The following is a 54355-nucleotide window of genomic DNA, read 5'->3' as shown; positions in this document are numbered from 1 at the left end:
GTGCAAAAAATAGCCAGCCTCTATTTAATAAATATGTTTACATATATTTCGTATGTCTACATTTCTTTTTGCAAAGCTGTGTTAATTATTCTACGCATATGCAAATCAGATTAATAAAACGCATTTCGATTCCCCTTTTTAGGAAAAACTTGCTGAAATAAAAATCCCAGAATAAAGTAACACAAAAATTAGAAATATAGTTTTGCTTAGGTTGAAAGTAGAGAAGGGCATGTATTAATTTTAACTTTTCGCCACTTTCTTTTTCACACATCAACTTCACCAATTTGCACAGCAACGAAGAAGATAATTTGTACGCAAAGTCGAATCTCATTTCGATAACTAACGATAATTTAAAAAGAGGAATTCGACCCCTCCTTCCTTCCTTCCTCTCAGTCAAATTTTTTTTTTGACTTCACCTCTCGTCCCTCATCAACCAACTGAAAACCGAGCTTGCTTTTAGCTCGAAATACAAAAATCGGCATCGCTTTAGTTTCGATACCGAGAAAAATGATTGGAAAGACAAACTTCTTAAACTCAGAAGACCGACCTCGGCTTTCTTCGTACTCAAATGTTCTGGGTATTAGTGGGTATTAGTGAAAACAGCAGACTTTCCAAAACATTGATCACAATTGCGATTCCGATCATTTTTGGCATGCACGTAGGTATTGTTAATAAGAACGCAACCTCATTTAAATTTGTTGAAAATATTAATAAATGCATCATGCTGAAACAAACTTGCGCTGCGCATTAAGCTCAAGAATACTTTCCGACGAATAAAGTATATCCATTTGCTTTATAAGTAACGGGTAACAAAATAAAAGTGTAAAGTACTGAAATATTAATAGATTAATAAAAACATCAAAAACATCGAACCTAGCTAATTAGAAATATTTTCTGCGCTTTCCGATCGTTTTCCGGCTACGAAAATAAGACTTTTGGGAAGTTTCCATCCCGATATCTAACTGTGAGATTAGCTTGGGTAAAAAAAGACCGCCCACGAATCTCGAAAAAATTGTAGACTCCTTAGCTTTGTACATAGAAGAAGTTGGTTACGAGAGAGGACCACGCCCACCACCCCCACTGTGGAAACTTCAAATTCAAACTGATATTTATTTCGTCAATCCTTATCCAGTGATTTAAAAAGGAGTGGGCTTGGCAACATTATTGTTAGCTTAAAAGACAGACGGACATATCATAAATAATATATGTATATATTATTATGATGTCGATCTTCCGTCTGCCCGTTATCCACCTTTCCCCCGATTACAATATACTTCTTTATTTTACAAGTAACTTGTTGATAACTACTCATTCCATGACTTTCTTGCTTGAATTTTACGAAATAGCTATGGAGCGGAGTAGGCATTCCAATGTTGGTATAAAAATTACACTGAAAACACACTGAAAACATGAATTCGGACCACACTGTTAACTCTAGCAAGAGCCGGGAACAAATCTTCGCGCAAAGAGCTTCCGGTGTGAAGAGCGCTGGAATCAGCATTGAGTCGACGACCCAGAACCTTACAATGGTCAGAAATCGACTCAATGCTATTGCTGAGCACTTTCGAAAATTGGACAGCATAGTGTTCCGACTCGGCATCTCGACGATCTGGAAACATGCATATAACAAGAACGCAATGGATCAGCTGAAATGTGGGAAGAGTCCATTATCCCCCAAAGAATTAGACCAACTTTGTGCTGAAATTTGTGAAAAAGGAATAATAAAATGACAGAAAAGATAAAAGCAAAAGAAAACGCTATAGTCGACGACATCTCCCTCACATTCTATTGAGCCAATTACTTATTTATATTTGGCTATAACTTTCTAATGATGGTCTCTAATGGTCCAAATACCAAAATTCTGGCTCTTATAGCTTACGGGATGTCAGCGATCGTAGGGACAGCCGGACAAACCTGGATCGACTCCGGCAAGTGATCCTGATCAGGAGACATATACTTTATGGAGTTGGAAACGCTTCTAGTTTACCCTTTTAGTCTACAGTAACGGCATTACAAATTGCAAGGAAGGAGGACATAGTCCAGTTCCTTCACTGTCAGATACCCGTAACTCAGATAACTCAGATACCAAACGGAGTTTGCGAAACGTCCCCTACCCTGAGTTTCAAAGTATGGTAATATGGACAAAAGTTAGATCAAGGGGCAGCCTGCTTAGAAGCTTAAAGAAATCTATTTTAGTCGGGGATCTCTTTGGGAACAAAAGAAAGATTCGATTGAAACGAAACTTTCAGGTTTTAACGTTAGTTAATGTTTTAACTAAATACATGTCATATGGGTTAATCTCAACTTACTTACAATTTTTTAGGTTCAGCTAGAAGTGAATTTTATCCCAATAAAGTTACTTTTGTCTCGTTCCGACAGGACGTTAGCTTTTTTTCCTATCTTTACCCCAACTGGGTGAAATCTTTTTTTAAGACAGGCCCCCCTTAAAGAGCGGCAAGTTCAAGTCTTTTTAACAATTCAGTATATTTCTGCCGCTTACAACCTTTGTACCTCAACCTCCCGCCTTTGCCACGACCCACCACCCCCTTCAACCAGGCAGAAAACAGTGCTCCCCTGCAGTGGCTTTTTGTTGCCCAGTTGGCTTTTGGCAGTTTTAACGGATTTCACTTTTTAGTCGTTTCCATTTACTTTATTTGCGAATATGGAGTTGCATATTTTCTTTTTTGGGCCCAGCGAAGAGCGGCGAGAGTGGTGCTTGTATTGGACTGACCTCGAACTTCGGCCGCGCTTAGTCTTTATGTTTAGGCCAGCTCTGTTATCAGGTTGAAGCTGCATCTTTGCAGCACTGTGATAGCCCAATTTCTTGCCACGGGCACCAGATGCATCTGCCACTGGTAAAGAAAGTAAGTAAGAAAGTTTCCCTCTCATGTCAGATTCAGCCACGAATTCTAGTTTAATTATGGCATTTGCAAGGGGGGAATCGCATGCGATTTCGGTCCGCATGAAGTGCAGCGAAAATCAATAAAACTCTCCAAAAAGAGAGCGCCGCGCCGCTCCGCTCACCCCACACTCCACAGAGCTGCATCGGTGTTCGTGAGCAGTGGAGAGCAAGGCTCTCGCAAGCCCAACACTCAGGCAGGGCGCCTACCTGCTGCTCCAGAGAGCCTCCGTTGCCGGCACGCGTTGAATGCTGCGACTGCGACGGCGACTGCGACTGCGTCGCGACGCGACGCCTGCACCGCTGGCGGCTGCTCTCGAAATCTAATTTCAAGTTCGACCCAGGGCAATCCGTCCTGGCAGAGGTCTTGGCTTCGCTCGGCTCCACACCCACAGCAGCGCACCGCCCACCCTGCGCTTTCGCATCTACTCGCGGGAACAAAAGAGGCAGTAAGTGCAGGGGGCACAGCAAAGGGACGTCCCGGGTCCTCGATCTGGTTGAAAACGAAACCGGATTTCTTTTTGGTCGATTTGCACTCGTTCCTCCGATTCGCTGCCCTTTTAGAGTTGTCTCGTGCGGCTGCCGCGCTGGCCTTTGCATTTGACTGAGTTTGCAGTGCGGAATGCAGTTCTGGCGCACTCCGCCGCGCCGTTCGGGCCCTCTTGTTGGCTGTTTGTGGGCTGCCTGTGTTTTTCGCTCTCGTACTCGCAGCCTGATTCACAGTTTCCGCGCTGTGCTTTGCATATTTGCGTAGTGGACAGGTTTTACTTTTGCTTATTGTTTGTTCTTTATTTTACCTTCTCGCGACTGGCAAAAAGAGCACAACAACTCCTTTGTTTTGGTTTTGAAACGGAACTGGTTTTCTGAGTCAGTTGGTTGCTTGGTCAGACAAAGGGCGCGAAAAGATGGCCTGAGTGCAGGATGCCCACCCTTTAGCTTTTGGCCAGGCACATTATATGTTGCCATAAAATCACAGTACACTCCGGCCAAAGTGGTGTCTGCGCGCCGCTTTTCAAATGTTGATTCTTACATTTCCTGCACTTGTATTGCACTTCTCTTGCAGCTTGTGGTAGAGTGTGAGGCGACTGGAAGAATAAATCCGTGATCCTAACTTTTTAGTATCCGAAATGTATAAATGCCACAGTCGGGGTGAGAAGCAGCAGCGAATTTGTACTGCGTGAAGAATACACCAGCAAAAAGAACCTTCGGCTACTGAGCGAACGTCCTTCTACCCATGTCCGTCTGTTCGAATAAAAGCAGGTTATCGGAAACAATAAGCTAGAACTCTGTAATTTAACATGAGTTTAGTAATATACCCGCGTCGACTTCCGAGTTTTATATTTGGAGCCCATAAGCTGGTCCCGAAGTATTGCCTAAAATCCTTAAAGGTCTGTGGTACCCTAAACGATTTTTCGATTTTTCTGCCCCACATAATTGACACGCCCTTGTCTACAAGTCAACTGCTAACTTTCTAGCTCTTATAGTGTCCTAGATCCCACCACTCATATGGATGGGCAGAGGGACCTGACTAGACCGACTCGGTCAGCGATTCCGATCAACACATATTCTTCATAGGGTCGGAAACGCCTTCTTGTGTGTGGTGAAGCCGCTCTGGATCAGATCACCATCACTGGGTAGCCTGCCACCGTAAATAGGAGTTACAGGAAACCAGTTCCACTTTTCGAAAAGCAAAGACTCTGAACTATACGAAATACTCGTAAGCCAAAGCGTCGTAGATAACAATCCCTTGAGCATGCACAGAGTAGGTACTGGTTCAGATAGATCTATTTGTCCGTCGCACAGCGAAGCTCAGGTACGTAAAGCCTGCCCTGTGGGCTCATGGTGGTGTTTCCGGGGACCGCTGGGCTTGCGGGCCATGTCCACGTTGTAAAGCCGGAACTCGACATTTCGGCGCCGCACATTGAGCGTGACCACAGCACAGTAGAGCAGCATCTGCAGCTGCTTGGCCACCAGCACGTATGCGGCGCCCATGCCGTCCGGGAACACGGGCTCGCCCCACGCAGAGCAGTCGAAGAGGAAGTAGCCACCGTCGCGGCTGGAGCTGTGCCCGAAGGCCAAGAAGCGCCCCTGGCACTCCAGAACGCCCCACTGGTACCGCGTGAAGAAGAAGTTGAGGCTCTCCAGCAGACTCATGGCGGGGCTGGCTGGTGCGCTGTACACAAGGCCGAAGGCCACCAGCTCCGTTTGCACGAGGAATCGGAGGTCCCGGAACTCGCACTCGCTGCTCATGTCGTCGGCCCCAGTTGTTGGTCCCAGCGCTCGCTCTGCTCCACACTGGCGCGATAGTAGCCGTCCCCGTCAACAACGATCGCGTCGAGCAGCTGCCCGCTCCACTTGCGGAACACGTCACGTTAAATAAGTTCGGAGGGATCCGAGACACACCTGCCCGCTCCACTCGCCCAGGCGGCGGAACGTGCTGGCCACACAGCAGGCCACCACGCAGCACCCCAGCGCCTGGCGACCTCGCACCTTCCCGTCGAACCAGGGAGCCCTCGGATGCAGGCCGCCCCACAGCGACCACAGCCTGTCCGCTACCTCCACGTCGAAGTTCCGCCACTGAGTACCGCCGGAGTGCCGCCGGCTGCCCTCTGCGTGGCGACTCAGCCGCCGGCTCCAGATGGGCACACAGTTGCACGGCGTCAGCCAGGTGATGGACTCGCTCCGCGCCGACAGGGGAACTGCCTGTCTCAGCTGCCTTAAAATGCCGTCGGTATTGGCACACTCCTCGCTGTTCATCCTCGACTTGGCGCCTGTTCTCCTCCGGCAAGACGTAGAACTTCGGCGTAAGTGATGGAGAGTTCTCCAGAACCAGGATGTCCCGCACGAAGTTGTGGCTTTGCCGGTGCCACATCCCGAGCGACAACTGCACGGCGAAGGTCGATGACTTGGCAGTGAACCCAAAGAGGTTCTAAATATATTTTACGGAAGGCAGGGCCGCAGGCACAGCATCCTGCGCGGCGGAGCTTTTAGAAAATTCAACAGATTTGGAGCTTCAAACGGACAAATATTTCAAACTGCTTTGTCATGGTCGACTTAGTTTCGAAATTTCATTAGGTCTAACCAGGAGATTGGAATAAAAGAAAAATTCCATAAGAAAATACCTGTATTTATTTTTAAAATTCTGTTTACAAATCGATGTTTTTTAATTCGGTTGTGAGTTTAAAATTTAAAAAAGCATGTCTTGTTTTCTGCCTTAGGTAAAATGGCAATCGTAGAGAACCGTATAAAAGACTAGCAAAACTATTCACTGCACTAGGTTAGTAAAGTTGGTTGACCAACTATTTTTTAACAAAAAAAGAATAAGGTAGTATGGCATCTGAAACGATCCACGGTCAAACTTTGCAAACAAACTTCCTAGCTTAGTGCTAAATAAAGATCAGCTTTCTCAACACAAATCCGACGAAAGCAGAAAATGCAAGATACTTTAAGCTTTTACGCACATTTTACTTTCAAAACTCTGATAAAAAATGTTAAGACCAGGCTTAAGCAAACAAATTTTAGATACCTTACACACCTAAATACTGGGGTTTCTACTCTTGATTGGAAGATGTGTTCTGAAACATGCGCACGCCACGTTCTCGAAGGTTTTTAACCCGATCCGGTGGGCCTGAGTAATCACTGCGATTCGCTCTAGTCACACCCATGCTCGACCAACTGGGTATCTGTGGGAGGAAGCATCGCGTTGGCTCTGCCATCTGGACTTCTGCCTCGCTTGAACAAGAGCTCCTTGGCCCTGCGGAACTCCTCTTCCATTTGACTAAGGCGGCGACCAATCCCGTCGCGCATCATGGCAAGCCCCACCATGTCCCGCTCCACTCGCTCCTTGGTGATCACGCTGCGGTTGAACTTGTCGCAGAAGCCATCAAAGGACTGGTCCAGGGTGAGCATCTTGCACTCGAGGCCCCGGATGTTTCTTCCGAGGGCCTTGGCCCGATGGCGAAGGTCTTGCAGGGGCTCGCTGACAGCGGCTGCTTGGGCTGGACATCGGGAGTGGACTGTGCACGGCTGTTCCTTTTCCTCCTGCCCACCAACGCTGACATAGTGCTTGTATATTTCCAGCAGGTTGGCCCGGAAGTGGGGCCAGTCCGCGTTGTCAGGATCTCTCTCCATTCCGGACGTGAACTGATTGATTTCGCTGATGAGCTGGGTGATCTCATTATTCCGGTTGACCTCTTGACTCCGGGTCGTCCTAACAGCGTTGTCCTGTTCAAGAACCTTAGAAGCATTGTCCGTCTCAGCCGTATCCCTAACGTCGGATCTATGAGCATGATGAACGTTGCTGTCTTCCATCGACTCCATCATTCCTTTCTGAGCGTATATCAGGAAGAAATTATTGAGGTGATAGAACAAGAATCCAACCCTACCTTAATCAGAATTTCCTTGAAGCTCTTGGCCTTGGAGCTCACCTTGACCATGAATTCGTTTCGCATTTCCTTGACTATTTCAGCGATTTCGCCGCGATCCGCCGTCCGGGACAAGAGCTTGGGATAGTCCCCCGCCTCGTCCTCGTCAGAGGGCTGGTTCAGGGAGTCGTACTCGATCAATCCCCTCTGCGGGGTTGGATATGTCAGTACCCATCGCCTCAAATGGCCGTACTAACCTCTACCAGCAGACCTAGGTGGATGTCGTCCGAGCTGAGTTCGAAGGGAACAGCCTCTTCTTCCGAGGATGGTCGCATGGTCTCCTGGCTCCAACTTCGCTTCAGGGTGAGCAGACTGTCTGACGAACTGGACTGTCCCTCCAACTCCATTGAGGCGTCATCGGTGGGCAACTCACGTTCCAAATCCATTTTACCGAAAATTTACAAATTAGCCACGCTCGGATGTGTTCAACCAATCACTGAAAATTTGAGTTACACTCTTGCTGAGATTCTAGACCTGAATATTTGCTCTGACAGTTGACACATGGTCCCTGCCCTTTTTTCCTATCCGTACTGGGAAGAAGGGGCCGCGGCCGTGGCTGAGATCTGATAACCAGGAGAGCAGAAAGCGGAAATTAACTTCGCGTTTCAGTAACGCATTAGCGCAACCAATAATTTGAGGCATCGTAAACACGTCGTAAATTTTGCACAGGCAAATTCAGGTCTTAATTTTCTATAGCGCACAACAGACAATCACCAGCTCCCAGTGCAACTGCAAGGCGTAATTACAGTCCATTAAATCCCCTGCGTGGCTGCGCTGCTCCTTCTTCTGGCGCATGCATGATGAGTGCCACTTGCCGCCAACCTCCTGCCCTCCCGTGGGACTGCTCGCTACGCGTTTCTCTTTGCAGATCTTTTGTGGCACAAACAGTCTTTGTTGCAAGACCGTGCCACATCTGTTGTTCGAGAACGCGTCCAAAACTACCTCCACTTCTCGAATAAAAACACCGTTCTTTATTGTGTCTCACCCGTTTCCGCGTAGAAGAAGGTATTTGGCATTCGTCGGTAAGGCCACGTCGATTAGCCATGTTCGCCGCATGCAGAAGAAATATATTCGTCCACACTTGTTGATTGACAAAACAGAGTCTGCCACGCCCACTCCTGACCTTTTTTGGAGATTTAGTTAGCGCTCCTGAGTGCCAAAAGTTGATATATATACCATAGTATATATATATATATATGGTAGTCGAGGCACTATTGCTTTTATTTTCGTTCTTTAAGTTTGCGAACTGTCCCATCAACATTCTCAAGATAGGTCAGGGATGTGCCCTTTTCAAAGATATGTAATATGAACAAGCGATCGCATTGTTTTCAGCTCTTTTATAACTGCCGCCAGTGAATCCCTTTCTGCAGAGCCAAAAAACCAAGATTATGTGCAATATGTATATTAAGATGTAAATATTATGTATACGATACATAATATGTTTTGTATAATTTATATTATATATATTATATTAATAATATGGATTATATATTTTTTTGCATTTTTCTTTTTACCACCTTTTCGGTAGTCTCAAACGATTCCGAAGCAAGGCTTACAGCTTACCAGACGGTACGGATTTTTCCCATTTAACTTAGTACGCCTTTGAGCGCCAATCGGCTAAGCGAACTTGAAATTTGATATCGGCCGCAGCAACAACCTGTTGCCGGTTGCCAGTCGCCGTGGCAACAACATGAGCAAAACCCGATGTTGTGGCGGCCTGTCGCCAAATGTTTCTGTGTTGCCCACGTGGTGTCATGAACTTGCCAATCCATTCGGTGAAACCAACAAGGAGGAGAAATTTTTTGGTGGAAAGTTAGAGAAGACATTGCAATAATTGGAACCAGAATGCAGAGGAAAAGTCGACGGTTTTCGATCCCAGCCTTTCTTCTTAAGTTAAAGGACATAGCAGCGATTTTTAAACATTTTGTATCAGCGATGGTAAACAATTGTGAGGAGCGTTTGGTAACCAATTTTAACATACTCGATCCAATATATTTAAGCTTATATCTGTACAACGAAAAATTGTTATGGCCTCGACTATCAGAAACCGTAGACTCGGGGAGAGAAAGTGCGATTTGCGATTGGCGTTTTGGACGTTTGTGGCCGTTGGAGTGGGTGTGGTACTAAAGTTAATCCCAACTTTCTTGATCATTATTTGATCTTGTTCACTGCTAGAAAAAGTATTTTTTAAAAATGTATTGCTAAAGACGATTACTTTAGGCGGTCGTACTTTACCTCGTCTAAAGGTGTTTTTGTTTGGTTCGCACTAACAGCAGGAGTTGGAAAGAACAACGGCAGTCGACACCGAGTAGAACCACTACCTTCTCCAACAACCGCAAAAGCCAAAAGAAAATGAGTTGGCGCAAGCCAGGCGACGACAATGGCGCCGTGAATCCTTTCCCGGGTCTCAAGTGACAAGCCACCAGGAACGGGGACACACTTGAGTTAACACGCCGCCGGCGGAGGGCACGTGGCCAGGCAACGCCACAGAACTCCTGGCAAGTGGCTAATTACCGCCGGCCCACTCCCAGAGGAGCTCGCCAGAGAAATCACGCCAGAAGCTGGCAAATCGCAATGGCGCTGATTTGCATTGGATCAACTCGCTTCTGGAGCCAGCAGCCACGCACAACCGACATGGCCAGTGCAATTTTTGAATTATCGCATGTTATTCGAATTCCAGCCAGTCGTTGCATGTGAGCTAATTGAAAAGCTGCGTGTTCCAAGCGTGTTTCAGGGAGGAGTCCTCTACTGGGATCAGGATCGGGACCAGAACCGAGACCTGTGGGGTCTTCTGCCCTGACAGTTGTCAGTGGCGGCAACTGACACCTCACACCAGGCCATAGGAGCGTTCTGAGCATTGAGCTCTGAGCCGATCTTGTCCGATCTACAGGGAAACTATTTGTCGGTGACTTGGTATGGGATTCGAGGACGAGGCCCGTCCTGTTGCGCTCAGTTGTCCACGGCACACCGGCGCACTGGCGCACCGGCGCTTCCGCGTTGGCCAGGGCCGTTAGTAGCCATGACCGACAGCAACTGCCTGGACCTAACCCACATACCGACGCATTGTCCGGCTAATGAGCGGGCCACATTCCTGCAACTCACGCAGAAGTGTGTGCAACTTTAGCTTCCAGCGCCATAAATCAAGCCGCGACCCGGCCCGCGCCAAATGAAGTAGTTACTGGTGGCCGTCGAACACCCGACAGGTGGCAGTCCTCGAGCAGGCCATTCATCACCATCAGCATCGTCGAGGCCATGACGCAGGGAATTCAATTCGCGCCCGCCAGGAATGCCTTGCGGAGTCCCCGCACCACTCCCGTACCCACCGCACGAGGCGATAATTAGTGCGCAATTGTCGTTAACGCCGCCTTTGTCTATTTCTGCCACTTGGCCACTGGAAGGGGAGCTTGGGCATGGGCATGGGGGTCCTGAGTCAGCAGATCGTCGTCGCCAGGAACGTGACGAGCAGCACAATTGCGGCAGCCAGCGATGGGATGATCACCTCCAGACCAGCGCAGTGCAGTGCGGGGCATTATATTACGCCCAACTGGTGGCCAAGCATAAATCATAAAATAAGAGACACTAAAAGAGAAAATAAATCAGGTGATAGCGCCTGCAAACCGGCGGCATTAGAGAAATCTGTGCGGCTGCCAAGCACCAGCAGCCGGCAGGGCACAGATATTAATTGTGAGTGCACGGGCGCATCAATTCAGAGCTCCAGCATCCACACAAATCGGAATGGAGTCGGGCCAGGGGACGAGGACGTGCCTGCCAGAAGGCGAAGCTAAAGCTGAGCTGCGGCTGTGGCAGCGACGCATGCGTGGACACCGCAGCCTCCTATTGCCTTGAAATATGACGCCCAGTTTGTGCAGTTCTCGGAAGGCACAGACTCAGGCAGCCCCAAGTGAGCCCGGATAGCTGGGAGCTGCACCAAAAAAATCTTTGAGTGTTAATTTGATAAGTGTGGTCGACAATGAAAATGGAAAATGGCCATACACCTAGGATACATTTTTTGGAATCAATTCGATCCCAAGTGAGTGTCAAAAGTATTGATTTGGACGAAATTCGGATTTGAGTAAGTACATACATACATATAAATAAATAAATACATAAAAATTATATTCTAAAATAATAATAAGAAATTACTTAGAAAAATCTTTCTTAAAGCGAATATTATTAACTAAAATTGAAAAAACATTGTTGTATCAAATAAAAATGTCAAAAGAATTTATTTGTTTTTATTTTTGGGTTTAACATCAAAAAGGTATTCGTGTCATATTGATACTACAATCGTATCAATTCAGTTTCAAATTACTCCAAAGTAGTGTCACTGTGACCACATATTCTTGCTACTAAATGCCAATGCGTAGTGTCTTTTTGACACCAAAAAGGGTCAAATTGATATTTTCGAAAATATCAAAATGACACCAAAATAGTGTCAATTACATGTTCATCGTATCAGAGATTTGTTGGCACTGAATAGTATCACATTGACACCTAAATAATGGCATATTGATAGTATTTTTTTGGGTGTGGGCATGCGAGCTGGATTAGAATTCGCCACAATTACTCAGCCGTTCTGGCCGGAGTGACGCACGAACAGCGCTCTGGAAGCCATTTCGGGTGCAGATGGGCTGCGAGCCCCGCCAGTGCCAATTAACAATGGCTGAAAGCCAATCGAACCACAGTACAGTTGCCCCGTTGCGCCAGTCGGTTTCCATCCGCAGATGGCCAGCTCATGCTAATGACGACACATCTCCCTCCCTCCCGGCCCAAGCGCAGTTTCTCTGGCCCACAAAAACGACTGCCAACTACCGACTTCTGTCCGTTTGTGGATGCCTCCCATCGATTGGGCCAGGGACGGGGTGCAGATGGAGGTAGCAAAACCGGCAGGCAGGCGAGCGGCGGCAAAAAGTGGCAAATGTAATTTAATAAATTAATTACATCAATTAGCCGCTGCATTTTTATTGAAATTGCTGTAAATATTGGGCCAGATAACTCGGGCACCCAGTGGCGGCCACTTCGCGGGGATTTATGGGGCATTTCTCATCGCCGTTCGCCGGAGCAGCGCCTAACTCATGGCGAATTTATGCGCCGCGGCTGGGGAGTGTCCTCGTCCTCCCGGCGGGGGCCAAATGAAAACGCTTTGTATTGATTAGTGCCCGAGTGCCTCGCGGCCACGCGATCTAAAACAATTTTCCAGGGGTCGATCGGTGGGCAGGCACTATGTCGGCTGCCCCAATCCCCGCTCTCCCGGGAGCCCCTCGCCGGGAGACGGCTTAGTTTACGGTGTCGGGCGGGGCGTGACTAAACTGCTACCACGGCGATCTGCATAATCAGCTGGCCACGGACCACTGGGAAGTGACCGAATCGAATGGCGAGCACAAACGGAGCGTTAGAACATTGGCTGCATATTGATGGGCGACGACTGCACTGTACGGCGTTGCATCAGGTGATTGGATCGAGCTCGGCGTTCGCTTTGTTTTGGGGTCAATGTCAAATGTGTTTTAGGGGAGCGCACCGTCCGAATCCCAAGCAGGCCGTATAAATGCGTGCCCGCCGCCCGGCGCCACATAGTCTTCGGCATGGCACTCAGCTCAACGGTTGTCTGTCTCCTCGCATCTCTCTGTCTGCTTAGTGCTGTGGGGACGGGTGCGGGCATGGCCCCGCAGCGGGTGCGCCCCCAGGATCAAAGAGCGGCCACTTACCCAGCCAGGCAGTTCGGTCTGACAGCGACCCAGCCGAAGACCGCTCGCCTGATGGCCAACAGCGAGGCGCAGGAGGACCTCGACGACGCCGCCGAGGAGGTCGAGGTGACACAGCCCAGCCCGGCCGCCGTGCCACGCCCAGTGCCGGCGGCCCCAGTGACTCCCACTATCGCCTACTACCCGGCTGGAGCCGTGGGATTCGTCCGGCCAACAGCCTTTGCCAGATTCATCGATGCTCCGCAGCAGGCCGCCTTTGTGGCCCAGCCCCCGTACTACGCTGCCTACTTTGGCTAGCCTGAGCCTGCATCTCACGTGGACCTCAATTGCAGAGCTTAGGTTCCTCGACACTAAGAAATCGCTAAAATTGTACAAATATTACGAAAGACACCCCTACCAATACCCTGCGATTGCAGCTTAAGAAGTCAAGGGTCAAATTATCCCAAGGCACCTGTTCTATAGCTTTAGATGACAACCCTTTACTCAGCCTACCAAATTCGCTTCTGTTAAATCCATTTTTGGCACTGGCACAGATATTTACAAATAAATAGAGTATTTAAAAAATTGTATTTCCAAGCTTAGAAGGTTATATGTTAAAAAACACCGAATATATAATTTTTTCATATTATTTTACCACTAATTTTCCGATTGTTCATAAGGCAGCTATATGATAAAGTCGTCCGATTTTGATAAAATTAAATTCGAAATTTAGAACTGATTAAAAAATGTAATTTCCAAGCGTAGGAGGTTGTATGTTGAAAAACATTAAAGATACCTTGCAGAGGGTATAATGATTTCACTCAGAAGTTTCAGTCAGGAGACGTCTCCGACCCCATAAAGTATATATATTCTTGATCAGCGTCACTAGACGAGTCGATATAGCCATGTCCGTCTGTCCGTCAGTCTGCTCGTCTGTCTGTCCGTTTCTACGCAAACTAGTCCGTCAGATTTAAAGCTATCGGGCTGAAACTTTCCCAAAAGTCTTCTTTCTATATAAGTCGGAACCAGCCGGATCGGACAACTTTATCTTATAGCTCCCATACAAACTATCGGGGAGAAAATAAAAAAAAGGAAGAACGATTTAGTCGAGTGCCTCGACTATCATATACCCGTCACCCAGCTTAAGGGTGGAAAATAAAAATTTTAGCAAAAAAAAATGTTCTAGCTTGACAACTGTGGCCAACACAGTTTTGGGCGGTTAGTGGTCTTTTTGACCAACCGATTGATTGAGACAAATACATTTCAGTTAAAATTTTACTTCTTGGCGTGGGCGTGGCACCTCGCTGAAACAAACTGAAACAGACAGACGGACATGGCTAGATCGACTCGGCTAGTGATCTACTCTACGAGTAACGGGTATAAATAGTATACCTTTGGTGTTTTTAGCATATTATCTCCTATGCTTGGAAATAACATTTTTTAATTAAGTGATATAAAAATCGGGACGTTGCAATTCAAAAATATAAAAAGTAGAAAGTATTTATTTAGTAGGTCATATATTAAATTTTCGTCATAGAAGTTGATATCAGAGCTTTTGATTGTTGAAGGTGCGGTCGTCACTATATTTTTATCTCGTTAACAGGTGTTTTTGTTTGATTAGAAATTACAGCGTTTTTTCGTAAATCAATTAATCAATTTTTTTTTAAAGGCGCATTTTCCAATATTAAGAACTAATTTAAATAAAAATTAAATTTTGGTACACAGTTTGTAACGTAGCTTAGACATTTCTTAACATTACACTTTAAATATATATTTGTTTTCCTACAAATAAAACTAAGGGTTTAAAAACATATATTTGCCACACGTATGATATTCGATGGGGGATACACTAAATCACTTAATTTAATTAGCTTCAAATTGGGGTTATTAGTATCTACCTTTTTAAAAAATGTTAAGTGTTCAGAATATTCTGTTCTTAAAATAATGCATACAAAATATACAAAGCCGTTTTCTTTAATTTCGTATGCCATGAAGTTAGGCTTAGGTGTATAGACAATATAGTTTTTTTTTACAGTATATCATTATATTTTACAAGGGAGTAGGAAAGAGTATTACCGAGATTTGATAAGCAAGTTAGCAATTGTTCATTTAATATAGAACTGATTGATACAAATTTTGTTTACTTAAATCTATTCAATTTTTATCGAAGTTCTGAAGCTAGTAAGCAAAATAAAAACTTAGTTGGATATTAAAACTTTACGGTTTGATGAAAAATTTTTAAAGTACGATTTTAAACTCCTTTGTCTTGCCTCATATGGAAATGTCCATAAGGTCAAGGGGCCTAACTCCTAACAAAGAGAATATATATTATCTTTGCTCTTAACCTACACGGTAGTAATGGTTTAGGATATGGTGCTTAGGTTTCAAGCTATCTTTAAACAAAAGACACCCCTACCAATACCCTGCGATTGCAACTTAAGAAGTCAAGGGTCAAATTATCCCAAGGCACCTGTTCTATAGCTTTAGATGACAACCCTTTACTCAGCCTACCAAATTCGCTTCTGTTAAATCCATTTTTGGCACTGCCACAGATATTAACAAATAAATTGAGTATTTAAAAAATTGTATTTCCAAGCTTAAAAGGTTATATGTTAAAAATTTTCCGATTGTTCATATGGCAGCTATATGATAAAGTCGTCCGATTTTGATAAAATTAAATTCGAAATTTAGAACTGATTAAAAAATGTAATTTCCAAGCGTAGGAGGTTGTATGTTGAAAAACATTAAAGATACCTTGCAGAGGGTATAATGATTTCACTCAGAAGTTTCAGTCAGGAGACGTCTCCGACCCCATAAAGTATATATATTCTTGATCAGCGTCAATAGACGAGTCGATATAGCCATGTCCGTCTGTCCGTCAGTCTGCTCGTCTGTCTGTCCGTTTCTACGCAAACTAGTCCGTCAGATTTAAAGCTATCGGGCTGAAACTTTCCCAAAAGTCTTCTTTCTATATAAGTCGGAACCAGCCGGATCGGACAACTTTATCTTATAGCTCCCATACAAACTATCGGGGAGAAAATAAAAAAAAGGAAGAACGATATAGTCGAGTGCCTCGACTATCAATTACCCAGCTTAAGGGCGAAAAATAAAAATTTTAGCAAAAAAAATGTTCTAGCATGACAACTGTGGCCAACACAGTTTTGGGATTGATTGAGACAAATACATTTCAGTTAAAATTTGAGTTCTATCATATGAGATTTTCGCGGAATGTGGGCGTTAAAATGGGCGTGGCACCTCGCTGAAACAAACTGAAACAGACAGACGGACATGGCTAGATCGACTCGGCTAGTGATCTACTCTACGAGTAACGGGTATAAATAGTATACCTTTGGTGTTTTTAGCATATTATCTCCTATGCTTGGAAATCACATTTTTTAATTAAGTGATATAACTTTGACTGTTTGATGAAAAATTTTTAAAGTACGATTTTAAACTCCTTTGATTTGCCTTATATGGAAATGTCCATAAGGTCAAGGGGCCTAACTCCTAACAAAGAGAATATATATTATCTTTGCTCTTAACCTACACGGTAGTAATGGTTAAGGGTATGGTGCATAGGTCTCAAGCTATCTTTAAACAAAATTCTGTACTCCCTATCATGGTAATGAATCATTTTTTAAAAATGTAACATCATTTGGTATATTTAATAAGTTCCTTACAAATTGCCAAACAACATAGTCTTCTGGAATTAAATCACCTACCATTAGTGGAAAATATGTAACAAAAGTTAGGTGTCATAGAAACAGCTGTCAATTTGAAACAAATTGTAGCTACTGGGTATATCATTTTTTATATTTTTAAGAATTTCGAATTCAATTTAATAAAAATCAAAATATATTTTTTTAATATCACTGAAGTCAGCAACAATTCTTAAAAATTTCACATGGTGTTACTAAATTTGATTATTTCTTATAACTGCAAGGGTATACAAACTTCGGCTTGCACAAGTTAACTTACTTTCTTGTTTTTCAAAACAGTTTTCTTAATTCTAGATATTTATTCCTACTTTCATATAAGATATTTTGCCGCAAAATAAGGAAAAATTTTGAAATTAAGTTAAGAAAATTATTTAAAATAAAAGCGATTTTCTTAAATAATCTTTCATTCATTAAAACTGAGACTTGCATACAACTATGAAATCATTTTAAAGGACTTGGGCTATTTGCACACATATTAATAGAGATTAAAACAAATATGTATGGAGCCCAATGTTGAAAGCGGCAAATTAATCTGAAATCGTTCAACGTGGGTTTCCTTTGAAGTTAAACCTGCTTACCTGCCTAAGATACAAATTTCCGTGCTTAACTGCGCCCGCTCATTCTCATCCTGCGATCGTGGGCCTTGTGATTAGGCAAGCTCCATCAAGGTGCAAATCTTCCGACGACAACTCTTCCCGGCCGAGAACTGCTTCCCAAACGGTAGGCAGAGTCCCCTTTTCGGGAACCAACGAGCAGCTCGAGGAGACTTGGGAGCGGCAATTGGTGGAGGGCAGCAGCTCTGGCAGTTAGTGAGCAAAGATAATCTATTATGACCGTAACAAGAAATAAATCCCAACTCGGTAATCCATCATTTTACGACTGGGCAATCAAAACAAGGAGTTTGACTAAGAGACGGACTCTCGGCCCGCTGACGGACGGCGGACTGGCCAATCAACGACAACACACATAGTTGGCCAGAACCAGGAAACTCGGATTGGGCCTGCCCGAGACATGACTTTCGGACAGCCGCGTGCGCATCGAGGCCGACTAAATACAATGAGTCACAAAAGTATTCGTTGCAAAGAGGGTTACAAGCAAAACCATTTTAAAATGGTAAAAAATGGGTTATGCTTGCAAAGATATATATTTTATGAAGTATATGAAAAAAAAAAAACAAAAAAAAACCAGAAACAAAAAAAATACATTTTTTTTAACTTTTATTTGATACAACGATGTTTTTTAAATTTAAGTTAATAATATTTGCTTTAAGAAAGATTTTTGTATATAATTTATTATTATTATTGTAGAATATAATTTTTCATATGTACTTACTCAAATCCGTATTTTCGTATATTCCTGCGTAAATACATATGCACGTATGTATGTAATCAGCAACCTTCCGAATATACATAGATATGTATAAACATATGCTGTATCTGAGAATGGCATTAAATCATTAATATATTAATTCATATAAGATTAGTATAATTATGTGAAAACTATTTACCTGACTAACAAGTGATATTTGTGATGAAAGCAAATGCTTTATGAATATAAATATATTCGTATCTGACAGAGAAGGAAAAGTGTGGCGAGCTTAGGCTGAAAAATGTTAAACCATCGGTGAAGATGGCGGCGGTTCCGTAGTTGGAGTTGGAGAGTTGGTTTTTATAGACGGAATTATTTCTTATATTTTCTAAGGAAAAAAAAAGCAATGAAGCTAATTTTCTAAAAAAATGTTGCTCTTTTTTGTATGTCTAATAAGTGCGTTACCCTAAACAATAAATAAAAATATTAATTTGCAACATATTTGTTAAAAAACCTGTATTTATTCGTAGGGTGCCTCGCAACGAATACTTTTGTGACTCACTGTAGTTGCCAATAATCCGTGTCCAAACCGATCGGGTTGCCGTTTATGGTAATGGGCGAAATTAGATGCCGAAATGCGCGGCGGCTGCGAGGCTTCATTACCGATGCACAAACTTGGCAGTGCGTCTGCGTCCCGGCTGATTGGCCACGGTTCCGACCGGCGTTCTGCACTATTATTGCTTCATCAAGTGTCCAGCAGCCGCGTGTCCACAGGGCAACTGCGGCAGAAGCCCGAGCAGTGAGTGACCGGTCGGCAGCGGCAGAGACCCGACCCCGAGGGCGCTGCGAACTGCTCAAACATTTTCGAAATCGCATTTGGAGGTGAAGGTGCAACAGTTGCTGGCGTATCGGATGTCTGCGGCTCACGGGCGCAGCTAAGGGGCTTAGCGGGGCGGCAGGGCAGGCCAAGGGGAAATATGGGTTAGTGCGAGGAGGTTGTGGGCGGCGTGCGCCGCAGCCCGACAGCCTACGATAGTCCCTGCGTTACGCCACACTCCAAGAAAAATTCTGCCTATTCGTTGCAGATTGATTCAATTTATTCCGCTCATACTTCTCAAAGACCCTCCTGCTACTCAGGCATAAAGGGGTGGCGTTTGTTGCACTCGTCGATCCTTGTTCGTTGGAAAGCTGGGACAGCGTGGGAGGAAACGGATTCGGTTTATTTCCTTTTGTTGCTTCTCACTTCTCCTCTCTGCTGGAATCCACATACGTGTTAACTGCCTAGGGGCTTCCGAATTCGCAGACTGTGCTACATAGCGCGAATTACTCCTAATCATTTGTATGTAAGAGCAATAAGCATCCAATGCTGAAATAGTGTTTAAACATTTCGGTCCCCGGCCGAAGAACTCCGAAATCATTTTCAAAAGGCGCGCCCGCATCTCAAGTGGCAGCACCTCCCGCCGGGAACTGTTCAACACTGGCCTGCAGCCCGTCAAGAGCTGCCTGCTGTAAGCCAGCCACGCAGCGCTCTTCTTCTTGCCTGGCCCAAAACAACTTGTTGAGCACCAGAAGCAGCCAGCGCAGCGCCCGCTTTGTTGGTCCACGCACACGCACTTATAGGGACTCACACGTCACCAGGTTGAAGCAGTCCCACCCACTAGCTCAAGAACAAAAGCCCAAGATGCGCCAGCTGAAGGGAAAGGTCAAGGAGACGCGGAAGCAGAAGAAGGAGCGCAAGCTGGACAACCTCGAGAGCCAGGCGAAAATCCGGACCGTGGTTCTGCCGGCGGTGGGCGTTCTGGCGGTCTTTCTGGTGCTTTTCGTCTACCTGAAGACCCGCCCCGCGGTCCTGGCCTGACGGAAGGGAGCCTAGCCATAAGTTGTCGCTGGTGCGGCGGGAAAGTGCAATTGATTTGATGTTAGCACGCGTAGCTTTAGCAGTACCATAAATCGCAGTTCGTCCAAATAAGCTGTTTCCTTTTATTGCAGTCAAGCTTCCCTGAAGCAAACTGGTGTATTCCTAGTTCGTACCTCCCAGAACGCTCGATATTTTGCGAGTCAGCAGAACGTTAGAGTTTCGGAGGCCTGACTGTAGCCGACCCGCAGGCTGGCAGTGCTGGAAAGCGTCCAAGGTTGTGGCGGCCAACTCAAAAGGCAAAGCACAGGGAACGGTAAAACCGGAACCGTGCTAGAGAGGAGTGGCAACCACGAACAGGTTTTATTTTTGGCCTGTTGGCGGTTCGCTTTCCCTCGGCCTGCTTTTGACAGTTTTAGTCGCAGTCGGTGAACGCGCAGAGGAAACTGTGGGATACCGTGTTGCAGGTTCAGTGCAGGGTCCGAAGGCAGTTAGCTGCAGGAGCGTTATCAGAGCAGCCCCGATTAGATAATCACAGCAGAGAGCACCGCAGTGGGCCAGTCAGCTGCTGTCAGGCTCTCGCTCTCCCACCCGCCCCACACAGCGCGCTCTCGCGCCGTTTGACGTTTCTTTTGCACGTTCTCACTTTTGCTAAGACTCTCACACTGGCGGTTGCGGGCGACAAAGGCTCCTTCAGCTTCTCGACCATGCTCAAGTTTTTGGTAAGTTCCTGGGCGGATCAGTCCTAACATCCTTCTGCGTACCTGCTACGTAACGCCAGTCCCCCAAGCACGCTAGCTTTGCAGTTGGCCTGCCTTGGTTGGTCTGCTTTTTGCGGCGATGACGCGCCGCTGCACTGTGGGCCAAAGTGGGTGTTTTCGGCGACAAAATTTATCGAGCTGTAGAAATGCACATATTTTCTGAAATTTAGTTAGTTTGGAGCTCTTTTTGCATACGTAAATCATCTGAGCCGCTCGAGAGGGTTACCATTCCTAGGCTAAAAGGTACCTACTTAGGCCGAGTGCTTGTTGACAGCAGTGGTAGGCAAAAATACGTAAAGATAGAGAAGAAGGTACAGATACAGACTCCCAAAATCTGCCACTATTAATATTTCTTATATATGTTTCAATATTAAAAACCTGTTAAAATAGTATGTTGGTGTGCCAATAAAATATAACTGGAGAGGGCTGAGTTTTTGGATTTCCATTAAGCATTCATCGGCGACTTTGCCTACTGCTGTGGTAGGCCAGTTGAAATTCAAGGTTATATAAGGCGCCACACTCCAGTATAAACAAAACCACAATCAGCTACTCCTTGAAAATGATGTCTACACACCTCACACAGTCGGAGTCCTCACATCCGGACTCCTCAAAAACAAAAACAAACCTGCCAAAATTAATTGTTTACACTGGGATTATTTTGAGCCAAAATGAAGCTTGTGGGACTTGGGCTGCGGGTTTTGAGACTTAAAACCAGCGGGCAGAGCCGCTCTGCGAATACCTGTTCCCCTCCGGAATTGCGAGAACCTCTGCCGTGCTGCCCAAAGAAACGCTTTTGGACCTTCAAAAGAGTGCTGTGCTTCTCCACGGTCAGCGAAGTCCACACCCTCGAGTGGGGTCTCCACATACACACCTAGATCCTTTGTGTACAAAGATCCAGCACCAGCAAGCATTCTAACATCAGTCTCTTCCTTTCTTCCAGTTAACCTTTGGCGCCGGGGTTTACACGGGCATCTACGTCTCGCAGAACTATGAGGTAAGCATATTGGCCCACATCAGTTAGTGACTTTAATCCTTCCGCTTCTCTTAGGTCCCCCGCGTAGATGATCCGCAAAAGTTGATCCAGCGTCTCAACGAAAAAGTGAAGGAACTGGTGGACCAAAGCAAGAACAAGTAACAGGCTTGGTAGTTTTGTATATGGGGAACGTAGCCGTCACTAAATTCAAATAAATCTGAGCGAGCTTTTGTAATTTAAATTGTATAAAAGTTATCGCTATCTGAATCTGAGTCAATTAAATCTGCAAGTTTTTGGCAAAACTGATTGAGGTTCTTCAGAGACAGTTATTAAAGCTATCGGAATTACGCGAGTCATGATGGCAACCCTCGTTTTTTTTCAAATTTGTGACCATATCGTAAAAAGCATGCCACTTCGTTTACAAATTAGCCATTGAAACAAACACTTAAACTCAAACAAAAAAAAAGGTACAACAAAATTCTAGTAGGTAATGACAAGTAGAAATCGCAAATATTTAATATAATGATTTTCTTTTTTTGCTAACTTAACGGCAGAACTGCCATCGATTATATTTTAATTGAAACCATATCGCATTACCTCCTTTCACAGGTCGCCCGGCGAGAAGCTAGTGGATGACATCAAAAAGGAGGCCAAGAAGATACTGGACGACTGACTGCCGCTATAAGACCCCACGTTTAGTTTAAAGAAATTTATCTATGATCAAATAAAGCAATGCTACATGTGTAAAATTAGACGAAGGACACTCCTCCGCCATAATACTCCAGGCGCGTCTGCGGCTGAACAAAAGCGAGCCAGTCGGAGGCGTGAGTGGGCAGCAGGCCCATGCTGTGGCACTTGTAGAGGGCCAGGGCCACGTTGGCCAGATTGCCCAGGAAGTACACGATGCGCTGTCCAGTTCCCTGGGCGCCCTCGGCCATCTTAGATGTCACCTGTGTTGTGAAGATGGCCTTGATGGGTCGGATCAGCATCATACCGACCATCATGATGGGGAAAATAGAGATTGAGTTGCCCGACATGTACATGATGAACAGGTTCATGGGTATCTATCGTAATCCAAAGGTTATTTCTCGGCCTTCCATCTGGGTTAGTACTTACGTTCTTCAGGGGGCCCAGGGCGAGGTCCCAGGATTTCTTGATGACTAGGCGTTGGTCGCGCACCACCTCGCTCTGGTTCACCAGAGCAGAAGGATTGTATCCCAATGGCGAGGGAATATCAGCGTTTTTACTGCAGCGGGAAAGCAAATGGGTGGGTGACAAGATGAATGAAAGTGATGAACAGCCACTACTACCTCACGTTGAAGTCCAGCGCCCACTTGAACTTCTTCGAATTTTGCTTGGCCGACATGTTACGTTTCCTTTATTAAATATCGGTCTTTTCGCAGAATTAAGTGACAATTTTTCCGACAATTGGTTGCGTAGTGTTGTTTAACGTCCGGTTCTCACTATCAATCAGTTATGGTCAATTTCGATAGGCAACCGTGGTGAATGACAATCTAGTAACGATAGACGGAGTCGACACTGCGCGGAATTTTTGAAATGCATTGCAAACACTTTTATCTGGTCAGTTTTTCGTCAATATTTTGTTTTATTTCAAATTACCTTTTAAGTAGTACCTTCCTTTTTTTAATGATCTTAGGTATATGCGTGAGTTTTTATGGGTTTTGCATGGCCAAGCGACAAGAAAAAATGGGTTAAAATTAAAATGGTTTTTTGTTGTATTTTTAAAGAGCAATTACAATTACAGTTTTTTCTCATTAATATTACTTTTATATTTATAAAATTAAAAAGAAATATATATTGATGAGGGGAGGGAGAGGACAAAAATAACTTAAAAAAGACATTTTTTACCATATACTATAGTTTTCCTTTCTGTGATTGGTTGGGTCTCTTTTACTCGTTTTGCTTTTAACATCCAATAATTATGTATACGAATTTAAATTAAATTATAGCGATTTTATATGCTGCTTGAAAGGTTATGTTTTGCAATTCAATAAACAATTTCAGTTTCTTGTTTGGAAATACGGACAGAAGGAGCCCATTAAGTTATGCGAAGATCTGCTGCTCTTGTTGTTGGTTTTGTTGCCGCTGCTGTTTTGTGATAATTCCTTCTGATGTCGATTTCCCGCTTTACCATCTGTTAGGTGTTCTCCAGCCGCTCTTTCTGTGTTTTGGGTGCTGCTTCGGCTTGCTTGAAATCAGAGTTAGTTGTATTCATATTGTTGCTTTAGTTGTAGTGTTTAATTAGCGATTAGCGTTCTTCAATTGGTTGGACAGCCAGTCGAGTCCCTCGTAGAGACCATCGCCGCTGGTTGCACACGTCGCCTGAATGTACCAGTTGCGGTTTCTGAGTGAGTGCAAGCCGAGTTTGTCGGTAATTTCGGCTGCGTTCATAGCATTTGGCAGATCCTAAAACGATTTGAGATAAGAGTGCGCCACATTAGAAATATTACAACATGCGGCTTAGGATTCACAATATAACCCAAGTGCGGATACCGATTATGGTAGTGCACCTAGGGCTCTAGGGCTGGAACCTACCTGTTTGTTGGCGAAGATAAGTAAGACTGCATCCCTCAGCTCGTCCTCCGCCAGCATGCGCATTAACTCCTCTCTCGCCTCCCCGATACGCTCTCGGTCATTGCTGTCCACAACAAAGATAAGACCCTGAAATGGCAAGCAAATAATATTTAATTTGCCGTGCCTTGTAGAAAACAAATAAAGGATATCTGATAGAGCATCAGTCCCGTCTTGAAACAAAATAAACTTTGAATAATCACAGAGGATTCATTACAAGTTGTTAACATCATCTAGAATCGCAGGAGACATCGGGAACAGTTGGAGTCACACTTACTTGTGTATTCTGGAAGTAGTGCCTCCACAGGGGTCGAATTTTGTCTTGGCCGCCCACATCCCACACTGTAAAGCTAATATTCTTGTATTCTACAGTCTCCACATTGAAACCTAGGAAAGATCAGGAAAGAGTTAATATAAAGAGGGTGCTGTGGGCGCTCTATAACACTCACCAATAGTAGGTATCGTTGTAACAATTTCGCCTAATTTGAGTTTGTACAGAATTGTGGTTTTACCAGCGGCATCCAAACCGACCATCAATATCCTCATTTCCTTTTTGCCGAAGAGGCCTTTGAAGAGGTTCGCGAACACGTTTCCCATGGCTTATGTTTGTCTTTCGTCGAAAAATGGATCTCTGGCTGGCGTACTCGCTGCTTGCTGGCTGGAATTATGACAAGTTCAAATCCGAGTTGCAAAACCGATCAGAATATGCAAACTGCGGACTTGTGAGCTTGGACTAAGAGAATCTGCAAAAAGGACAATGGAATCGAGAGTTGTAGTCGGGAGTCATCCGCGGCATAGCCGTTCTGAATAAGATAGGCAATAGGAAGTAGCCCAAACGACGGCAGAAGCAAAGCTAGAAAGGTTTGAACGGCTTTTGTGTTACGTGTTGATATCAGTCCCGACTGAGTCATAAAGTCCGGGAGAGACTAAGCGAACCGCTAACGGAATTTCGTTTCTTTTATTGTAACAAAGCTGTTTTCTGAATGTGCTTAAGGCTAGCAGTCGAGCGAAAGTGGTTTATGTAATTAATCGCTGATTAATAAGGCGAATGGGAGGATGTGTCAAACACATTTCGCTGACTCTAAATATGTGGCCAGCTAGCGGCTGCCGCTGATAAGATATTGATTTTCAGTGCACAACGACGAAGGCTCTGGCCCGCTCGGTGCCGCTCTCCCAACTTCCGCAACCCACCCACTTCATCCGCGTACTCAAGAAACGTGCGACCTGGAAGGTGCGTACGCGATAGGCTTGCGGCCAGGTAGCTTGCAGTTTTCAGGCAACTTGCTGGGCTGAGGGAAAGTCCCCCAAACTCTGCGGTGAGTCATTGGCGACGTCTTGAACGCCCGCAATCCAGCAGGCACAAATGTGCAGTGCCTTTTATGTTCAAATCGGGGAGGAGTACGCCCTCAACGTCACCGACGACGCAAAAACAAAGCGTTGCCAACGAAACATACGGGAGTCTCGGGAGGTTTAAATTCACTTTTAAACGCTCAGGTATCTACAGTCTCCCAACTTTTTATGGGATTTTAACATCCAGCGATTCACACTGACAAGGCGCAGATAAAAATGCTCTACGATCTGGAAGCCGCTGACCATAGTTGAGCTGGAAGCAGCGGCGAGCGAAAACTACACGTAGCAGCTTTTGATTTCGAGCTGCGGGAAGCGGGGCAAGCCCACCGTCACCCCGCACACACACACGCCCGCAGGCGCTAGGGTTGCCAGCTGCCCCGAGTGGCTCTGCCCCTGTCCCTAATCCCAGCTCTGCGCTGAGCTCGAGCCGACTACCACACACTCGCACAATACCATGGCCCCAAACTCCTGGCCCAGGCAAGCCGCGACTGTGCCCACTTTTCATTTGGATTCGAATGGGGATCGGACAACTTGAACTTTATACGTGGTTGCCTACGTCTGTGTGAGTGACGTACGCTTTTTCTACGTTGGTGAAATGCGTCGGCAGCCGTCCCTTGTTTTCTCGAAAGGCACAGAGGTTTTACCCAAGTTCCTCGGGCACCTATCAGCTACAATGGTATGTCTTTAGAAGCACATTACACGTTTATTTACCGACTAACCAGGCCTTTTCGTGGATTTTTCTTTGATTGAATTTTCTCTGCTGCCGAACACACCACACACCGAATTGCGAAGAGAAAGATAATGGGTGAAAATGCTATCGATAGCAGTCTTGTCCGATAGTCGATGAACACAAGGCACTGTTTTTGGTGGGCCGAAGTCGACAGTTGCTCGGCTCTTATATAATTTGACTAAGCATTTTTAACCAATTTAGCAGAAGACATTAAAACGCCTTCGGGCCCCCTCGTAGGATACGAAAATACAAACAGAACGCCGTCGATAAGTTCGGTCGACTTCCAATACTAGTCTTCGACTACTCCCCACAGCCGCGAACGCAGCATGGGTGTGCGTGTGTGGTCTATTGCTCACACCTATACGAACACACCACATTGCTGAGGAAGTTCTTAAATCAAACAATAAGTCCAATTTTTTGGCATATAACCCCTGATTTCGACTGAAAACACATACGCACCAACTACTTGAATCAAATGCACACGGGTTAGAGCGGAAATTTTAAAAACTTCTGCTTGGAAATGTCTAAAATCACAGAGCAATATAAAACTTGACCGAGAATACACTTGCCGTTGAAAAAACTGCAAACTCACCAACATAAACGTTGCCGATAGAGATGGGCGCAGCGCAGGGCTTGTCGGACCATGCGCAAGAACGGGATGGCAGTAGCGTTAGCGCCGTGGTCAAATTTAAGGCTAGCTGCCACGTCTCTTTTTCACCACGCCGATAAGAGAGATAAGTCATCGGTTTGGATCAATCGAAAGTATTACCACACTTTAGAAATCGAGAGCATTTTTAACTAGGAGACTAAAAACGGCTGAAAAAATCGGGTTTGATTTCTTAAAATAGTTTATCTCAATAGAGAACTGGTTTTCCTAACACTTATGTACATATATTCTATTAACTTTATTGTCATTCTATTATTTATTGTCTTGCCAAATATTTTCCTTTGGTTTGCCTGGGTATTGCGAGTATATACTTTTTTACACTATAAGCTAAAAAAATTAAATAACTTTTAAGGTGGTGTTCCTCTTGTTTGGGCTTAAGATTCATCAAACATTAATAAAAAATACTGGCGGATATTTTGTTAAAAGGATAATAAGTTGTTACCATCGATTAATATCCAATAACATTATACTATTATCGAATCGTCGAGAATGTCGAGAAGTATAAAGTCAAAGAGTAATTGCTTATTTTGGTAGTCATTTTAACATTCACAAATCGTCCAACTCTATCACTTTAAAACTAAAAAGATAATTAAAATCTATTATTTGTCGCTATACATTGTTAAACTAAGTATTTATAGTAAGTCTAGAAAAGCGGCATGTGCTCAAAAAATAGAAAAAAAATTAACCTCGTCAAAAAAAAATTGAAAATTGCAAAGCAAAACACCTAAAAGTCGTTGAAAATAATACTACATCGAGGGTACATTTTTCGCGCCCCTCTCTAGACGATTACCGCATTTATTTCATGAAGCGATTTGTTCCCTCTTCCCTTTTTATGGAGGGGTTTTCAAGCTATTGAGCGTATCATGTTCGTAGCTGGATACAGGTAAACTCAAAAACGTGTTTCAAAACGCGACTAAGGACGATGTTTAAGGTGGGAACCTGCATTATTCAAAAATGTGTGATTCTATGATTAAACCACTTTAGAGAGTATAATGATTTCAGTCAAAAGTTTCGCAACGCAGTGAAGGAGACGTTTCCGACCCCATAATGTATATATATATTCTTGATCAGCATTACTAGTGGAGTCGATCTAGCCATGTCCGGCAGTCTGTCTGTCCGTTTCTACGCAAACTAGTCTCTTAGTTTTAAGGCTATCGGGCGGAAACTTTCCAAAAGTCTTCTTTCTATTGCAGGTAGTATATAAGTCGGAACCAGCCGGATCGGACCAATATATCTTATAGAAAATATCGGGGAAAAAATGAAATAAAAATTATGTCTTTGGTGTTTTTTGATGTTTTTTAACATATAACCTCTTACGCTTGGAAATAAAATTTTTTAATTGGTTTTGAATTTCGAATTTAATTTTATCAAAGTCGGACCACTATATCATATAGCTGCCATAGGAACAATCGGAAAATGAGTTGCAAAATAATATGAAAAATTATATCTTTGGTGTTTTTCAACATATAACCTTCTAAGCTTGGAAATAACATTCTTTATTTAGTTATGAATTTCAAATTAAATTTTATCAAAATCGGACCACACCTGCCATAGTAACGATCGGAAAATTAGTCGGAATCTATGATAAAATTATATCTTTGGTGTTTTTTAACATATAACCTTCTAAGCTTGGAAATAACATTTTTTAATTAGTTATGAATTTCGAACTAAATTTGATCAAAATCGGACAACTACATCATATAGCAGTTATAGGAACGATCGGAAAATTGGGGGGAGCTTTTCTACATATTATCTTATTATATTGGGAATACATTTTTTTATATTTTTAAGAATTTTGAATTCAATTTAATAACAAGAAACTTTTATGCGCATGCAGCTATAAGAAATAATCAACTTTAGTAACACCATGTGAAATTTTTCGGGATTGTTGCTGACTTCAGTGACATTAAAAATAAATTATTCATTTTTATTATTATTCTTCTTTTTTTATTATTCATTTTTTTTTAGACCATGTTTTGACATCTATATGTTAGAGTAGTCCGATTTTTATTGAATTCAATGCGAAACTCTTACAAATTTTAAAAATGTTCTTTCCAAGCCTAGAAAGTTATGTGTTAAAAAACACCAAAGATATAATTTTGTTATATTTTCCGTCTAATTTTCCGATCGTTACTATGGCAGCTATATGATATAGTCGTCCAATTTTGATCAAATTGAATTCATAATTTAGAACAAATAAAAAATGTTATTTCCAAACGTATGAGGTTTTATCCACGATAGTTACTACGGGAGCTATAAGATATAGATGTTTGATCCGGCTGATTCCGGCTTAAAGTTTTAGCCCGATAGCTTTAAAACTGAGAGACTTGTTTTGCGCAGAAATGGACGGACAGACGGACGTGGGTAAATCGACTCTTCTAGTGACGCTGATCAATAATATATATACTATTTGGGGTCGGAAACGTCTCCTTCCCTGCGTTGACCCTCTGCAATAAATCGAATAAATCTAGTTTTTATTGCTGTCATACACCGAGTGGAAAATTCACTGGGCCTCCTAACCCTGTGCCACCTTTGACCAAATCGTAATGGAAGCCCCTTCGGACCCAGCGAGAAATATGGAAGCACGATGGGACTGTCAAGTTTAAAAAAGACATGATAAATCAAACTTCACTGAAATAATTTTTTTATTGTGTTTGTTTGGATTCACAGTAAAGCTGCTTCGCGGATGTAAGCCGGCTCCGAAGTAGCAGGTAGCAAGGCCTAGGCTTATATAAACGATCAAGGATATTTCAAACTCTACACTTCGTAGATAGAGAACATTTTAGGCTTTGCTCTCCCACAGCTGCTTAAAAATTCTTTAATTAATAATGTTGCAAATATCTTTAAGTTCTCTAGATTAAAAGTACTAATATAAATTACAATTTATTTCTATCGTAACTTTACTTACAGCTTAGTTTGCTTTTGATTTCTAAATGGTTTTGCTAAAATGCAAATCATGTATTTCTACCTATTCTAAGACATACAATTAGTAATAACTTAAATTGCTTGTCTTTAATTTTCTACGAGTTGTAAATTAAGTGAAAGTCCATATTTTTCGAATTATCATTGATATCATACTAATATTTGCAATCAAAACTATTATTAAGCTTTCCAAGGACATCCTTAAAGAGTGCTTGTAGAGTTTGAATCCTTTATATGGTATAGGGCATGTAGTCGCCGATTTAATCGTTAATCGTAGATCAAACAGACGCCTCCCACGATTAAATAACGGCATATTTTTAGGTATTCGCATATTTTATTTCAACGTTCTATGCTTCTTTTTTGACGCATCATTACGTTTGGCTAGATCAGCTTGGTAATCCCGGTAATGATCTTAACAAAATAATGATTTTAAAACCACTGGCAAACACGGCCCTGAGTCATTGGTCACGCATATTTGCTGCCTACAGTGTGGAAATTCTAAGGCTAAACGGAACTGAAGGTGGGAGTAACCTAGCAACGTCAGGTTCTTTCAATATTATCGGCTTATGGACTACGCCTTATATATAAATATATATATATTCTAAGTTTAGATACTATTAACATGTTTTTACGTCGGGATGTTGAGCGTCTTGAACTGTTCTTCGTGCATCTCAGTCATCATGAAGGTGCCATCCTGTAGCAATAAAACAACGCGACGTGTACCACCTGAAAATAAATTGATTGTTAAAGACTTTGTTTTTAAACGGCAGTCATCACAACTTACCCGGGGAAGGCAGATCTGCCTGCACCACCTCGGCCGGTATCTGTGCCTCCGTGCCATCGCTGTCAGAGGTCGTGATATGGATCTGGGCCGTTGCCGGTGTTCCGGTGCCTGCTGCAGAAGCCTCCGCTTGTTGAAGCACCTGGTGATGTGCTAGTTCTTCCTCTGTCATGGACACGAGAATCTGCTCGCCATCTGCCGTCGCTGATCCGACACCATGCGACTCAACCTGTTCCCCAGACTGAACGGCCTCGGCAACTGCGTGGTCGAGGGATAGGACATCTTGGTCTTCTCCCTCTGCAGCAGCCACGTACGCAAATTGCTGCTCGCCATCCGGGCCCTGGGTTACAAGTATGGTTTGGCCCTCTGCATTTTTTCCAGCTACCTGGTAGACAGTCCCGTCTTCGCCGCGCACCAGCAAGGCAGAGCCGTCCTCGTTGGTAAGAACTTGTTGATCACTACCTAGGAGGGCCTGCGCTGCGGCTTCCAACTGCTCGCGCTGTTGCTCCTGTTGCTGTTCCTGTTCCATTTGCAGCTGAGTCTCCTCCTGACCAATAAGCTTACCGGTGATTGGACACAGCTGAGCCTGGTGCTGATTAACCTCCTCCTCTAGCTCCATCTGCAGCGGCGTTGGCTGAAGCGCCGGCTTGGGAGTTATTCTCTGTCGTCCAGGAGTCACTTTCTGCATATGCGTAGATTGTTGTTGCTGTGCCAGAACCTGACGCTGGCGAGCCTGGGCAGAGCGTTGGGCTAGCAGCTCTTCACGGGTCACCACTTTTCGTGTAACTTTCAAGTCGCCCGACTTCGAAAGCTGCAAAATTTTTTGCTCAGGGGTAACTGCTTTTGCGCCCTGTTGGCGTTGTTGCGGAGTGCCGACACCGGCGCGTGCTAGGACTCGGCCACCCGGGTGAGCTCGGCCCGGCGCCTGCTGCAGACTCTGGCGCACTTGTGTGTGTGTGGCACCCAAAACAGGTCGACGCTGAACTGCTGCTGTTGTGGGGCCGTGGCCAGGGGTGCGCAGAACCTGTTGTCTCTGGCCAACAGTGATTGGCGAGCTGGTGCCGGAGTGAGCAGGCCGAGCCACTGGAAGGCGCTTGGCTAAGCCTGTGGTTGCAGGCGCGGCGTTTATCTTCTGGGGTGCCACGGCGGCTGGTGAAACGGGGGCCGGTATCTCAGAATGCTCAACCCGAAAGACTCCTCTTGAGCTGATGGCCACCTCAGAGCGTGTTAGATACCGTACGGGACATTCCGGCTTCTCCTTTTTCTGGAAAAAGAGTACAAGGATGGTAAGTAAATTTTTGATGCACAAAAGCAAAAAAAAAGAACTATTTACCAGGTGTATTGTGTTGGGCATCTCGGGCTTGCGGAACATGCCCGAGCTCGTGCTGTCCTCTGTGTAGATAATCTCACCCATTTTTTGCTCCGTTGCCGACACGGCAGTGGAGTTGCCATTGACTTTGGCCTGCTGCTTTTCCGTGGGCTGAACCCGTGGCTTGTTCAGCTGCACGGAGCTCCCTCCGTTTTTTAGACGCTTTACCGTGTGTGATGGCAGGTCCTCTTCAAGATCCTCTAATTCCATAGAGTCGTTTAGCCCACTGCCCTCGAGGCTGGAGTCCGTGTGATTAAGCTTGCGCTTGACCGGACCCGTCGACGGGGGCCACTCTTGTTCCGTTGCGGATTCGTCCTCGTTGGCTGAGGAAGGCGAAGAGGAACCATCACCGCCACCAGTTTCATTTACCCATTGCTTGAACGAGTCCATGGCCTTGGTTTTGGAAGTGCGTGAGGGTCTAGATGATGGCGAAACTTGGGATGGCGCCGGGACCGGACTGATTGGAGCGACAGATTCGCCCTTTGAGGATGCACCTTGTGGCTGTGTGCGCTTCAAGGCGTCCAGACCCTTTTCCCGAGTTAGCTTCTGGCGCGCCAGTTGCTTTTCAAACATCTGCAGGAAATACGGCACCCGCTCAAGATTGGCCATGACTTCCCAGGTATTTTCATGGTGCGAGCGATCTACCCATTTTACCAAATACTCGTGGGTCTTGCGACGCGGGTTGAAACGCTTGGCCACTATCTTCTCCACTGGCTCTTCGGTGCGCTGTTCTGTCTTGGAATCAATCCGAATGGCGATGCGGTTGTTGGGCTTGACTGTTCCGGCGGAAGCTGCTGAGGGAAGCGTAGGGGTGCCCGGCTTGGACTTGGGTCTTTCGTTTTCGGTGTCCTTAAGCTGATTGGCCAGTGTGGGCAGCTTGCCGGCCGGGGATTCTGGCAATACAAATGAGAAATGTAATATTTTATTATACACTTATTCTAGAGTATTTAAATACTTCTTGTGGGGGAGACGCTAGTGTTGTTGTTGCTGTTAGACGTATTGTTATTGGTTGGGTTAACCACAGTCTTGGTAATGCGCACCGGCATGTCCTGAAGCTGACCGTGGGCAATCTTGCCGAAGGACTGAATAGTCTTTCCGGCAACGATCCATGGCTCCCGGACGCTTTCCTCCAGTTTAACCCAGTGCTGGTACAGAGCCCAGGAGTTGGCAGAGTTAGTGTCCTTGCGTGTGTGCAGCTGTGTTGCTTTCCACAGCGTAAAGGCCCAGATGGTGGGCTTGGTGTCAAGAGTCTCCTTCAGATTCGCGTTTTCCTTCTCGCAGGCGTCCTCTTTGTGGGCCTGGAACTCTTCCACAAAGTTGTAGGCCCTCAGGCAGCGTCCACACACAAGAACGTCCATGTTTGCCAGTTCCTCTTGGGCAGCTGCAGGGAAATACAACATGGGCAATTAGCACAGTTCGCGTAATTTAGTTTGGTCCACTCACCTCTTATAATGTTTGCGTGTTTGCCGATTTCCGTGGGTGCAATCTCCTGTGCCAACATTATTCACGACCCCAGCGCCCAAGCCTGTGTGGAATGCATTTAGATTGTAACTTTTAAGAAGTGTAGAAGGAAGCGTCAATTTATGTTATTCCTTGGCTTTTAAAATCGGCTAACAGCAGAGAAAAAAGTACAGTGCCGTGGTGTGTTTGCACAAACTCGGACCGGGTGGCAACGCACCTTGTCGCTGTCTACGGTGTGTGCCCGGTGTGGTGAGTTTCAGCATATGTACATCTGCAACGCGATGGGTGATATGCAGCGGCGCTTTGGACCAACAAAAAACCCCAAAAAATGAATTTGAAAAGGCGCCGGTTCATTGACGTACAAGCTACACTTCTCAAAGTAATATATGTTAGAACACAACTCGTTTTACGAACACTTTGGAAGTTTTTCAGTCTATCACTCGTATGCAGAACATAAACAATTAGTATATTAATATATTAGTATATTAGCCCACTCAGGGCTGGACCAACTCCTATTACTTTAAGTAAACCTATTTGGAAGGCTCCTTTTACTTTATCTGTACAAGTTCAGATAGCCCGCTTAAATTTCGCAGCCACCAAATAGACAGACTTGCAGATCAGTACATCTCACTACGAGATACGGTTGGATTTGCGCCACTGCACTTCTGCACACACCTTCATAAACCCTTTTCGTTTGCAAAATCAAACTGAACACAGTTTTTGAACTTCGTCTTAATTTAACCGATTCCGACTTCTTTACACGAGCAGCGCCGCGGCTGCTTCTGACAATTGTACGCGCGAACTCTGAATGCCAAACGCAAAATTGGTTCGGCTGCACGAAAACGGCCAGTGGTGATTTTGTACCGGCTAGGCGCACCTTTGTATGCGCTTCCGTCAACTTTGGGTTCGCGGTTGAATTTAAATTGGACTGTATGGATATGCCAACAGCTTTCGACTGTTGCAGTTGCACTAGTTTTCAAACTATGGATTATGCTTTCATTTTTTTCATTATATTTCGCGCCTTGCTATACGTACGCTTCACTTAAATGCCCGGACATCGAGAGTAGCGCTCTTTTCCGTTCGCCCGCGTGGCGGTGCACTTCGACAGCCAATCACGCAGTGTGGTGAGATTTTTTATCGATATGGTAACTTTCCGCGCTTTTCAATGATCAAAACATAAACATTTTTTTATCTAGTTCAAAGGAGTGTTAAATGTTCATTTTAAATTTGACTAACTCTCTTCCGAACTTTGTGTTAAAATTATTTACTTGCGACAATGATCCGTCTGCGGTCAATGTGGCAACCCAGCCAATTGTATTTATTCTTGTCGAGGTGTGTGCACACTGTTTCATTTGCCGGTGCCTTTGTTGGGCTCTGTTTAATTTAATTATTTCGATTGCAAGTAGTACAACAGAACTGCAGTAATGGCCGACGACGAGCAGGATGACCAGAAGGAGTACCGCTGGGAGACGGGCTACGAAAAGACATGGTGAGCGATGTGCGCGGTGAAGTGAGTCTATTACGATCAATGGTTTTAGGGAAGCGATCAAGGACGACGAGGATGGCCAGCTGGATGGAGCCATTGCGGGGATCATTCAAAAGGCAAAACGCCAGCGACAGGCTCAAAAGACCAAGCAGAACCGGCTGGGCATGATGAGGCACCTGTTTCTCGTGCTGGACTGCTCTGAGTCTATGAGCGTGCCGGACCTCAAGCCCACGCGACTGCGCTGCACCGTGAAGCTGCTGGAGGTGTTCATCGAGGAGTTCTTTGACCAGAACCCCATCAGTCAGCTGGGCATTATTGCGCTGAAGGCCAAGCGGGCAGAGAAGGTGACCGAGCTCACAGGGACATCGCGCGTTCATCTCAAGGCGCTGGAAGGGTGGGTTCCGATTAATAACTCTATTTTCGACTCCTTAACGTTTTGTTTCAGCTTGGCCAACGTCTCCCTGACCAGCGAACCCTCGCTGCAGAACGGCTTGGATCTGGCGTTGAAAACGCTGAAGGTTGTCCCCTCTCACGCATCACGCGAGATCGTCATAATCATGGGCTCACTAACCACCTGTGACCCAGTGGACATAAACCTCACCATCGACGAGCTGAAGAAGGAGGGCATTCGTTGCTCGGTAATCTCCTTGTCGGCCGAGATTCACGTGGCCCGCTACCTCACACAGCAGACGATGGGTACTTTCGGGGCTGTTCTAGATGACGCCCATTTCCGAGACCAGCTTATGTCCCAGGTGGATCCGCCGCCCGCCGCAAAGACGCAGCACTATTCGCTCATTCGTATGGGTTTCCCTCACACCAAAAACGAGGTGGAGGGCAAGGACGCGCCGCTGTCCATGTGCATGTGCCACATAGGAAACCTGGAGGAGCCCAGCGAACTATGCACTACTGGTCACCATTGCCCGCAGTGCAACAGCAAATACTGCGAGCTCCCTGTCGAGTGTCAGTCCTGCGGACTCACCTTAGTCTCGGCGCCGCACTTGGCGCGATCCTATCACCACCTGTTCCCGGTGCCTAACTTTGAGGAACTTCCGTTCGAGGCCATGCCGGTCTCCTCAGACCTCGACAGCGGGGTCAGGGAGTGTTACGCCTGCTTTAAGGCTCTAGGACAGGTAGCAGACAAGGTCGCCGATAAGGTCGTATATAGATGCGGGTTCTGCAAACAGTTCTTCTGCGTCGACTGCGACATCTTCATCCATGAGACCCTACACGCCTGCGTGGGATGCAACACGATTCCAGGCGTGGACGGCCTGGTCTATCAGCAGAGCGCCAAGTCCGACCAGGATGGTGCGCACCCTGGGACTTCGAAGCAGCGCTCCCAATTCGGCATGTAACTGACTTTCTGTAAATAGATATTACTAACTACGCATTTAGGGCAAAACCAATACAGTTCAATTCGTACCGGTGTTCGTCAGATGTATCAATTAAGATCTGGTGTTATGCTTAATAATTGTGAAGCTGAGCGTAGCATTATTATGGCCGTTGTCAAATCCGCTCATTTTCATAGCAAATTGCTTGGTCGTTTGCCTCTCCATGCCAACTCGGCGGACTTTTGTCTACAGCTCGTTTGAGTTCATCGTCAGCGCTTGCCGCATTCGGTCGGTTTTGGTTTCGATTCGATCATAAAGCTCTCGGCCTCCACAGGTGTTTTCGCTGTCGCGCCAAGCACGGCTTTGGTGGGAATGAAGAGAGATCACTTTGTTTTAGACGAATACTGTTGTGGAGTTAAGGTAATACTCTATGGCACCCATAAAGAATTTGTAGATATCAATGACGCTGCTTTTAACTAGTATTAAACTAGTTTGAACCCAGCTTTACCGCCACAGATATCGATTATTTTATAACATGTTAATCATTTATCATACGTATTAATGTTTATATTTCCTATGGTGTTGACACAGTTTTACTGTTGCTTACAGTTTGGTCCTGTTTGCCCTCTAAAACACGATCATATTGGAGTCCAAATCTGCCAAGCGTGCCACCCCTGTTCTGATCTGATTTTCATCGAATTTTTTTGTTATCCAGTTCACAACGGCAGAACAAAATTTTCATTTGAAAGATTTTGCGACTTTTAAGTTTTACGGGAGTTATAGGAGTCACTTTTTCCAAAAAATTTGCACTGTCATTATTGTAAACCTTTGGAATGGTTGAAGATATTTTTATACCCTTGCAGAGGATATAATGATTTCAGTCAGAAGTTTGCAACGCAGAGAAGGAGACATTTCATTTTTATATTATACCTATATAATACATATTTTTATATTTATATTAATAAATATCGGACTACTCTGACATATAGATGTCAAAAAAATGGTCTGAGAAAAGAATGAAAAATAATTTTTTTAATATCACTGAAGTTAGCATTAATCCTTAAAAATTTCACATAGTGTTACTAAAGTTTATTATTTCTTACAACTGCAATGGTATACAAACTTAGGGTTGCCGAAGTTAACTTCCTTTCTTGTTTATGATGTTTTTACTAATCAACCAAGAATTATAACAATATATGCTGGCTGGCGCAGGAATGCGCTTAATGGCGGTTCTGGTGTGCTATTGAAAAAGGGTAGATTTGCTGGAAGCATGTCTTTATCTTCCCTCTCGGCCCGTATCGCCCGTATTTCGAATAGTTTAAAAAGCAATTGTTAGATGGTTTGCGGTCGTGGCACGTTTGCATAACAAACTTCCGGTGCATATGAAGAAAATGACACTAAATCAAAAATGTGTGTGGCTTTTATAGTTTCCGAGACCGAGTTTCATATGGACAGACGGACATTGCTAGATCGACTCGGCTAGTGATCCTAATGAAAAATATGAATACTTTATGGGGTCGGAAACACTTCCTTCTGCCCGTTACATTCTTTCCGACGAATCTAGTATACCCTTTAACTATGCAAGTAACGGGTATAATTATTTATCTTCCTAAAGGGTCGAAACTCTTCCTTCTTCCTGAAACATTCTTTTCCCAAAAACAAGTAGTGGGAATAACTATCTAATGCTTTAAGTTTGTTCGTTGTTTAAAAGTTACCTCTTAATTGGACGTTCTTAAAATACACCCTCTCTAGCTGTCAAGTCGGGAAACCAGATAACATTTATTTCTTGGGTACCGCAACCAATCTGAATAATATTCTTCCATTGAAGCTCATTTAGAACGTAAAGCGCAGTTAAGCGACAGTCAGGCAGTTTAGTCCGTCTACCTCGTTAATTACTGACTAGCCCAGCATCATGCCCACTGACATTAATTCACTCGTACTAACTTGCATTTGAGTAATATAAAGACGTTTCCGCATCGCATCGCACCCCACACAACAGCGAGAAATCACAATCACAAGTCGCTTGTGGTAATTGTTTGTGAAAGCGGAATGTATCAGATAATAAATATCTGCCTTAATTATAGTGAAATACGTTTGTAGGAGGATTCGCGGTAAATTAAAGGCCGATTTTGTTGTGCTAATTGAGGGAGTAAAGTAATCGGCTGTTCTAGTTTTCCGTCATTGTTGGCGCAATTGCCAAATTTATTCAAAGCTTTCCAGGAATAACTAACTGAAATTAAGGCGCCATAGTAATTTATGCGGAAATACCCACCACAGTGCTCTCTAATTTGGCGAGGCTTCTCGAGGATAATCTGGGAACTACTAGACTTTGATGCTGAACAGTTTCGTGCGGTTAATAACTCGTTAAGTTATTTCTCATGACGTAGCTAAAGTCTAGAGATACTTGCCGTCTGCAACTTAATTGTTTCGTTGCTTCTGGAAAAGCTATTCCTTTCTTAAAAAGTTGCCTGAAATTGTTTGGAATATCTTGTAAATTGCCTTCACAGAATAAAATATAATGTGTGAAACCGAAGTCGGTTTCGGAGGCAATAAATTGAAGTGATGAATAATTAGGCAGCCGAAACCAATTCTAATTTAAGTAAAGGCGGCCACATTTAAACGCGCTAAACGGAAGGCAGGAAAAGCCTTATTGGCATTGTGCTTATTTTGGTGGGATGTGGCCTGAGCTTAAATCGAGCCCATGTCACTTTGGCTTAATTTTAAATATTGCTAAACGAATAAATTGGCTGTCGGAAAGGGCGAGGCGTGTTAATTGGCAATTTTATGTGAACATTAAATTGTCTTGCTTAAATCGTTTCATTATTAAATTAGAGTTCTGGCGCCAAGAGCCGTTTCATTTGTGTATAGCAGTTATTTTACAAACAAACCTAAATAAACCATTCTAGTTGTTTATTTGTACAATTTTAATATATAGCTGCAGAAGCCACAACAAAAATTAGTCGTTCACTTCTCAACAACATTTGCAGCTGACGGCAAATATCTTCAGGTAAATTGAAACGAAAAAGATAATCCTATTTTCCCACCCCAATTCGCACCTGTTTCTACACGCACATTAATAAAAGAGTAAAAACCTGGAAATTAACAAAAACTGCCCGATTAATGTCGGCAAATACTCTTTTTTCCGCACCACCCAAACGCAAATTTGAAATAAATACTCTAAAATGTGTGCACAACTCGTAATTGTCAATGCTGAATTGCTAATTTAAAATATGGCGAATGCAGAACGTAGGACGCGGGACCGCGTGAAAGACTAGCCCCCAGCAACGCCCCTGGGGATTTTTTACCCGCATTGAGCTGCATTAAATTGTGGGCAGTCTTTCACCTAAACTTCGTTGATTGTAGTGTGCGCCGGCACCTGACAGCCCCAACCTGTTTTCATGGGTGTGAGGTACACGCGGGAAACCCCGTATTTATAGAACGTGTTTCTCTGACGCCCAAAAGTATTTTAAATTCCTGGGTTTGCGGTATAGAATATTCTATATAGGTGTTAAAAAAAATCTCTTTTCTTTTACTCGAAGAGCATTGGGTGTAATAAATCAGCTCACGTTTGTACCAACATGCCACGCCACTTGACGTCAAACAAATTTGTTTAAAGCTTTTGTTTTGCTTTAAATTGTTATTTTAATAGATTTGACTAAGTTAAACCGCGCCTAACATGGTCAGTATACCCAGCTAGCTGGTGTGGAGATGGCATTCGTAGTGTGAGCCGCGCCAATATAAATTTCTTGGAATTTTATTTCAATTAAAGTTTGAGCTGATGATGGGTCGGTGGAGTCCAGTGGACTATATCGTCTCTTTTGTGTTTACTCTTGGTAAAATCATTCTTGAAATATTTAAAAATTCCAAAAACAATTTCACAAATTCGGACGAATTTATCATGTTTCTGCCATAGGAAGTAGTATCAAGTAGTGTCTAAATAAAACACGCACGACAATCATATACGATTTTAAATTGAAGTGGGACGATATCTTACTGTTTCCGAAATTAGTTTTTGGTTATCTAAATACTTAATTCTCCGTGTAAAGACAACGAGCTGTTAGCTTCGTCGCGGAGTCAGCTTTGTTTCTTGTTTTATTTACGTTTTCACATTTACGTTTACAATACATTTTCGTATTAAATGAAAAAACCAAAAATAATTTTTAATAATAACATTAAAATTTCAAGTTGATAACAACAAATTGTAATTTAATTAAGACTTGAAAAAGTCTCGCTAGTTCCCCAATATCAGCCACCGCATCGCTCTATGAGCACTCTTAACTTGATAATGCAGTATACGCCTAATGCATTGTCCCTTTCCTTTCTTCGCGGGTCGCCACTCTCCGTTTATCAGATTTCCCTTGCTCCGCCGGCTAACTCGTTGGGCGGTCCAGGTGCTCGATTGCAGTTCGCTTTTTCTCGCATTGAGCGTAATACGGGTCGAGTGGACCGTGCGGGGAGGAGCGCTTAATTAATTTGTGTTTTTGTCCCTTGACTCGACTGCGGGCTAAAGTATAAATAAAGTCGCGAATGATTTACGAAAATTATTTCGAATAAAGTTTCGTTTGACTGTGGATTGCTGTAATCTCAGTCCGCGCGGCTTTACATAACGCAAAAGTTACATATGTACATATATCGAACCTGAAACCCAGAAAGCTGTACTACGGTAATTCCGGTTTTGGAGAGTCGTTGTACCTTCTCCCATAATTCTGAATTTTTATTACCCCTCCGCCTTTCTTTCTGTTTTTGTGTTTCGCACATTGTTGGCATACCTATATGACATAATTTTCTTACTCTTATTACTTGGGCTTACAATTTCAACGAGAAGCTTTTCCTTGCTATAAATTAGTACACTGATGGAAAAAAGAATGGGAACAATTTTCAAGATTTACCTTGCAGGGTTTCTGCTTATCTTGTCTAAAAGTAGCCAAACTATACCTATATTTTAAGAAGGTTCCATTTTATTTACAACAAAACCTTTAATTTGATACCACAAATGATGTCAAATAATACAAGAATCGGACCATATATTAACTGTGAATACCAAATAATAATAAATAATTAGCAAAATTAGAGTGCGATAGGCATGGAAATGTAATATATTACGCTTTAATTCTGTTTAGCTGGGTAATGGGTATCCGATAGTCAAGGGCGTCACTAAGACGTTTTCTCTTGCTTTCAACTTTCGGAAAGCTCTGTGTACCCTGCTTGGTCATATCAACTTCGTCTTGCTGATGTTAGCTTCCTTTCTTGTCATAAATTAGGTATCTAAAAACAACAAGTTTACGAAAAATTGTAAAATAATTTCGAGCCTTTAAAATTTGTCCTTATATTTTGAAAAAGGTTTTCAAGCACATTTATTTGTATAACCCTCTTAGTATTTACTTAAGTTGTGGCCATGAAAATCTGCCCTCAGAGCTGCCTGTGCCGAAGGCCTAGTTTCCTTCAGGGCAGAAGATTTACGGGTCTCTCGTATCGCAGAGTTTTGATGACTATTTAGGCGGCATACGCCACTTGGCAACCACTCTGCAAGCTGAAGGTGATTAACGGAGCTGATAAAATAATCTGGTCAGGACTAGAAGTGATTTGTTGTTGTCCCCAAGTCAGATTTCAATCAACCATTTCAACAAGTAATCTTAACGACTTTCTGATTTTGGCTTGTGCTTAGAAATTTCAAGTATCAGGTATATACATTGTAAGGGCTTCTGGTGATAACGAAACTTTGTGTGATTAATCTGAAGGGAATGTGCTTCTGATTAGGCTCAGATGGCTGCGGTTCGCCCTGTGGAAATTCGTGCCCACTGGATCCCCGCTTTTCTGCCTTCCATTTGACTGGCTTTCTAGCGCACACAGTCAAGCAGGCTCTCCACTTATACACTTCGACGAGTAACCCCTGCAATTGCAACTGCGTCTGCGAATGTCAAGTCAAGGAAACCCCTTACTCCATGCCCCCTCGTGCAATAAAAAGGCAGCCGCATGCGGTGCTTCAAAGTCACAAGCAATTTGCAAGCAACACTGAGCACCCAACAAGCCGCATTAAAACAGAAGCCATTGTTAAGGCAGGTAGGCTTCCCTCTAGCCGTGCCCCGTCCCCACCCCCGTCTGCTAACGAGAATTAGTTGAAATATGAAGTAGCAAAATGTTCTTCCCGGCGCATTGAAACTTACTGAAACAACCAAAAAATTAAACGAGTTGCCTGGCTCCAAAGTAATTAATTTCCATTTGGGGTTGGGCATAGCCGAATGGGTGGAAAAGCAATCTTGGTAATAAGAGATACGCATGCAACAAAGAATATTGGCAGAAATTACCCGATATTAACGTCTTGTAGTCGTGTGTGCATAAACACATTTTAATGCTTTTAATAACAAACAAAAATTTGTACGAAATCAGGCACAATGCATGAAATACTGAGGCACAATCTACTTCACAGCCTTATTTCCAGAAAATCTCCCAGCTTATATCATTTCGTGATTTTGCTTGTATTGTATTGACAGGGAATAGAAAAATCGTCGCCCAAACGTAGTAAGTGATAAGCTGTTTAAAAGGCCAATCAATCAATCTTAAGTTTTTTGTCTACCCATTGTTCTTTATAAGTGTCAATACAGTCTGCTAGCCCAAAAACTGTAGATAATTATAAAGAATGTTGTGCTATAATTTTTTCTTTTATAGTATAATGGTTTTAAAATCTTAGCCAAGACCTCTTGCCGGGTCTGACCGAATAAATGGTGAGATCTTAGATTTCATATTTAGATTGTTCTAGCACCAAATAGCCACGGCCACTGTAACTCACAGGTAGAAAAGTGTGGCGCTCATAGTTTAAAAAAGAATTTAAAAAAAGTGGGCCACACCCACTCTAACGCCCACGTTTTTTAAGATTTGAAAAATGTAACAAAATTTTACTACTCTACTAAATAATTTAATTGCCACTAGATGACGCCCTGCAATCTCGGAAGATGTCGCTATCCATTGGGGTCCCTTTAGCTGAGTATCTGATAGTCGAGGCACTTCAGTAAAGCCTTTTGCCGTGTTTTCGCTTCAATTCGAGCTATTGATTGTCTATTTACTCGGACCTCGTCTGTCAGCGGAATTATAGTACGGAAAGGGGTCTCCACTTGCCATGCCTTGATCTCATTCATAGTCTTTTGCTCGGCACTTTCGAGGTGTGAACACCTCCCTTAAGGTTGATAAACACCGTGGCAGATAGAGCTGAAGATAGTGCCACGGGAACTGGGCAACACTCTCTCCCCTTTTCTTATCAGACGAACTCACGACTCGCGACCCAAGGAACAAATACAACATGGGAATTGCTTATTTGAGTGCAGTTATCTCTTATCGCGAGTCTTGCCAAATGGATGAGGGCCTACTTTAATTGCATCAGATATTAGGCGAATGAAATTTTATGGCACCGCCGACACAGCAGAGGCCGACTTTGCACTAAGCCAACGCATGAGTGCCTCGTCTTGCCTCTGGGATTTTCGCAGCCCGAGAATTCTCGAGCGATTAATCTGCCAACGTATGTCCACCGGGAAAGATAACGTATGCACAGATGTGTGTAGCTCCAAAACTCTCGGGATTATACAATTTGAGTAATTTTTATGGTCCGTCTGGGGAGCGCTATAAACACACCATGATTCCATCGAGCCAAAAGGAAAGATGAAATAAAATTGAGAAGATATTTACAATCCTTTTGCCAATTGGGGGCCATAAAGTAGTGAAAAGAGCCAAAGGAAGTGTTTATGGAGTTTTCATTGAACGACCCATTCAAGTGTTTAGAAGAGTGGCCTAGTGGGGACAGGTCGGCCGGCTGAGCGCAATCGAGGCGGGATCGTAAAAGCTAGACCCCAGTTGAGGGGTCATAAATTAAAGAGCAAATATATTGTGCGGATCATAAACCGATTGGGCGTTCCACAATCCCAACGATATCGGCTGACAGCTGCTCCACATCGGACACGGAGTGGTGCCTTCGCGGCACCAACGATGGCTCGGGCCTCCGAGTCCGCAAAGACGTCTGGCAAAGGTGTGAAAATATTTATCCACACTCAATGGGTAGCTCAAATATTGGCAGGCAATCAAGTCGAATTAGCGATCAATTACTCCTTTTCTGGCCACCACTTATCGGGCAGCAGTGACGTCACATAACGGCCATCTGACGTCAAAATGTCTCGTCCGGAACCGAAAAGAGTGGTACGGTCAGGTGTTAATGACACATCAAACAGAGTCGCTGGGACTTCGCCGCTAATTTGTGCACGCCCACCCACCCCGTCGACTGCATTGGCACAAGTGTAATCGCAGCCTCGAGACTCGTATCCATGCCTTGCTGGGGCTGGGGCTGGGACTGGGGCTTCGAGCAGCAGAAAAGTAGGCCTACTGTTGGACTGCGGACCGCCAAACGAGATGTTCAGATGGAAGCGGCACCGTGATTTGTTTTTCGAGTTTGACTGCCCACAGACGCAGCCGCTGTCCCCGCCCCTCCGCCCCTTGAGAGCCAGTCCCGTCTGTTTTGGGGCCCGGGCTTTGCAGTCGAGAAGTGTTTTGACAAGTCATTGGTCACGGCGCTCTGGCCGTGCTTGGAATTCGAAACCGGAGACCCGGAGGCTAAGCCCCTCCAAGAAGCCAGCTTGCTAAGTTTGCTTTGATTGGTGACTGCGCTCCAGTCCAAGTCGCGGTATGGAAAATAACCGAGCTGCGCGTGTGAAAATGCTTCATAGATCCGCAGACCAGCGCAGCTGAACACACGACCAGAACGGCTGGCAGGTGTTTCCAGAACAATTCAGCGTCTTCGGGCTTGGGGTTGCATGCCAGGGGGACTGCCGCCCAACTGGGTCAAGGTCGAGAGGCAGGCGATCGCGATCAGGGCCACGTTTTCGTGTTTTCGCCGAGTTCGCGGCTGAAAGCCATGGCTGGCGCAGCCAAAGCTCGCTCAGCTCGCATTTTTCGGCGTTCAAACGGGCTCGCCGGCCCGCGGGGCGAGGGTCGAGGGCCCCTTCTGTCTGTACAACAAGCCCTAAATAGATGTGGGCCCGAACGGCTCGAGAACGGCTCAATGGCACGAGTGGCGGTGGAAAACACCTTATCGCGGTGACGTCAGGCCGGCGAGGCAAGTGCAGCTGCCAACACCCGCTATCGGGGCCATATTTATGTAATTGGGAGTTGTTGGCCGAGTTCAACACACGGCCTCAAGTCCCACTGGCGGAGTCACCGAATCTCGGCCGTACCGTGTGCCGCTCCGAAGAGGTATGTGAAACGACCTAGGGAGCGAATCGGATTGAACCGGAAACCCGGGGCGACACTGCTTTCGTTTCGTTGGGAAAAAGTTGTTAACAATCTGCCGACGCGTCGGCCGAAAACCAAAGCTTTAACCGATCCGGCCGCAGCGCACAGCGATCAGAAGCACTTTGGAGCGCGACGCGCGCGGTAACTCGATCGGCAGTTATTTTTGCCAGCCTTTGGGAGTTTAGCAGAACTGAAGTGAAACGGTGCGACTCTTGATTCGAGCCCACGTAAAAAAAAGAGTGAAAAAGTATGTGAAATTCAAGTGACAGGATGCCAAGCCCTCCCTTATGGCAGGAGCAAGGACTTTGCTTTGACTTGTGAAAATATCGGTCTCGGCAACTGGCGATTCGTGGCTAGGTTGCTTATCTTCTCGGCTAATCCCCAATCAGCCCAAAGGCAAAGAGAATGATCGTAAACCTAATGGCCGGCTATAATAACTGTGTAATTTATAATGGCAACCCGGGCTGACGAGAGCTTTTTCTAACAATAATTATAAAAAGACTTGAAAGAATACAAGACACGCCATCGCAGCATGATCAAGGAATAGTTTGCTTCAAGAAGTGGCGAACTTGAGGTTGCCTTATAAGCATAGACACTGATTTCTTTTTAAAGTTTGCCACAAAATATAAGATTTATTGATTCGGGCTGTGTTTTTGCCTTGATTTCGAAACACCTTGTTCTGATGACGAGCTATAATTAATTGGGCTTTTGGGACCTATACTCGTACCATAAATCTGTGAATATAGTAGTTGACCTTCTCATAGACTATTTCAGACTTAAACATTTGGCTCTACCCCTACATTTACTCGCACTTTCAACGGGCTACGGCGAAAGCTTATCTCCGATCCTCGGTGAATAAAGGCTGACTTTCGCTTGGCGCCCTCGAAATCTAAGACATCCAATCGCCAGTCCTCTTGAACGTCGCGTCAATTGGTCCTCGGTTTTACAGCGATTCGACGAGTTAATCTGGCTTTTCTACATTGAACCTTGTCCGATAAGATAAAGCCTGGCGCGTGCTTCACTGGCTCCTAAAGGGGCTTATCGACCGATGGGGGTTGGGTAAAGCCAAACAATGTGAAACGACTTATAGAATGGTTTCCTGATTAGACTTATTAGGCCGAATGATGATGACTAAGTTTTACGACAGAAGTTACCAACTGCCAAAACACAAAAACGAGAAATAATCGTTATTGCACACTTTAAATATGAAATCTAGTAATATATTTGCACCCTGGGAAGGTCCACTATCTTAGTGATTAAACATAGAAACATTTGGCTTAGGTAAATTTTCATTTATTGGCATAATAAAACCTGATTTGCTCGAAATTTCTTTTGGCGTGTGTTACTTATAAATAATAATTATAGCTTAACTTCTGAATTAAATACTTGATTTCTGTCCATAAATCATGCTTATGGTTGACTCTAAATGATAACAAATTTGTTGCTTGAGTAATTATTGAAACGAAAAAGCTTGAAAAACATAAATTGTGGTAATAGGCTTCATGGTATTGTGATGGAAAAAAATGTAACAAAAAAAATATTTCATTTAAAATCCGACATCCATAATATCTGAAAGCCTTAGTTTATATTTAAGACTGTGGGTGAAGCCCTATGTTTACTTGCTTTAGAAGTAAATCACGTTCACGTTTGTAAGTTAGTTTCTTAAATTATAAAATATTTTTGAATACCTTGCCGGGACTTTTAAAAATTTAAGTATAAACATACAAAGTATAATCTGCTATATAAACTTTCCTTCAAGATATCTGGTTAGACCTTTCACAAAGATATTCTTCCTATGAGATAGAAATACGGTTTGTTTCTCTACTTTGATAGTTCTTCATAGCCCAACTGCCAAGTTGTCAAGTCAAGTTTCCGACCCTATAAAGTATATTTATATCCTTGATCAGGATCAGCGGGCGAATTGATTTTGCCATATCCGTTTTATCCTCAAAAGGATGAAAGCTGGAAAGCTGGGATCATGCATAAAGACTCTAGTGTTTCCTACGTCGCGGAAGCTTTTAGCCCGATTTTTGGAACACATTTTATAAAGCTTCAGAAGATTTTTCTTAGTGTACTGTTTGAGTAACTTAAGTACAAGGTCAATCAAAAACACAAATAACTTCACAAAGTGCTATACAATGACAGCCGGAGAAGTGTATTTAACGATCATTAATTATCTGAGCACGAGTTATTGCACTTCTTACAACCAGTTTTGAGTAGCAATTCCTCCATTCAACCGTAAAACTATATTCGTTCTCAGATTGTATACGGATTTCTGCTATCGGCTAATGCTGCCGCCAAATTGGTGAATGGTTTTGATAAACAGGCTAGCTAGTCGATAGTAAATTAGAAGCGGCCTTTAGTTGGCGATACCAGATAAGAAATGCTAGTTGTTGACAACTTGACCTGGACAATATTTGACCGAAGTGTTTCACATCCGTTTCTCCACAGTCATGGTCAATCTGTGGAAGGCACTGACGCGTCGCAAGACGGAGGACGTGAGTGAAGGCGAGTCCCAGCTAGCGCGGGTCCTGAACCTCTTTGATCTGACGGCCCTGGGAGTGGGCAGTACTCTGGGACTGGGAGTCTATGTCCTCGCCGGTCAGGTGGCCTATAACATCGCCGGGCCAGCGGTTACCATTTCCTTCCTGATCGCGGCCATCGCATCCGCCTTTGCCGGAATCTGCTACGCGGAGTTCGCGGCCCGAGTGCCTAAGGCGGGAAGCGCCTATGTGTACAGCTATGTGACCATTGGGGAGTTCGTGGCCTTCACCATAGGATGGAACCTCATCCTGGAGTACGTTATTGGCACAGCCTCCGTGGCGCGTGGCCTCAGCGGCTACTTCGACTCGCTGATCGACAACAACATGTCGAAGGCGTTGAACGGTTCGATGCACATCGACGTTGACTTCCTGGGCGACTACCCGGACTTTCTATCCTTCGGCATGGTGCTGCTGCTGGCGGCCATCCTGGCCTTTGGCGCCAAAGAGTCCAGCTTCCTAAACAACATCTTCACCACGGTCAATCTGGTCACCATTGCCATTGTCCTGGTGGCCGGGGCCATGAATGCCAACCCTGACAACTGGCGCATCCCCGAGAAGGACGTCCCCGAGGGCTTCGGTACGGGTGGCTTCATGCCGTTTGGCATTGCGGGAGTGATGGCCGGGGCCGCCAAGTGCTTCTACGGCTTCGTGGGCTTCGACTGCATCGCCACCACGGGCGAGGAGGCCATTAACCCGAAGCGCAACATACCGCTGTCGATCGTGGTCTCGCTGATCATCATCTTCCTGTCCTACTTCGGCGTGTCCACAGTGCTGACCATGATGCTGCCCTACTTTAGCCAGGATAAGGACGCTCCCTTCCCGCACGCCTTCGATGAGGTTGGGTGGTACACCATTAAGTGGATCGTGACCATCGGCGCAGTGTTTGCGCTGTGTACCAGTCTGCTGGGCGCCATGTTCCCACTGCCCCGAATCCTGTACGCCATGGGCAAGGACGGTATCCTGTTCAAGAAACTATCCACAGTGCACAGCTACACGAAGACCCCGCTCCTGGCCACCATTGTGTCCGGTATCTTTGCATGTGAGTAGCAATCTCGTAGATGTGTCCCTCCAGGCGCCATCTGACTTCTTCTGTTTTCTGCCCACGCAGCAATCATGGCTCTCCTCTTCAACCTGGACCAGCTGGTGGACATGATGTCGATCGGAACCCTGCTCGCCTATACCATCGTGGCAATTTGCGTGCTCGTGCTGCGATACCAGGACGAGGAGATGACGAAGTTGGTGTCCGTGAAGGCCCCGAACGTGTTTCGGCAGTTCTTCAACGGCAACTCCTTCCGCGAGCCCAACTCGATGACCTCGGCAATAACCAAGGTGGGCATCGTGGTGTTTGCCATCTTTTGCCTCGTGTGGTGCTCCTTCCAGAAGGTCTTCGATTTGGACAGCACCGGCGGGATTGTGGCTTTGAGCCTGGTGGGCGCTGTGCTGATCCTCATTTGCGTGGTGATAGGCATGCAGCCGGTGTCGACCATCGAGCTGACCTTCAAAGTGCCTCTGGTGCCCTTTGTGCCCTGCCTCAGCGTGTTCGCGAATCTGTACCTGATGTTCCAGCTGGACCTGAACACGTGGATCCGCTTCCTCATCTGGATCGTGATCGGCTACGTGATCTACTTCTGCTACGGCATGCGGAACTCCACGCAGATAGCCAGGGCACGCAACCACGCCGAGGTGGCGGCCAATGCGATGCAGCACCAGGGCCAGCACGAGAACCCGGCCTTCGAGCCAGACTGCAAGGTGGAAAACGGCCGGCAGCCACCGCCCTACGAGTTTTCGGAGAAGCTGTAAGGGCCACCAGGGCTCCTACCCTAGTATTATAACCATAACCCGTCTACTGCTTGAACTTCATTCGATTTTGCATCTTCCTCTGAACAGAACAAAGACTCCTCTGCCTTCTTAGCTAGCACGTTTATGTGAGAGAGATGAATAGATTGCGTCTGGAAATTAAATGGATCCGCCACCTGACCGGCCTTATTGGTCAGCCAGTGCGGGTCTGTTATTTCCGTGCGCCTCAGGACTTCTAGAGAGAGCTCAGACAGACTCTATTTTACCATTTCATCCTTCTATGCCCCATTTTACCAATGCTTACCTGCTTTTAACCAACCCAAACGATTCAGCTGCAATGCCCTATTTTGTTGTGATATCTGTAAATATACCCACATATATAGAGTAATATTGGTCGCGTATTTGTGTGTTTGTCACAATTACAATCGCTATGTAAATGCAATTTGTATATGTATGTCACGTATGTTTAAGCTCTTTAGCTGCTAAGCTTCCCACATTTGTTATTATTAGCCTAAACAAACGAATTTTGCCCTTTTCTTGTTTATTAAAAATGCAATGATGTTCAGCTTGCCGATTGGGGCTTGTTTAATTGAGATGTAACCCTCGCCGACGCAGACAAGTCCTCTGGTCCTGAAAGGAGATCGGTACTGGGGCCCATACATGTTTATCCAGAGCCTGCTGCAGCCCCGAGCTCTACTCTTCAGAACTGTGGAGGCACTCAGCTCCAGAGTGGAAACTTCTGCATGGGCTGGTGCAGTCTTTTCGGAGCGTCCTTTTTGGCAACTTGGACTGGGACTGTTGTGGAGTTTCGGGTGCTGAATCCACTCTGTTTGCTAACCGGCTTAGTTAAATGGCAAAGAACCTGGCCCCCCTCAGTGCTGCACCTCCCTTTCGCTCTAGTTTCTAAGCCTTGGGAACTTCAAGAGTAAATAGTCGGGGCGGGTCGAAAAAATCGCAGCTCAAAGCCAAAAAGCCAGACAAAAGTGGCTCGGATAATGCAAGCAAACACACACTCGCAGCACATATGACCGGATGAAGGGGAAGAGTGCCATCGGTGGATGGTCCGCAAGGCGTCCACTGAGAAACACAATTGTTTTGCAAGGATTTTCTCCTAACTCCCTCTATTCAATCCCTCCCCAGCACTAATTTATGCACTTTAAAGCATATCAAATGCTTTCGTGGGCGGGCAGGGGTCGGCGGAAGGGAAAACGGATATTGCTAGAGAGGATTGTAATTTGACTTTTGTGTCTTTGCTGCGCACATATGCGGAAAAATGCTATTTTTCACACGCTGCTGTTCAAGCGGGCGAGCACACAAGCCCTCTGCACAGTGTTCTTTTCTATTCAGCCCCTTCCGCTGGGCTGGCATCAATGGAACCGCCAAAAGCGCTTTAAAGTATGCTTTAGAGGCTGCATGTGCGATCGCTTTAAGGTTGATCCCAGAAGTATGGGGCTTGCTTCCCGCCCACACGCCGGAGCCCGTGTAAACATTGTGTATCTGCCGGAGATTGGCGCTTTTTACATGGCAGATTCGAATCTGGCGGGTGTAAATTCTGTCGTGCGGCCGATTTGTCTGGGCAAGAGTATGGCGTTTTAAATGGCCAAATGCCGCTGCCCCTGCGGATGCAATTTTCATTTTATCGATTCGTCAGTCCCCGCTCTGTGCGCTTCCGAGTATGCAACACAGTGGACCTGCAACGCGGCTCAAAAAAAATGTAGGCTCGAAAGTATCCATTGCGAGCTGCAGTTCGCAGTAAAGGTAAAATAAATAAACAATAAATGCCTGAGGTGGGCCCAGGGATTAGGACCAAGGGGGCGAGAAGCTCCAGCCATTTCAGGCTCCCATTGGGCGCACTCTGCGTTTGTGGTTTCATTTGTGAGTTTTAATTAAATACGTTTAAATATTTGTTATTTCCGACAGGCGGACAACCAACCGAACGGCCAGAGACAGCCGCAGCAGCAAGCGGGAAAGCAACAGCAGGGACGTCGGGACCGCCCCTCGGCAGCAGTCCACCTGGCAAATATCAGCGAAAAATTAGCAAAGTATTTTAAGCGCTGCTTGTTCGTCCTGCGGCTTTCAACACCAACATCCCAGCCCTCTGGGCACTAAGGGGCCGCGATGGGGGTCCGCCCCGGAGGACGGTACACCATTTGCGAAGTTTTCGGTGCGTGTGCATTTTATTTATTTATAAACATTGCATAATTAATTTGAAATGCGTGCGCAAAATTGTTGTTAAGTGCTTAATCCTGTAAAGTGTAGCAGAAAGCGAAGCGTGCCGCACGGAGACCGGATATTGAGTGGATGCATTTTTCATAGACCTATCACCGAAACGGGCGAGTTAGGAGTGCTGCGATCACGGCCGATGCACGAAAAGCTCCCAGCTGTGTAGTCTGTAGCCAGCTAAGGAGTTTTCGGATGGTTCTTTCGGGTAAACCATATCAACCAGGCCCATGTCCCCTGCCTTCTTACTACCCTTCTCCATTGGCTCCATTGCACTGGAAACAGAATGGGTCGGTTGCTGGATGCCCGCCCAGGCACAGGCAGGCCAATTAACAGAAATTTTCAATTTTCAAAACAGAATAAAAACCAAAATTGCTAATGATTCCGGTTACTCCGCCCGCCTGCAGCCCAACCGCCCACGCTCTAGGCCTGCTCCATGCCATTTGAATCCGCAATTTTGTCAAAGCCAAATAGTTCAAAATGTACATGCGGTCAGCGAAATCAAATTAACTTTTAGCGCGAAAAAATTCAACAACCACAGCGCGGTAGTGTTTAAAAATTAAATTTTGCATGCAAACTACTGCACAGTTGGGTCCGGGCATGTGCGCATTATAGGCCGATCGACATCAATTAAGAAAATAATCCGCGCATTATGCGAAGGCGACTAGTACATAAATATTGTTTGACATCGACCAGGGCGACGGGCAGAAACAGTGGTGAACGGGCGCAGTGGGCGAAGGGGGGGCACCGAGGGATTTACCGAGTTAAGCGGACATTTTCAGCATATGCCAGGCGGAGCGGAAACCGGGAGCGGCTTGGGGCAGCCTCCCGTGCGGTCGTAATGATGACATTCCGGATGTTGGTAGCAACGACCGCGATGACAGGTTCTACAAGCAAGGACACGGCATTTATGGACTCGAACACTGGGCTTGTAACTCGGGCTCTGGCGGAGGGGTGGACCGGCAGCAGCGATAATGACGACTCCGGGCTGCGCACATACTTTCAATTAACATTTTGCAGCTGCTCACCCTAATTGCTCTTTACGTGCGAGGTCAAAAAACGTTAGCTACTAAATAAATACACTATTTTCTCTATTTGTTCACGCACAGCAGGTGCCTGATGACAGAACAAACGAGCGCTCGTGCCGCACCCCTGAGCACTCACATCAGATGCACAATACGCAGGCACTCGCAGATGTGGTTAAAGCGCATTTTGTTTTGGCCAAATCGGCGTCGCATAGAGCCGTTCAACTAAATTCACAATACGCCCCGCTGCACGGCTTGCACCTCTTGATTATGGTAGCGGCGCTAGAAAATATGTGAACAGCCACGTGTCCTCGAAATCGCACTTGGCCTTTTGTGTAAATCAAATCAGCGGATGGGGGTGGGCATAAAGCTGGTCGGGAAGGACTGCGTTTTTGATGACCGCGATGAAAAGATCAAAAGCCCATTAAAGGGCCTTTCCGACAGTAACAAATGCATAAACGTCGTGGCAGGCATAAAACATTGCATAAAAATTCGATTGCAAATGCCCAGTCGGGACAAAAGGTGAAGGGGCAATAACGGGCCATAAATGGGCTGCAAACTGTAAATCTGGCCAGGAGACATATCGCCTGGGGATAGCCAAGGTATAATCATCTTATCCTCGGACCCCTCCGCAGAATGCCGCTTGATCAATGCAATTTGCGCCCCAATTGCCCGAAATCCAAAAGTCGACTCAACTGACCAAATTAGTCCTTTGCAGTGCCACCAGTGCGAAAACTCAATTTGCTCCGGAAATGGCTCGTTCTGCAGTTCGACCCGGCCCTGCTCGCCGACTGCCGTCAATTTGGCTAACAATATTCACGCCAATTAACAAATTAATTGCCTACTTTGCCGTCTGCATTTGAAGGAGACTCGGGCTGGCTCACACACGGACCTGCGGCGCAGTCCCACTGGCGGCTTAGTTTTATGAGCAAACACAACACGGCCACAAAGTAGAAACGCTAATGAAATTTTCAGCCCAGGCGGCTCTGTGTGGTGGCAGCGGAGGGAGTGGGGTGGGCTGCGCAGCCTACGACCGGTAGGTGGCGTATTTGCATGGCTTTTAATATAATGACACATTACCAGGGCGGGCGGCGATGTCAAAGGCAAGGATTGTGCACACATGGGCCATGGGCCGGGCCCTTTGACCCCCTTCACTTCGCAGATTGCCGCCTGCAACGACAAATGAGACCACGC

The 54355-nt window shown here is 45.1% G+C and overlaps 10 protein-coding genes across 23 annotated transcripts; 5 read left to right on the top strand and 5 right to left on the bottom strand.

Moving 5' to 3' along the window:
* Positions 1–4666: 4666 nt before the first annotated feature.
* Positions 4667–5967, bottom strand: LOC108030762 (uncharacterized). The gene is given in 3 exon segments (XM_017103813.3): positions 4667–5083; positions 5086–5241; positions 5303–5967. Coding segments are annotated over 3 exon segments (885 nt in total). The 5' UTR covers positions 5657–5967; the 3' UTR covers positions 4667–4708.
* A 376-nt stretch (positions 5968–6343) lies between these two features.
* Positions 6344–7820, bottom strand: LOC108030763 (uncharacterized). 3 transcript variants are annotated; one of them, XM_050886602.1, is made up of 3 exons: positions 7527–7820; positions 7285–7470; positions 6344–7228 (listed from the first exon to the last, which is right to left on the bottom strand). In XM_050886602.1, the coding sequence occupies exons 1-3, from the start codon at positions 7707–7709 to the stop codon at positions 6551–6553; spliced, it is 1047 nt and encodes a 348-aa protein (XP_050742559.1). In that variant the 5' UTR covers positions 7710–7820; the 3' UTR covers positions 6344–6550. The 3 variants fall into 3 exon arrangements, with proteins under 3 accessions (XP_050742559.1, XP_016959305.1, XP_050742560.1); XM_017103816.3 differs by having other exon boundaries at positions 7521–7819; XM_050886603.1 differs by having other exon boundaries at positions 7535–7674.
* A 5085-nt stretch (positions 7821–12905) lies between these two features.
* On the top strand, positions 12906–13762 carry LOC108030773 (uncharacterized). The gene has a single exon (XM_017103825.2). It carries the CDS (start codon positions 12906–12908, stop codon positions 13320–13322), a length of 417 nt encoding a protein of 138 aa, XP_016959314.1. The 3' UTR covers positions 13323–13762.
* A 5803-nt stretch (positions 13763–19565) lies between these two features.
* Positions 19566–20000, top strand: LOC108030840 (single-pass membrane and coiled-coil domain-containing protein 4 homolog). The gene has a single exon (XM_017103972.3). It carries the CDS (start codon positions 19713–19715, stop codon positions 19887–19889), a length of 177 nt encoding a protein of 58 aa, XP_016959461.1. The 5' UTR covers positions 19566–19712; the 3' UTR covers positions 19890–20000.
* Positions 20001–20269: 269 nt separating this feature from the next.
* On the top strand, positions 20270–22372 carry LOC108030839 (uncharacterized). Of its 5 annotated transcripts, none has more exons than XM_017103971.3 (4): positions 20270–20608; positions 21588–21641; positions 21696–21778; positions 22230–22372. In XM_017103971.3, exons 1-4 carry the CDS (start codon positions 20594–20596, stop codon positions 22291–22293), a joined length of 216 nt encoding a protein of 71 aa, XP_016959460.1. In that variant the 5' UTR covers positions 20270–20593; the 3' UTR covers positions 22294–22372. The 5 variants fall into 5 exon arrangements, 3 of the variants coding, with proteins under 3 accessions (XP_016959460.1, XP_016959459.1, XP_016959458.1); XM_017103970.3 differs by lacking the exon at positions 20270–20608 and adding an exon at positions 21204–21474 and having other exon boundaries at positions 21696–21790; XR_007763793.1 differs by lacking the exon at positions 20270–20608 and adding an exon at positions 21208–21474 and having other exon boundaries at positions 21696–22087.
* LOC108030838 (ER membrane protein complex subunit 4) lies at positions 22315–23098 on the bottom strand. Its single transcript, XM_017103967.3, has 3 exons — positions 22931–23098; positions 22737–22866; positions 22315–22684 (listed from the first exon to the last, which is right to left on the bottom strand). Exons 1-3 carry the CDS (start codon positions 22984–22986, stop codon positions 22370–22372), a joined length of 501 nt encoding a protein of 166 aa, XP_016959456.1. The 5' UTR covers positions 22987–23098; the 3' UTR covers positions 22315–22369.
* Positions 23099–23338: 240 nt separating this feature from the next.
* Positions 23339–26887, bottom strand: LOC108030837 (ADP-ribosylation factor 1). Of its 5 annotated transcripts, none has more exons than XM_017103965.3 (5): positions 26752–26887; positions 24662–24955; positions 24490–24599; positions 24177–24302; positions 23339–24047 (listed from the first exon to the last, which is right to left on the bottom strand). In XM_017103965.3, exons 2-5 carry the CDS (start codon positions 24807–24809, stop codon positions 23883–23885), a joined length of 549 nt encoding a protein of 182 aa, XP_016959454.1. In that variant the 5' UTR covers positions 24810–24955; positions 26752–26887; the 3' UTR covers positions 23339–23882. The 5 variants fall into 5 exon arrangements, with proteins under 5 accessions (XP_016959454.1, XP_050742563.1, XP_016959451.1 ...); XM_050886606.1 differs by having other exon boundaries at positions 24662–24870; positions 26752–26867; XM_017103962.3 differs by lacking the exon at positions 26752–26887 and adding an exon at positions 26282–26443.
* A 2693-nt stretch (positions 26888–29580) lies between these two features.
* LOC108030830 (uncharacterized) lies at positions 29581–34320 on the bottom strand. The gene is made up of 6 exons (XM_017103951.3): positions 34168–34320; positions 33475–33556; positions 32987–33412; positions 31996–32924; positions 30666–31926; positions 29581–30607 (listed from the first exon to the last, which is right to left on the bottom strand). Exons 2-6 carry the CDS (start codon positions 33530–33532, stop codon positions 30510–30512), a joined length of 2772 nt encoding a protein of 923 aa, XP_016959440.1. The 5' UTR covers positions 33533–33556; positions 34168–34320; the 3' UTR covers positions 29581–30509.
* Positions 34321–34683: 363 nt separating this feature from the next.
* Positions 34684–36424, top strand: LOC108030831 (general transcription factor IIH subunit 2). Of its 2 annotated transcripts, XM_017103952.3 has the most exons (4): positions 34684–34824; positions 34899–34981; positions 35031–35372; positions 35424–36424. In XM_017103952.3, the coding sequence occupies exons 1-4, from the start codon at positions 34705–34707 to the stop codon at positions 36328–36330; spliced, it is 1452 nt and encodes a 483-aa protein (XP_016959441.1). In that variant the 5' UTR covers positions 34684–34704; the 3' UTR covers positions 36331–36424. The 2 variants fall into 2 exon arrangements, with proteins under 2 accessions (XP_016959441.1, XP_016959442.1); XM_017103953.2 differs by lacking the exon at positions 34684–34824 and having other exon boundaries at positions 34832–34981.
* Positions 36425–36561: 137 nt separating this feature from the next.
* On the top strand, positions 36562–50481 carry LOC108030879 (cationic amino acid transporter 3). Of its 3 annotated transcripts, none has more exons than XM_044095415.2 (3): positions 36562–36726; positions 48028–49158; positions 49228–50481. In XM_044095415.2, the coding sequence occupies exons 2-3, from the start codon at positions 48030–48032 to the stop codon at positions 49917–49919; spliced, it is 1821 nt and encodes a 606-aa protein (XP_043951350.1). In that variant the 5' UTR covers positions 36562–36726; positions 48028–48029; the 3' UTR covers positions 49920–50481. The 3 variants fall into 3 exon arrangements, with proteins under 3 accessions (XP_043951350.1, XP_016959526.1, XP_016959525.1); XM_017104037.3 differs by lacking the exon at positions 36562–36726 and adding an exon at positions 40691–40969; XM_017104036.3 differs by lacking the exon at positions 36562–36726 and adding an exon at positions 45675–45823.
* The last annotated feature ends 3874 nt before the right edge of the window (positions 50482–54355 follow it).

Source organism: Drosophila biarmipes, chromosome 3L (assembly GCF_025231255.1).
Source record: "Drosophila biarmipes strain raj3 chromosome 3L, RU_DBia_V1.1, whole genome shotgun sequence".
Classification (NCBI taxonomy): domain Eukaryota; kingdom Metazoa; phylum Arthropoda; class Insecta; order Diptera; family Drosophilidae; genus Drosophila; species Drosophila biarmipes.
Note: the sequence above shows the minus strand (reverse complement) of the source record. Positions and strands in the feature narration are given on the sequence as shown.

Bases quoted from the DNA above. Each gene is read 5' to 3' on its own strand.
- LOC108030763 (XM_017103816.3), bottom strand. From the start codon at position 7,709: ATGGATTTGGAACGTGAGTTGCCCACCGATGACGCCTCAATGGAGTTG. The intron at 7,471-7,520 runs GTTAGTACGGCC...CCAACCCCGCAG, and splicing joins ACCTAGGTCTGCTGGTAGAG to AGGGGATTGATCGAGTACGA. The intron at 7,229-7,284 runs GTAGGGTTGGAT...ATATACGCTCAG, and splicing joins TCAAGGAAATTCTGATTAAG to AAAGGAATGATGGAGTCGAT.
- LOC108030773 (XM_017103825.2), top strand. From the start codon at position 12,906: ATGGCACTCAGCTCAACGGTTGTCTGTCTCCTCGCATCTCTCTGTCTG.
- LOC108030840 (XM_017103972.3), top strand. From the start codon at position 19,713: ATGCGCCAGCTGAAGGGAAAGGTCAAGGAGACGCGGAAGCAGAAGAAG.
- LOC108030839 (XM_017103969.3), top strand. From the start codon at position 21,316: ATGAAGCTTGTGGGACTTGGGCTGCGGGTTTTGAGACTTAAAACCAGC. The intron at 21,475-21,587 runs GTCAGCGAAGTC...CCTTTCTTCCAG, and splicing joins GAGTGCTGTGCTTCTCCACG to TTAACCTTTGGCGCCGGGGT. The intron at 21,779-22,229 runs GTAACAGGCTTG...CTCCTTTCACAG, and splicing joins GTGGACCAAAGCAAGAACAA to GTCGCCCGGCGAGAAGCTAG.
- LOC108030838 (XM_017103967.3), bottom strand. From the start codon at position 22,986: ATGTCGGCCAAGCAAAATTCGAAGAAGTTCAAGTGGGCGCTGGACTTC. The intron at 22,867-22,930 runs GTAGTAGTGGCT...TTCCCGCTGCAG, and splicing joins GCGCTGGACTTCAACGTGAG to TAAAAACGCTGATATTCCCT. The intron at 22,685-22,736 runs GTAAGTACTAAC...GGATTACGATAG, and splicing joins CCCTGGGCCCCCTGAAGAAC to ATACCCATGAACCTGTTCAT.
- LOC108030837 (XM_017103965.3), bottom strand. From the start codon at position 24,809: ATGGGAAACGTGTTCGCGAACCTCTTCAAAGGCCTCTTCGGCAAAAAG. The intron at 24,600-24,661 runs GTGAGTGTTATA...GATCTTTCCTAG, and splicing joins TACAACGATACCTACTATTG to GTTTCAATGTGGAGACTGTA. The intron at 24,303-24,489 runs GTAAGTGTGACT...TTGCCATTTCAG, and splicing joins ACTACTTCCAGAATACACAA to GGTCTTATCTTTGTTGTGGA.
- LOC108030830 (XM_017103951.3), bottom strand. From the start codon at position 33,532: ATGTTGGCACAGGAGATTGCACCCACGGAAATCGGCAAACACGCAAAC. The intron at 31,927-31,995 runs GTAAATAGTTCT...CTCTTTTTCCAG, and splicing joins TGCCCAACACAATACACCTG to AAAAAGGAGAAGCCGGAATG. The intron at 30,608-30,665 runs GTAAGTTGTGAT...ATTTATTTTCAG, and splicing joins GGCAGATCTGCCTTCCCCGG to GTGGTACACGTCGCGTTGTT.
- LOC108030831 (XM_017103952.3), top strand. From the start codon at position 34,705: ATGTTCATTTTAAATTTGACTAACTCTCTTCCGAACTTTGTGTTAAAA. The intron at 34,825-34,898 runs GTGTGTGCACAC...GATTGCAAGTAG, and splicing joins TTGTATTTATTCTTGTCGAG to TACAACAGAACTGCAGTAAT. The intron at 35,373-35,423 runs GTGGGTTCCGAT...GTTTTGTTTCAG, and splicing joins CATCTCAAGGCGCTGGAAGG to CTTGGCCAACGTCTCCCTGA.
- LOC108030879 (XM_044095415.2), top strand. From the start codon at position 48,030: ATGGTCAATCTGTGGAAGGCACTGACGCGTCGCAAGACGGAGGACGTG. The intron at 49,159-49,227 runs GTGAGTAGCAAT...CTGCCCACGCAG, and splicing joins TGTGTCCGGTATCTTTGCAT to CAATCATGGCTCTCCTCTTC.